Here is a 64,421-nt window from a genome sequence, read left to right on the forward strand (position 1 = left end):
ACTGTTCAAAACTCAAGGACTAATTTTTGGAAATTTTGACAATTTTAGTTGTAAGGACTAAATTATTAAATCTGGAAATTTTAGAAAATGGACTATTTTGCAAAACTATACAAAACGAGGTTTAGGATTGAACTGTGGAATAAGAAAATCTGTTTTTGAGGAATTAAATTGCAGACTAGTAAAAATTTGGATTTTAAGGACTAAATCATAAAAAATATAAAATTGAAATACAATGGGCTATTTTATTCGACAGTGAAGAGAGCTTCCCCTCTGTTGCTTTGAAAACTTCCCCTTTTTATTTCTTCGACAATGAAGACAGTGAACAAAATCTTATCAGCTTAGAAAATGTCTTACGAAAAAAAAAATTGGTATTACAATCTTCACTTATCTATTATATTGCTCAATACATTCATGAATAATATTACTAATTTTGTCAGCTCTAATAGTTACCATGAGTATTTACTAATTATTTTTTGGAAGAAAAAAATAATACCTACAATCTACAATAAAGTAGAAGGTAAAAAAAAAAAAGGCTAATCAGTTACTTCTTTCATCACCCCAAACAAGCCAATATTAGCGCTAAGAGTACGAAAATGTAACTCGTTGTTTACAAAACTATTCAGAGTTCTTAGAGCTCCTTGTAAAGCTTGTTGGAAAATTCATTGTCGAGCTTGATTAATCGCTCTTTGTTGTTCAAAATAAATGATTTCATTTTTGTAATTTTTTAATTCAAAATCTTATAAATTGAATTAACTAAATTCAATTTTTCTCGTTCTATTTCAGAGAAAGCTTTGATTTTACTCTCTTTTTAGAGAATGATTTCTTTTGATAATTTATTTTTCACTAAATAAATACTGTAAAATAATGAAAATATTTTACGGAAAATATTTTACATGCAAAACAAATAGAACATGGGTAAATTTTTTTAAATATAAATTACGTTAAAATAAAAATAGTTTATTATATATAAAAGTAAAATGTGTGCAAACTGCAAAGTCCGAGGGGTGCCAGCCATACTTGAACTACTATTTACTGGTGGCCGACTTATACATAATAGTTGTCTGGACAGTTGGCCCATTAGTGTAAGATTTGTTAATTTGAATAAACTCGAAGCCCAAATCTGACTGATTTAGGTCATGAGTTGCAGTGTAGACAATACCATTGAAGGTGGCCCATACCCAGATGATAATCGAATATTAATGGTAATGATTTGATTTCCTCGATATTTTTTAAAGATTAAAAGAAAATAATGTTTTATCATCAAATCGATCCCATGTGCCTGGTGGGAATCAATGCTATTCTCAACTTGAGATTTGGATGTTTTTTGTCCATTTTGCGGATGGCACTGGAAAATTCCCCCCAAACTCACCGGAGACGGATGATAACGTCAAAATGCACCCCCACTCTTATTTTTCTTGGTGGGTTAGTCGTTTTAATGTCATCGAGGGCTAGGCGACTACAATGGGAGTTTTATTAGGGAATGATTTTCTTCCAGAATTCTTGTTTTACCACTTCAATGCTCTCATCATGTAAGACTTTAAAATTTCATCCATATGTGAAGACATGAATTTTAAATAAACGAAAAAGGAAAATCATCTAAATTAAATTATTAAAACCTTATTTCCCTCTCAAAAGACGTGATTGATCTAAGTAATTGTAGTTAGGTAGAGTGTTGGTAACCGCTCGATTTTCCTAAATTAAATTTTTTTATATTTTTTATAATTTATAAAATTTGAAATTAATAATAATAAAATTATATTTTATTTCTTCAAAAATGATAACAGATTTATCCAAACACTAAAATATACTAACTTTTCCAAAAAGTAATTTTTTTAGTGAAATTATTTTCAAAAACCATGTCGAATGAAATAAGCGGAGCCTAAATATAAACATCATATAGTATATTAAGCCAGCAACAATATTAGCACATGCAACGATTGCCTTTTGGTTTTCATTCACAACGTGAGGAGCCTCTGACGTATCCTTTGGTGTACTTCAGGCCCATATTAGGTGAGGAAAGTAGGTAAGGCATTTAGGAACCAGTTGATGTTTATATGATGGAATCCTTACCTATGATAACCCAACGCGAACATTTTATCCTACTAAATATTGCCAATTACATGTCGCCTTTCTGTTGCAACCGGCCATATGCCATTTGGGACCTGCTTCAGCTCGTTTGTCTCCATTTGATTTCTAATTTTTTTTTATCAATTTAATACTTAAATTTAGTTTTAATGTTTTATTTGATAATTGAGTTTTTTTAAATTGATACTTAATATTTTTTCTGCACAATTATTTAAATTTAACTTTAGTATTCAATTTGATACATTAATTTTTCTTTTAAAATATGAAATTTATTAAGATATATCATAAAAAATTAAAACACCAAGAGTAAAATATACACAACAAAACTATAATATGTGCATTAAAATTTATATAAATAAATTTTAATTGAGCCATTAATTACAAAAAATCCGAAAGTAAACTAAAATTAACGGGAATATGATGCATATAAACGAACATGCCAAAATCTACATAAATCAAATTGTTAATGTATAAAAATTATAATAATTTGAACACACATGTATGTATGGCCCAGTCTTAAATTGCTTTTTAAACTTTGAAATATTCTAATTGAATCTAAATATGCTCTTTTATTAGTCTAGTCATTAATTCGAGTGTTAAATGCTAATTTAAAATTGATGTGGAGCATATTTAAGATATGTTGATCAAATTATAAACATATATGTAACTATTACATAAATAACTCAGATTTGATGTTTTAATTAGAAAAAATGACCCTCCTAAATTTTATTGATACAATTTATTTTTCATATTTAACATGTTTATGTGATAAGTAAACACGTTTTAACAATTTGTTCACCGTATTTAAAATATACTCAATGTCAAATTCAAACTAATTTCAATGTCTAATCTAACATAATGACATGATTGATATAATATGAGTGGACAAGTTAGAAGTGGAAGGCAAAGCATTAACAATTATAAAGAAAAGTCGGTCCATAGCCATTGGCAAATTAGAAATAAGTGCATACATCAGAGACATTCATCACAATCGGAGAGGGTTTCAAAGCATTCATTTCAAACATGTACAAAGATCAACCAACATAATTGCTCACAAACTAGTATCAGAGAGTTTAAGAAGGAACAAGGAGATTTACCTGGAAGTCGTGGTGCCGGAATATGCTCGGGAGTCGCTGGGATCATGACATCAGAGAGAACGAGAACTCGATTGAAGAGTGTTTTAGGGTTTCTGAAGATCAAGGAGAACGATAGATAGTGATCTTGGAGAAGACTAATCGTGAGCCTCGGAGAACTGTAACCGACAATAGAAGTAATATAAGCTTTCTAGAAAAGCTTGAAATGGGTGACAGTTCATTTTCAGATTGAATTGAGATTTTTTTTGCTGTTTTTTTACTTTCCTTTTCCTAGATAGATGTTTCTGGATTAAGGCCGTTAGTTTTCGGCCCATTCTCTTTTGGTTTGCTTAGATTTTGTTTTTGGGTTTATTTAATATAGTTCAATCTGAATATTTTTTAATATATATATATATATGTATTCTGAAAATTCAATTAAAATATTTTAAAATTTTAAAGATTAGCTACAATTAATTAATTAAATTAACCTAAGGACAAATCATACTCTATTATTCCGAAACACCTTTCCTTAGTAGTACGCACATGCCACCACCATCTATTCTATGGCTAATTAAATAATTAACATAAATAAATTGTTAAAAATATTATTATATCGTCATAGAATTAGGCTATCAAATTCTCAAACTCTAGATAGAGAATTTTTGGGAACAACCTTAAAATTAGGGTATAGATTTGGTTTGAAATTAAAATTTAATATTCTATCCCGTATATATTATGCTTAAGAATAAAGGAAGGAAATGTTCTTCGAAAAAAAACAAAGAGAGAAGGAAATGTATACGTAAGCTAATATCATATTTTAGAAGCAATTTTATATATATTAAATTACTTTATTTGGTTGAAATGTAATATTATGTTGTTTGGGCTGTGGAATGTAAAATTAATTTAAAAAGATATTTTATTAAATTATTTTCAGTTATAAAAAATATAAAAAAGTTATTAAATTATATTTAAAACAAAAGTTAAATATGAAAAATATAAAAGTTAACACAATAATAATATATAAAAGGTTTGACCCAATCTTTGAGAAGGCCTGTAAATTTTGTGTTGATTTTTAATAATATTCCTAGGACAGCCAATAGGATTACTCACGGTAAAGAAACGAGTTATTGGATTTTAAAGTTGAAACATTCATTCATTAGCAAAAGAAGATGAAAAATGGAGTGTTACTCGTACAATTTTTCATGGCAATTACTCGGCAGAAAACATCAAACAGAAAATCCTTATTACAGGACCAAGTTTACTGAGTTCCGTGTCTTCAACAAATATTTATTCCAATTTCAAATGGACAACAACAAAGGGTTCACCACATCAGTTTCTTATGAATCTATTGCATAATGCTTTTTGAATAAACTGCAAACAATGTTTGAACATTACACTATAAAGTAATGTTGAATCACATGCCGGCTTCAAGCCCTCCATTCCAACAACAATTAGGGATATGAGTTTTCCTTACCAACAAATCCTACCCTTCAAGTTCGAGGCGGTTGGTTGGTAAATGCCTAATTACCTATTGAATTATTCTCCTGTCCCACACCTATCTGCTTCTTCTCATAATTTCTTCTGACTTGTTTTTAGTTTCTCACATTAGATTTCTAATTTTATACAAAGATTTTCTTCAGAAAATATAAAATCAGTTTTAATCTATTGGTTTCTCCAACATCATTTTGTCTGACTTGTTTTTTGTTTCTCACATTATATTTTTAGATATATCATCAATTCTTTTATACAATTAAACGGTAAATTCACAAACATAAAATTTAACTCGAATTTTTCATCAAAAGAGTTCAATTTCATTAACTATGGAAATTCAATTGACCAATTATTCCCATCTCTATTTTTTTCCTTAAAAGATAAAAATAATTGCAAAATATAAAAAAATTAAAAATGTTGAGAAAGAAGAGATCATTTCTTTTTACGTTTATTTTTTGTATTTTCCTATAATTAAGAATAAAAAATTATTAATTAGATTCTTAACATTATTAAATTTTTTTCAAAAATAAAATAAATGTGATTGGGTTAGGTATGGATTATTTTAACTTAAATTATGGCTGGGTTCTCTCTATTTTGTTTAATTTTAAGAAAATGGTTCCTATATTTTTATAGTATCATTAATGAGTACAAATAGTTAACACCCTTAGTTATTTTGGTTTAATTGTTGAAGCGAAATTTTTTCTGAAAAATACAGATTTTAATTTATCATATAGAGATAGATATTTTTGCATGGTAGGTGTTTTAAAAAGAAATTATCTCCACATTGTATCAAAATAGTTGTGGATACCAAGCATATCTTATGGAAATGGAACTCTAACTTAGAAGTTTTCGATCGGTAAGAGGTGTACATTAGGGATGTCCATTGTCTCTTTATTTATTTGTCTTGTGTATGGAATGACTCAGACATACTATTCTTTCCGATGTCAACTCTGGGCGATGGATTCCTATTTGTCTATCTCGTTCAGGTCCCTCTCTTTCCCATCTTTTCTTTGCTGACAACTTGATTCTCTTTGGTCAAGTTGGGGAAAGTTAAGCTAGGGTTCTAAAAGAAGTGTTGGACAATTTTTGTGACTATTCTAGACACAGGATTAATGCTTATAAAGCTAATATCTGTTTTTCAAAGGGAGTGAATGATGAGTTAGCAGGACGCGTATGTCATATCCTCGGTTTCATAGAGTTCAAAATCTTGGAAAATATTTGGGTGTTCCTCTTTTTCACAATAGAGTGACTAACAATTCTTTGCGTTTTATCGTTGATAACTTCCGTAGTAAATTACAAAGTTGGGACACTAGGAAGTTTTCGCTAGTCGGAAGGGCCACTTTGGCCCAGTCGATTTTGATGCCAATTCCTAGCTATTTTATGCAATCAATGATGATTCCCAAAGGGCTTTGTAATATCCTGATTTTGGGCCTAGTCGGAATAGTGGTTTCGTGACCACAAAATTCGAGATAGAAATAATTATTTTATTGCATGATTGTGTGAAAATTTCGTGAAGAAATTTTATGCATAAAGTGCTTAAATTGAAATTAGGGACTAAATCGAATAATTTGTAAAACTTGCATTCTAGACGTTTCTAGTATGAAATTGTTTTGAAATATTAATTAGGAGGTCTTAAATAGCAATTTTACCAATTTATAAGTCTATGGAAAAATATTGGACATGGATGGAATTTTTGGAAAGTTTAGTAGTAAGGGCATTTTGGTCATTTAGGGGTAAAATGAATTAAAATACAAAATTAAAAGCCAATTTTGCTCATCTTCAACCCCATGGCTGAATACAGCAAGGAGAAACCATGGCTAAGGTTTTTCAAGCTTCCAAGCTCGATTGTAAGTCCGTTCTAGTCTCGTTTTTAATGATTTTTACATTTTTGGAGTCCCAGTAATTTGATTTAGCTTATTCTAACAATAATTTAACCTAGGTTTTATATTTGGAAAAATACCCATAGGTGAAATTTGTTTATTTTGGTGTTTTATGATAGAATATAAGGTTTAAATTATGTTAGACAACTTGTGCTACTCGGTTTTAAGTGAAAACGAGCAAAAGGGCTTAATCGGTAAAAATACCTAATAGTCATAAGTACATGTTAGAGTGAGAATTTGATGTTTCCATAGAAGGGAAAAATGATTAGCATGTCATAAAACATAATAAAATAGGTAGAAGTTTAATTTACGAGCTTTGGGTCAAAAGTGTAAATATGCAAAAGTTTAGGGGTAAAACTATAATTTTGTCAAAATATGATTTTGGGTCAATTTGAATAATGTGAGTCCTAATTAGACTATATTTTAAATGATAGAGCAAGGAAAACTAAAATTCGGGCTAAAATAGGGAAAATACCAAGTTGTGGACGAAATGGTAAAAGTAGCCATTTTCGCATACGAGGTAAGTTCATGTGTAAATAATGTAGCATAATTGTTATTTTTAAGTTATTGATGTTAATTATATGATACGCTGATTTTTAATCGTGAAATATTATGCTTTGTGGTTAATGTTGAGTAATATGCAAATTATGTTTACTACTTGATAAATATGAATTGCTATCGAGTATTGGTTCCGATATTCCATGAAAGACGAAAAATGTGAGATCGAGGGAAAAAGCCCGTTTGAACCTTAGGAATAGATTAGGATACAAGTGACATGTCACTAGGATGGTTGAGCATCCGAACTCGTTGAGTTAAATCCGAGTTCACTTATGGATGCGAATGTCCGAACTCGTTGAGTTGAGTCCGAGTTCGAGAGATGTAACTAGGCATCCGAGCTCTTTGAGTTGAGTCCGAGTTCACTTATGGATGCGAACACCCGAGCTCGTTGAGTTGAGTCCGAGTTCACTTATGGACGGGTTACATGGTAGCTTGGCTACATATGTGGCACTTATGTGCAAACTTTCCATGTATCCGAATTATATTCCGATGTGTTCAACGGGTAAAATTCTACTCAAATGGAGGAATACTCGAGATGAAAGGGACGTATTGGTAAGTGTTGTGAAATGAATACTTTGAACAGGTATGTACTTAACCCTCGGGTTGAAAACTCGATATAACAACAATATGGTAAGATGATAAATGAAAATGTGATATGAATGTCTCGGTGATGATTATGCAAATGATATTTTATGTTTGCTTATATAGTTATGTTACTTTCTATTTGCATGTGAACTTACTAAGCATTTATGCTTACTCCCTCCTTTTCATTCCTTGTAGTGTTGACAAGCCACTCGAAATCGGAAGCGGTCGGAGGCACGCCACACTATCCGTATACCATCTTGGCATAATGGCTTGTATATTTTGAGTATGACATGTATAGCATTATAATCATTTTGTGTATATGGTCTTATGATATGGTTATTGAGTGGTATTGAAATGCTTGGTAATGATTAGCCATTGGAATGGCTAATCATGATCATATTTGGTGTTATGTATGCTAAATTGCTAGCTAATCCATGGAAACCATGAAATAGGTAAAATTTACCATAAAATAGATTCAGACAGCAGCAGTGACGTGAGTTTGAAAAATCACTAAAAATAGTAGAGATACAATTAGATGATGAATAATATATGGAATTGAATAATTATGAGTCTATTTTCATATGGATGGAACAAAACAGGTATATGAGTTATATTTTATGAGATGTTAAATTTTTGTGAAACAGGGCCAGAGCAATTTCTGGATCCCCTGTTCTGACTTTGTAAATTCACCATAAATTTTTCAAAGAAAATTAGAAGTCATAATTTATATGTACAGATTCCTTATTGAGTCTAGTTTTATTAGAAACAAACCTCGTAGTCATTGAAATTCTTTATAGAGAGATATCTGATTCGTAATACACAGATGTCAGAGCAGTCAAACCCTGAAACAGGGGAGACTTTAACTAATAAACTGTACTAATTTGCTCAACCAAAAATTCTATAAAAAAATTACTAAATATATATATGAGTCTAGTTTTAGATAAAATTTACGGAATTGGATTTCGAGTTTCGTAACTCGAGATATTAATTTTTAAGCGACTATGACGTAGATTGTTAGCTTGACTGAAAATTTTAAAAATAAATTGTTTGAGCTGTTTAAGTAATGAATTAAGTCTATTAACACCTCGTGTTCGACTCCGGCGACGGTCTCGGGTACGGGGCGTTACATTTGGTGGTATTAGAGTAGGTTTAGTCGGTTCTCGGACTAACCTAGCATGTGTAAAAGTTTAGCTATACATGCCACTGATCTGTGATAGTGTGATGTCTTCCGACGCGTATGAGTACTGTCTTATTTAGACAGGGTACTCTCTAACCGAGCTGTGCCGACCATGTTCAATGTTATGTGAAGGTATTTGAGCAAAATTATGATTATGATAAGTCTCGGTTCAGAAAAGTATGAATAAAAGTTTATGATACATAAGTGATAAATATCCATATTTGCTTCATGCTCATATGATGTAGTGTATATGGCTTACTTGATAAGATGAACGAAATAAATAGAAAGTAGTAGAGGTATGAATAAAAGTCATAATATTATGATACGAATGAAAATGTCCTTGTCTTGATTTGGACGTCGAATGTTGATGAATGCTAATGATATATAATTTTTATAAGATAAAGGATTATAATGAAATGAACTTATCTATGTTAAATTGTTGGACTGAATTATATGATTGTAATGATATGTACATGATGATGCACGAAATGAAAGTTGTGATTGTGATGCAAATATCTATGTTTGTTTGGTCTTATATGATTTCATGAGCATGACTTAATTTAATTAAATGAATGGATAAGTAAAGCTATCTAGAAAACATAGAATGTATGCATAAGTATATTGTCTAAATGGACAATAGGAAAATTTGTGTAAGCCAACATGAATGTTGCATTGCCTGAATGAATGACATGATTTTGATGATGTTGCTATGATGATGGGAGTTGTGTCATATGTGTATGTATAAGAAAGTTGAGTCAGAGGTCCTACAACCCTCCCCTTACCAAGTGGTACTTATAATGGAATTTCATGAGATTTGTCTTGAATAAGTTTCGGTTGAGAACCCAAAGAGTTCAGTGATAGAATAATTATAAGTATGATCAGAGATTGAAAATGAACTGATAAGTAAAGTCAGAGCCAGTAAAGTATCGGATTGATATAAAGATTATTGGAATTATGCATTGTCCCAATTAGAGAAGGAATTCTCTTTGGTAAATCGAATTAGTCAGGTGCAAGGTCGAGAAAAGTGTAAATCAAAATTTATTCAGAACTGACCTTCTTTAGTGAATGGTTTAATATGAAATTTGTGATGGCAGAACTAGTTGGGGAAATGATATTTGAAATGTAAACTATCTGAGTGTGACAGTTATAACTGGACAGATTTAGCAGTCTCTTTTGAGATGTTCTATGTGTTTACCCGTTCTTAGAAATATTTCTATGGCTATTGATCTTTTGAAGAAATTCTTGTTATATGGGAATGTCTTCTAATTCTAGTGTTGGATGAAAGCATTGGTAGTTTGACTGGTTTATAATTTATATTGCTCTATTTTATCGGGTATTCTATTCTATTTCGTCTGATAAGAATTGATGAGAGAATACATATGATATTATGATTCTGTTTCTTTTACTTGATGCTTCATCTGATATATATGTATGGGAAGATATATTGTTCTTGTTATATTTGATTCCAGTGAGATTAAATGATGTTTTCTTTTGGACTTTCTTTCTTTGAAGAATTATCGGGGTATTCTGTATTTTCTCTATGAGTTTGGTTTTCGATTCTCCGACATAGTATCGTATCTTGGATTTCTTTATTCGGTTTTCTTGTTATCTTTGTTCCATAATTTGTCAATTATGACTCATGTTCGAAGTACGTTCTTCAGCTCGTGATAATCATGTCAAATATGACTATACTTCTAATTTGATCTTGGTAATGTGGTGATTTTAGTATTGGGGTTTTTTCTAATTTCTGTGTAAGGATTTGACATCAGTAAAGGCATAGGTGATAAAAGCGAGAGTTTCAGTCGGTATGGTGAATTATTTATTTGAAAGATTTCATGTGACAATTATGCCAGGATTATTTTTCTTAAGTCTGATAATATAATTTCATTTTTGTACTGATAAAAGAGTAAATAGTCTGAACGAGAAGTGTATATTTATTAGAAAGAGTTGGATATTAGTTAAAATCACTACGAATGATAAGGTTTTCGTATTGTGAAAACTGAAAAGTTTATTACATGTTGACAAAGTTTGGATAGATGAGAATATTGGTAACCGAAGCATCTGAACTAGACTAGTCTACATTGAGTAAAGACTTCCTGACTTTCAGTAATGTACTGTTGTATGAATTGTGATGTGTTTCAAGACAGTGAGGTAATGTGATAGTTTAGAGCATTCGATGTTACATAAAATCGGAGTTGTTAAAGGGGTTAAAGCCGAGCATTGGGATCTATCAAAATTATCCTTGTCAGTGTTGATATTGGGATGGAAATGAGAAGGATTATTCTTGAGGCCATATCAGAATTAATTCCATAGCAGAAAGAGGAAAATGTGATGTATCCTATTGTTAAATGTTTAGCGAGATCTATAAATCATATCTGTATTGAATGAATTCTACTCATCAGATTCATGGAATTTTAAGTCTTTTTGATTGTTGGATTTCTTGGAATTCCGGTCTCCATTAATCAAGTTAAGATCCGAGTTTTATGTCATGATATCATGGGAAACTAAGAAGGGTTGAAAATTTAAGAACAGTTGAGAGTTGAGATTGTAAGCTTTTAGATCATATGAGAAATTAAAGAGATGTATTGGAGGTACAGCCTAAGTGAGATTTATTCGGCATCGAATATGAGATTAAAAGTGAAGACCACTTTTCTGGTAAGATTTTCGTGGACGAAAATCCCTAAAGGGGGGGAGAGTTGTAATATCCTGATTTTGGGCCTAGTCGGAATAGTGGTTTCGTGACCACAAACTCCGAGATAGAAATAATTATTTTATGATTATTTTGAGGTCTATGATATGATTGCATGATTGTGTGAAAATTTCGTGAAGAAATTTTATGCATAAAGTGCTTAAATTGAAATTAGGGACTAAATCGAATAATTTGTAAAACTTCCATTCTAGAAGTTTCTAGTATGAAATTGTTTTGAAATATTAATTAGGAGGTCTTAAATAGCAATTTTACCAATTTCTAAGTCTATGGACAAAAATTGGACATGGATGGAATTTTTGGAAAGTTTAGTAGTAAGGGCATTTTGGTCATTTAGGGGTAAAATAAATTAAAATACAAAATTAAAAGCCAATTTTGCTCATCTTCAACCCCATGGCCGAATACAGCAAGGAGAAACCATGGCTAGGGTTTTTCAATGTAACGGCCTAATTTTCAGTGGTGTCGGAAATGGTGATTTGAGATCACTAAATTCGACAAATAAGATTGAACAAGATAGTAATTTAATATTTATGAGTCAAGTAAGAATTTAGAAGAATTTGTGAAATGGTGAAATTAGTGAATTAAAAGAATTTATTAGGTCAAACGGGTCAAAAATGAGGTATCGAGACCTCAAAGTTGAAAATCGAGCTATAAATATTTTTATAAATATTTATGGAGTGTCATTGAGTTAGTATTAAAGTTTAGTTAGAAAATTTTAACGCTTGGATGGCTAATTAATTGAAAAGGATTAAATTGAAAATAGCACAAAATTTGTTAAATTGTGAGTAAATAGCTTAAGTATTTAAAAGATGGATTTAAAGAGCAATTAGACCCAAAGGTTAATGGCTGGACGGTTTGGGTATGAAATAAGCAAGAAAACAATGTGAACAAGGGCAAAATTGGAAATAGATAAAAGTTAATAGTTAAATAATGATGTAATTGAAAAATCTAGACATTTTCTTCATAATTTCTCAGCCAAAACGCCATAGAAGGTCTGGAGAAAGCTGGTTTTCATATTTTTACATCATGTGAGTCTAATTCTTGCTTTTTCTTGATAATTTTTATGTTTTTATGACTTTTACAATTAGGTCCACTTGTAGAATTCATTAGTTTTGATTTTATGGGTGAAATTGGAAGTTACCCTGGATGGATAAGGGAATTTTATGATGAATTATTATGAAATTTAAGTTCTAATTTCATATTAAGGTGGTTTTATTAAGTGATTTTGATAGGAAATGATATTTAGGACCTAATTGTGAAAAAGTTTTGAATTGAAGGTTTCTGTTGAAATTCAGAATATAAAAGGTTTTGAAATAGTTTATAATGATAAAATAAAGTGTTAATTGAGAAAAATTAGTTCAATTGATGGGTGAATTGAGTAGGGACTAAATTGTGAAAACTGTAAATTTTGGGGTAAAAGTGAAATTTCGAAATTTGAACAGCATAAATTGTGAAGTGAAATAGAAATCAAATAAATGCTAATGAGTAGAAATATTTTATATTATAGATCAAGAATCCAAAGAAGAACGAGGAAAAGAAAAAGTTGCGGAATAGTCCCAAAATTTCAATATCTTCTACAAATTAGCGGGTAAGTTCATATGGTTGAATTTAGATGTTTATTTGTGAATGATTGAAGTTTATAATGTGTTATTATATACGAATTTTTGTGGGATTGTGTAGATTTTGTTAATGAAAGAATAAATGTGGAAATGCAAATTAGGAAAACGCAGGATTGAGTACGTCAGTATAGTGACGTGTGATGAATTGATTGGATAAGACCATGGTTGTTCCATGGCAAAGTGTGAAATGTAGGTATGGTATCATCCATACTGAGTTGTGAAATGTAGGTATGGTATTATCCATCTTGAGTGTGAAATGTAGGTATGGTATTATCAAATCCATCTTGAGTTAAGAAATGTAGGTATGGCATTTCCCATACCGAGTTAAAAAATGTAGGTATGGTATTTCAATGAGGAAAACCATACTGAGTTGTGAATCGTGGCATTGAGCAACGACGTACTCAATTTCGTAAGCCGTTTCCTAATTTGATTATAAGAAATAAAGAGAAGTGATCCAAATGGAAGAGATTGAGTAGTTATTCTTGTTGAGCTCAACTATGTGAATTATTATAACAATGGTTGTGAATCGCAGGAAACTTTAGTAAATGTTTTGGTATTGTTTGGAAATATTATGTTTGGTAAGCATTACTTTTAACCTATGAACTTACTAAGCTTCAATAAGCTTACTTGTGTGTGTTTAATATTTTTATGTAGATTGACTTGAAGTGAAGTGGGTAGATCGGATCAACACAACAAAGCACACTATCCAGATCAATTCGGTAGCTTTTGTTTTATGTTTGAAGATTTATATGGCATGTATAGAGTTTGAATGAATTGAAGTAAAGATGTTATAAACTAGTTAACAATATTTGTACTAAAATAGTTTTCGTAAGTAGCAGTAGTTTGGCTTTGAAAAATCACTAAAAATAGTAGAAATGGAATTAAATAATGAATAAATTATGGAATCGAATCTCGATGAGTCTATTTTCATATGGAAGAAGCAAAACAGGTATATGAGCTATATTTTATGAGATGTTTAAATTTTTGTGAAACAGGGCCAGAGCAATTTCTGGATCCCCTGTTCTGACTTTGGAAATTCACCATAAATTTTACAAAGATAATTAGAAGTCATACTTTATATGTACAGATTCCTTATTGAGTCTAGTTTTATTATAGACAAACGGCATAGTCATTGAAGCTCTGTACAGAGAGATATCTGATTCGTAATACAAAAAGGTCAGAGTAGTCAAACCCTGAAATAGGGGAGATTTTAAATAATAAACTGTACTAATTGGCTTGACCAAAAATTCTAGAAAAAAATTGGTAAGTAGATATATGAGTATAAATTCATAGAAAATTTACGGATTTGGATTTCGAGTTTTATAACTCGAGATATGAATTATTTAGCAACTATGACACAGTTGGACAGCTTGTCTGGAAAGTGTGATATAAATTGTTTGAATTTGTTTAAGTGCTCAAATAAGTTTAGTAATGCCTCGTGCTCGACTCCAGCGACGGTCTCGGGTAAAGGGGGCGTTACATTTATTGGTATCAAAGCCTGGTTTAGTCGATTCTCAGAACGAATTTGATGTGTAAAGTGTTTAAAAATACATGCCATATAAATCTGTGATAGTGTGATGTGAATGATCCGATCTAATTACTAATTTTTATTATAGATTGTAAAGATGTCTGATAGACCCGATGGTGCTAGTCAGGAAGAGGAAGTTAATAGTAGAATACAGACTTCTGAGCAGGGAACAAGTGGTAATGTCCCGATTTCTTTGATGAGAGAGGAAGAACTTAAAAATATGATTTACGGATTAATGAATCAGTGGTATCATGAAACAATACAAGGAAGAAGTCAGGCACAACAACCTCCTCCTCCCCCTACTGTACCACCAGTTACAACCCCGGTTGCTCCTCCTTTAATAGATGAATCTAGCAAAAGAACACCAATTGAAAAACTCAGAAAGTTTGGAGCTGAAGAATTTCGAGGGAGATCGGACGATGATCCGGTTAAAGCAGAGTATTGGTTAAAGAGTTTGGAGAGAGTTTTTAAACAGATGATGTGTTCTCCGGAGGACTATTTGGGATGTCTTGCCGCTATTGAAAGAAGAAGCGTATAATTGGTGGGAAACCATTGAGGCGATGGTACTGCAGATAAACTTACAGGAATTCTTCCAAACGAATTTAAGAAGAAGTATGTGGGAAAGAGATATTTAGATAAGAAGAAGAGAGAATTTCTTGATCTTGACAAGGGAATAAAACAAAGGGCGAATATGAAAGAGAATTTGTGTATCTCAAGAGATATGCTCGGGATGTTAAACCGACAGAGGAAGAAATGTGCATTAGATTTGAAGAAGGGCTTAATGATGAAATCGAATGATGATTGGAGGTACAGAGATTCGGAATTTGTGATTACATCGATCGAGCTCAAAAGATGGAAGAAGTGTATAACAGAAAGATGCAAAGAGAAAGAAGAGGTAAAGAGGTATACAAAAGAAGTTTCTCTAGACCAACTTCGACTTTTTCGGCCAAAAAGTTCAGAAATGATTCTAGTCGACTGTTATAATCCCGGAACGATCGAATAATAGTAAAACGACTCAACAAGATGTCGGAGTAACTAAGAAACCAGCAGCTAGTGTTAGTAGTGTGCAAAATATTCCGAGACTTAGATGTAAAAATTGTGGTAGATTTCATATTGGTGAGTATTGGGGAAGAGCCGGAGCTTGCTATAAATGTGGTGGAACTGATCATTTTATTCGGGACTGTCCTCAATTATTAAAAGAAGATAGAGAACAAGGGGAGAAGCAAGCAAATACTCCTCAGAAAGGTAAACGTTCAGGTCAAAGTAGTGCTACTGGGACTGTTCATTCGGGAACGAGATATCTGCAGCCGATCGAGACAAGAGTACCTGACGTACATATGCTATCCGCAAGGGAAGAAGCTTCTGCTCCAGATGTGATAGCTGGTAATTTCTATCTTTTTGATGATTCTGTGTATGCTTTAATTGATCCCGGATCTACACATTCATATATTTGCACTGCATTAGTGTCAGAAAAGAAAATGACTGTTGAGTCCACTGACCTTGAATTGCAAGTCACTAATCCACTAGGGCAAAGTGTGTTGGTTAATTTAATATGTCGGAATTGTCCCTTTGAAAATACAAGGTCGTGAATTCTCTGCTGATTTAATGTTGTTACCTTCCGAGAATTTGATGTTATTCTTGGAATGGATTGGTTGATTGAACACGATGCCATAGTGAATTGTAGAGAAAAACGGATTGATTTAAAATGTCAGACAGGGGAAATAGTTTCAGCTGAGTTTGGGGATAAAAAGAATGATGTCAGAATTATTTCAGCCTTTACAGCTCGAAAATTGATTCGGAAAGGTAATAAAGCATTTCTAGCTTATATTCTTGATACTCGGGGTTCTGAATTGAAGATGGAACAATTGTCAGTTGTTAATGAGTTTCTTGATGTGTTTCGAGGAATTACCGGTTTACCCCGGATCGTGAGGTTGAATTCACAATTGATGTAATTCCTGCACAGCCCAATATCAATAACACCGTATAGAATGGCACCAATGAGTTAAAAGAGTTGAAGACACAGTTGCAAGAGTTATTGGATAAAGGGTTCATCGACCGAGTACATCACCTTGGGCGCTTTTGCCTTATTTGTGAAAAGAAAGATGGTTCGTTGCGATTGTGTATTGATTACTGAGCGGTTGAATAAGGTAACAATTAAAATAAATATCCATTACCTCGTATTGATGATTTGTTTGATCAACCGAAAGGTGCTGCAGTTGTTCTCAAAAATAGACCTTAGATCCGGGTATTATCATTTGAAGGTTAAAGAGTGTGATGTGCCAAAGCGCTTTTGAACTCGGTATGGTCACTACGAATTTTTGGTAATGCCTTTTGGTTTAACGAATGCCCTGCTGCATTTATGGATTTAATGAATCGAATTTTTCAGTCTTATTTGGATAGATTTGTGGTGGTATTTATTGATGACATATTGGTCTATTCAAAGACGAATCCGAACATGCACAAAGACTTGAGAATTGTACTACGACTTTGAGAGAAAAGCAGTTATATGCGAAATTTAGTAAATGTGAGTTTTGGCTTCATGAGGTTGGATTTGGGTCATATTATATCATTTGAAGGAATTCGTGTGGATCCAAGTAAAGTTTGGCGGTGGTGAATTGGAAAACACCAAGAATGTAATCGAAGTGCGAAGTTTTCGGGATTAGCAGGATACTATCGCCGTTTTGTAAAGAATTTTTCCATGATTGCTTCACCAATGACTCGTTTATTACGTAAGAATGTTGAGTTTATGTGGTCGATGAATGTCGCAGAGCTTTGATCGATTAAAGAAAATGTTAATGAAGCTCGGTCTTAACTCAACCGTAATCGTATACCGTATGTTGTGTACAATGATGCATCTTTAAGTGGTTTGGGTTGTGTGTTAATGCAATCGGAAAGGTAGTGGCTTATGCTTCACGGCAATTAAAACCACATGAAAAGAATTACCCTACACATGATCTTGAGTTAATGCAATTGTTTTTGCCTTAAAATTTGGAGACACTATTTATATGGTGAGAAGTGTTATATGTATACGGATCACAAAAGTTTGAAATACTTAATGACTCGAAGGAACCGAACTTAAGACAGAGACGGTGGTTAGAGTTCTTTGAAAGACTATGATTTGGTTATTGACTATCATCCGGAAAGCTAATGTAGTTCTTGATGCAATCGAGTCGAAAGTCATCCTTGTTTGCACTTCGGCAATGAATGCTCATTTGGCTCTTAATGAAGAAGGTGTTGTATTAGTAGAATTGAAGGTAAAACCAATGTTTCTTCAACAAATTCGAAGCTGCAGAATGAAGATCCAAAATTGGTCTTTGAAACGACAAATGGTTCGGGATAATTTAGATTCGAGTTCAAGATTGATGATGAAGGTATATTGCGCTATCATAATAGGATTTGTGTTCCCAATAATTCGATTTAAAGAATGATATTCTTTCGAAGCACATAATAGTATGTATTCTATTCATCCGGTAGTACAAAATGTATGGTGATCTGAAAAAGACATATTGGTGGCTGGTATGAAAAGAGAAATTTTAATTTATTGCAAAATGTTTGATTTGCCGACAAGTTAAAGCAGAGCATCAAGTGCCAACGGGTTTATTACAACCCATTATGATTCCGAATGGAAGTGGGAGCATATTTCAATGGATTTTGTGTCGGATTGCTGTGACTCAGAAAGAAAGATTCGATATGGGTGATTGTTGATAGATTGACAAAGTCAAGACACTTTATTCGGTCGAACAGATTTTTCACTTAATAAGTTAGCGTAATTGTATGTGTCGAGATTGTGAGACTACATGGAGTTCCAATATCTATCATTTCGCATCGGGATCCGAGGTTTACTTCAAGATTTTGGAATAAATTGCAAGAAGCCTTAGGCACCAGATTGAATTTTAGTACAAGATTTCATCCTCAAACAGATGGACAATCGAGCGAGTGATTCAAATTTTAGAAGATATGTTAAGATGTTGTATACTCGAGTTTGGTGACAGTTGGGAAAGGTATTTACCGTTGGTGAGTTTGCTTACAACAATAGCTATCGATCTAGTATAAAATGACACCATTTGAGGCTCTTTATGGTAGAAAATGCAAGACTCCATTGTGTTGGTCCGAATTGAGTGAATCAAAAATAGTTGGGGTTGATTTGATTCGAGAAACCAAGAGAAAGTCCGGATTATTCGAGATAGTCTAAAAGTCGCTTCGGATCGTCGGAAGTCATATGCGGATTTAAAACGAAGAGACATAGAATATGCAGTGGGTGATCGAGTATTTTAAAAGTTTCACCATGGAAAAGGGTGTTACGATTTGGTAAAAGGAAAATTAAGTCCGAGATTCATAGGGCCATATGAAATTGTGGAAAGGGTTGGTCCTGTGGCTTATCGTTTGGCTTTACCTCCGGAACTTGAGAAGATTCATAATGTGTTTCATGTGTCTATGCTAAGGCAAGTATAGGTCGATCCTTCACACGTAATTCCCATACGAAATTGAGCTTCAACCAGATATGACTTATTCAGAAGAACCAGTGAAGATTTTGGCTCGTGAAGTTAAGGAATTGCGGAACAAAAGAGTACCATTGGTTAAAGTATTATGGCATCGACATGGTATGGAGGAGGCAACCTGGGAAACAGAGGAGTCAATAAGATCACAGTATCCAAATCTATTTTCAGGTAACAAATTTCGAGGACGAAATTTTTAAAGGGGGGGAGAGTTGTAACGGCCTAATTTTCAGTGGTGTCGGAAATGGTGATTTGAGATCACTAAATTCGACAAATAAGATTGAACAAGATAGTAATTTAATATTTATGAGTCAAGTAAGAATTTAGAAGAATTTGTGAAATGGTGAAATTAGTGAATTAAAAGAATTTATTAGGTCAAACGGGTCAAAAATGAGGTATCGAGACCTCAAAGTTGAAAATCGAGCTATAAATATTTTTATAAATATTTATGGAGTGTCATTGAGTTAGTATTAAAGTTTCGTTAGAAAATTTTAACGTTTGGATGGCTAATTAATTGAAAAGGATTAAAAGGATTAAATTTGTTAAATTGTGAGTAAATAGCTTAAGTATTTAAAAAGATGGATTTAAAGAGCAATTAGACCCAAAGGTTAATGGCTGGACGGTTTGGGTATGAAATAAGCAAGAAAACAATGTGAACAAGGGGCAAAATTGGAAATAGATAAAAGTTAATAGTTAAATAATGATGTAATTGAAAAATCTAGACATTTTCTTCATAATTTCTCAGCCAAAACGCCCTAGAAGGTCTGGAGAAAGCTGGTTTTCATATTTTTACATCATGTGAGTCTAATTCTTGCTTTTTCTTGATAATTTTATGTTTTTATGACTTTTACAATTAGGTCCACTTGTAGAATTCATTAGTTTTTGATTTTATGGGTGAAATTGGAAGTTACCCTGGATGGATAAGGAATTTTATGATGAATTATTATGAAATTTAAGTTCTAATTTCATATTAAGGTGGTTTTATTAAGTGATTTTGATAGGAAATGATATTTAGGACCTAATTGTGAAAAAGTTTTGAATTGAAGGTTGCTGTTGAAATTCAGAATATAAAAGGTTTTGAAATAGTTTATAATGATAAAATAAAGTGTTAATTGAGAAAAATTAGTTCAATTGATGGGTGAATTGAGTAGGGACTAAATTGTGAAAACTGTAAATTTTGGGGTAAAAGTGAAATTTCGAAATTTGAACAGCATAAATTGTGAAGTGAAATAGAAATCAAATAAATGCTAATGAGTAGAAATATTTTATATTATAGATCAAGAATCCAAAGAAGAACGAGGAAAAGAAAAAGTTGCGGAATAGTCCCAAAATTTCAATATCTTCTACAAATTAGCGGGTAAGTTCATATGGTTGAATTTAGATGTTTATTTGTGAATGATTGAAGTTTATAATGTGTTATTATATACTGAATTTGTTGTGGGATTGTGTAGATTTTGTTAATGAAAGAATAAATGTGGAAATGCAAATTAGGAAAAACGCAGGATTGAGTACGTTCAGATAGTGACGTGTGATGAATTGATTGGATAAGACCATGGTTGTTCCATGGCAAAGTGTGAAATGTAGGTATGGTATCATCCATACTGAGTTGTGAAATGTAGGTATGGTATTATCCATCTGAGTGTGAAATGTAGGTATGGTATTATCAAATCCATCTTGAGTTAAGAAATGTAGGTATGGCATTTCCCATACCGAGTTAAAAAAATGTAGGTATGGTATTTCAATGAGGAAAACCATACTGAGTTGTGAATCGTGGCATTGAGCAACGACGTACTCAATTTCGTAAGCCGTTTCCTAATTTGATTATAAGAAATAAAAGAGAAGTGATCCAAATGGAAGAGATTGAGTAGTTGTTACTGTTGAGCTCAACTATGTGAATTATTATAACAATGGTTGTGAATCGCAGGAAACTTTAGTAAATGTTTTGGTATTGTTTGGAAATATTATGTTTGGTAAGCATTACTTTTAACCTATGAACTTACTAAGCTTCAATAAGCTTACTTGTGTGTGTTTAATATTTTTATGTAGATTGACTTGAAGTGAAGTGGGTAGATCGGATCAACACAACAAAGCACACTATCCAGATCAATTCGGTAGCTTTTGTTTTATGTTTGAAGATTTATATGGCATGTATAGAGTTTGAATGAATTGAAGTAAAGATGTTATAAACTAGTTAACAATATTTGTACTAAAATAGTTTTCGTAAGTAGCAGTAGTTTGGCTTTGAAAAATCACTAAAAATAGTAGAAATGGAATTAAATAATGAATAAATTATGGAATCGAATCTCGATGAGTCTATTTTCATATGGAAGAAGCAAAACAGGTATATGAGCTATATTTTATGAGATGTTTAAATTTTTGTGAAACAGGGCCAGAGCAATTTCTGGATCCCCTGTTCTGACTTTGGAAATTCACCATAAATTTTACAAAGATAATTAGAAGTCATACTTTATATGTACAGATTCCTTATTGAGTCTAGTTTTATTATAGACAAACGGCATAGTCATTGAAGCTCTGTACAGAGAGATATCTGATTCGTAATACAAAAGGTCAGAGTAGTCAAACCCTGAAACAGGGAGATTTTAAATAATAAACTGTACTAATTGGCTTGACCAAAAATTCTAGAAAAAAATTGGTAAGTAGATATATGAGTATAAATTCAGAGAAAATTTACGGATTTGGATTTCGAGTTTTATAACTCGAGATATGAATTATTTAGCAACTATGACACAGTTGGACAGCTTGTCTGGAAAGTGTGATATAAATTGTTTGAATTTGTTTAAGTGCTCAAATAAGTTTAGTAATGCCTCGTGCTCGACTCCAGCGATGGTCTCGGGTAAAGGGGGCGTTACATTCAAGCTTCCAAGCTCGATTGTAAGTCCGTTCTAGTCTCGTTTTAATGATTTTTACATTTTTAGAGTCTTAGTAATTTGATTTAGCTTATTCTAACAATAATTTAACCTAGGTTTTGATATTTGGAAAAATACCCATAGGTGAAATTTGTGTATTTTGGTGTTTTATGATAGAATATAAGGTTTTAAATTATGTTAGACAACTTGTGCTACTCGGTTTTAAGTGAAAACGAGCAAAAGGGTTTAATCGGTAAAAATACCTAATAGTCATAAGTATATGTTAGAGTGAGAATTTGATGTTGCCATAGAAGGGAAAAATGATCAGCATGTCATAAAACATAAGAAAATAGGCTGAAGTTTAATTTACGAGCTTTGGGTCAAAAGTGTAAATATGCAAAAGTTTAGGGGCAAAACTATAATTTTTTCAAAATATGATTTTGGGTCAATTTGAATAATGTGAGCCCTAATTAGACTATATTTTAAATGATAGAGCAAGGAAAACTAAAATTCGGGCTAAAATGGGGGAAAATACCAAGTTGTGGACGAAATGGTAAAAGTAGCCATTTTCGCATACGAGGTAAGTTCATGTGTAAATAATGTAGCATAATTGTTATTTTTAAGTTATTGATGTTAATTATATGATACGCTGATTTTTAATCGTGAAATATTATGCTTTGTGGTTAATGTTGAGTAATATGCAAATTATGTTTACTACTTGATAAATATGAATTGCTACCGAGTATCGGTTCCGATATTCCATGGAAGACGACAAATGTGAGATCGAAGAAAAAAGCCTTTTGAACCTTAGGAATAGATTAGGATACAAGTGACATGTCACTAGGATGGTTGAGCATCCGAACTCGTTGAGTTGAGTCCGAGTTCACTTATGGATGCGAATGTCCGAACTCGTTGAGTGAGTCCGAGTTCGAGAGATGTAACTAGGCATCCGAGCTCGTTGAGTTGAGTCCGAGTTCACTTATGGATGCGAACGCCCTAGCTCGTTGAGTTGAGTCCGAGTTCACTTATGGGCGGGTTACATGGTAGCTTGGCTACATATGTGGCACTTATGTGCAAACTTTCCATGTATCCGAATTATATTCCGATGTGTTCAACGGGTAAAATTCTACTCAAATGGAGGAATACTCGAGATGAAAGGGACGTATTGGTAAGTGTTGTGAAATGAATACTTTGAACAGGTATGTACTTAACCCTCGGGTTGAAAACTCGATATAACAACAATATGGTAAGATGATAAATGAAAATGTGATATGAATGTCTCGGTGATGATTATGCAAATGATGTTTTATGTTTGCTTATATAGTTATGTTACTTGCTATTTGCATGTGAACTTACTAAGCATTTATGCTTACTCCCTCCTTTTCATTCCTTGTAGTGTTGACAAGCCAGCTCGGAAATCGGAAACGGTCGGAGGCACGCTCACACTATCCGTATACCATCTTGGCATAATGGCTTGTATATTTTGAGTATGGCATGTATAGCATTATAATCATTTTGTGTATATGGTCTTATGATATGGTTATTGAGTGGTATGGAAATGCTTGGTAATGATTAGCCATTGGAATGGCTAATCATGATCATATTTGGTGTTATGTATGCTAAATTGCTAGCTAATCCATGGAAACCATGAAATAGGTAAAATTTACCATAAAATAGATTCAGACAGCAGCAGTGACGTGAGTTTGAAAAATCACTAAAAATAGTAGAGATACAATTAGATGATGAATAATATATGGAATTGAAGAATTATGAGTCTATTTTCATATGGATGGAACAAAAAAGGTATATGAGTTATATTTTATGAGATGTTTAAATTTTTGTGAAACAGGGCCAGAGCAATTTCTGGATCCCCTGTTCTGACTTTTGAAATTCACCATAAATTGTTCAAAGATAATTAGAAGTCATAATTTATATGTACAGATTCCTTATTGAGTCTAGTTTTATTAGAAACAAACCTCGTAGTCATTGAAATTCTTTATAGAGAGATATCTGATTCGTAATACATAGATGTCAGAGCAGTCAAACCCTGAAACAGGGGAGAATTTAACTAATAAACTGTACTAATTTTCTCAACCAAAAATTCTATAAAAAAAATTAGTAAATATATATATGAGTCTAGTTTTAGAGAAAATTTACGGAATTGGATTTCGAGTTTCGTAACTCGAGATATGAATTTTTAAGCGACTATAACGCAGATTGTTAGCTTGACTGAAAATTTTAAAAATAAATTGTTTGAGCTATTTAAGTAATGAATTAAGTCTATTAACACCTCGTGTTCGACTCCGGCGACGGTCTCGGGTACGGGGCGTTACAGGCTCTATGAGAAAATAGAATGAATTGGTTAGACAATTCATCTGGGGGTCTTCTAATGGTGAGAAGAAATTGGCTTTGGTTAATTAGGACAACATTTGCCAACCTCGGGATCATGGTGGTCTAGGTTTTCGAAAGTTGAAAGATCATAACACCTCTTTTATTATGAAATTGGGTTATAGAATTATAACTGATTCTAAGGCGCTTGGGGTTATGGTTCTAAGGTCCAAATACAATATTTCAAGTGGATTTCCAGAAACATTGTCGCGGGGAAGAGGTTCTTTCTTGTGGACAACCCTCACTAAAGCTTGGCCACTTATTCGAGAGAATTTGATATGGTCAGTAGGGGATGGTACTAAATATTAGGTGTTTGTGTGACCCTTGGATCTTGAAAGCGGGATCGTTGGCTAATATGGTTCTTAGACATTCCACTCTAGACATGGATTGTCTTTTGAGTGATATGGTGACAAAGGATGACGATTAGAACCTAGATCTCTTTCGTCTTTGGCTCCCAAAGGAGGTGATTTGGAAGATTGTAGAGATCCCTCTGCCTCATCCGGAAGCAGGGCCTGATAGGATAATTTTAGGAGGTATCTCTACAGATTCATTTTCCCTTAAAAAAGCCTATGAGAAGCTCCAAAAAGGTTATGGAATCCAAAAGACCGATGTGGCGCATCCCCTAAAAATTCCAAGGGCCCTGTGACAGCCCTAAATTGACCCTAGTCGGGAAGTGGTTTCGGGACCATAAAACTGAGTCATAAAAATAATTAACCGTTATTTTCTATGCTTATTGTGCATGAACATGCATGTGTGAAAGTTCCAATCTTTAATTTATTCATTTGAATGTGAATTTATTTAATAGGACTTATATGAGACATTTTTAAAATGTGATAGGTTAATGTGTAAGGGTCTATTAATGCATGTTATAAAAGTATGGACTTGCATGTCAAATTGTCCATTTTAGTTAGTGGCCGGCCATGTTGTTAATTATTATATAACATATATATATATTATATTAGCATTATTTCTATTATATGGTTTTATAATATAGAATAAGGTTATTAAAGATGGAAAAGGGGTGAAGAAAAAAAAGAATTCATCTTTACTTCCTTCTAGCCGAAAATAAGAGAGCAAGAGAGGAAATAGCTTAAGTCTTTCGGTCACCTTTGAGCTGGAAATTAAGGAAAGAAATTCAAGTTAGTTTTTTTAAATCTTAGCATAGTTTAAGCTAGATCCTAAGTTCTTTACTTAGCCCATGCCAAAATTTTGAAGTTGATGGTGATATGAACATTCGGCTATGGAAGATGTTAAAGAGAATGGTTGTAATGTTATATATATTTTGATAGTATATTGGATGGTTTGAGATTTGAGCTAGTTACATGTGCTATTATGAAGATTTATGGATGTTTTAGAATCGGCCTAAGTGTTTTAGTCATTAATATATATATATATATATATATATTGCCGAATGGATGCTTAAGGAATTGGTTAAGTACATTGTTGTTAAAGCTTGTTGTTTTTGTATAATTGTTGCCTAGCTACTAAATGAACTTAGGGTATTATAGATAAGTTTAAGAGTGGCATAATTGAAATGAAGTTTGCTTGTGCCGAATGTGGTTTTAGTGCATGAATTAGGAGTTTAATTGCATTCGGTAACTCGTACCAAATTGGGAGATAGTATTAAACATTAGTATTATTTGTTAAAAGAAAATTGAAGTGAGCTTTGAATGGTTGTTTTGCTTATAATGGCTGAATGTGAACTTAAGTTTTGAATTACAATTGAAGCTTGTTAGTCAGTTGATGATGTCCTTTGATAGCCCTTTTGATATTCGGCCATTGTTAAGGAATTTTGAATTGGTTATAAATTTCTATGTTTTAATTAGCAAATTTAATTATTGAAGGTTGAGCTAATTATATATGATGATATGCTCTAAACTCAAATGGTAAGTTCTTAAGTGTTTGGACTTGGAAATTTAAGAGCAAATTGTAATAATCTGCTTAGGACAGCAACAGTAGCGTGATTTTTGAAAATCACCATAAATTGTTAGAGTGGAATTAGAGACTGAATAAAATATGTAATCAAAGCTGAATGAGTCTAGTTTCTTATAAAATAAACAGTGAAAGCAAAAGGAATTTCCTATAGAGAGATATTTAAAGTTGTGTGTGACAGTGTCAGAATGAATCCGAAATCCCCTATTTTGTTTTTAGAAAATCATTATAAATAGAAAAAAAAATTTATAAGATAAAATTTATATTATTAGACTCCTTAATGAGTCTAGTTTCAAATGAAATAAACAAGAACATATTTTGAAATCTGTACAATGAGAAATTTGATTCGTAGTGAAGAGTGGTCAGTATAGTCAAACAGTGAAATAGGGGAAACTTTAAGAAAATTCTGGTTTTGATTGGCCAAACCAAAAATCCTTAAAATTTTATGAATAAAAGGTAAATGAATCAATTTTCAAGGAAAATTTACGGAAACTGATTTGGAGTTTCGTAGCTCCGGTTATAAATAATTTAATGACTGTTGCTCAGGAAGTCAGCTTATAGTGAAATTGTGATTATATTGTAAACATTGATTCTTATAAGCTTACTATAATCTGTATGTGTGAAATTCGAATATATATGTATTATATTCTGAAAATAATATTTGAATAGTCGATTAATGATTAGTTTAAAATTTGTTGAATTAAAGCTCAAGAGCATAGGGGGGCAACTTCGAATAAGGGAAAAGAGAAAGTAACCGAGTAACCATTTCGCAACCGTTCAAATATATCCGAGGTAAGTTTTAAGTAGTTTCCTTTAGTATATAATTGACGATGCCACTATAAGAGTATAGTAGGTAAATTGTGATCTTTGGCTTGCACTTGAATTAAGATGTATAATAGATAATGCATGTATATGACTTATAGTTTGATGGCCACTTTGAATTTAAGATTAAATGATGAATAGAATGAGTGACATGAGATATAACCACTGAGCTGAAATGTGAATGATGATGTGCGTATCGAGTTTATATTCGAATGTAATATACGACTATTAAGTGATAAGGTGACTGTCATGTGTTATGACCAAATGTGTATGAGATTGAAAATATCCGGACATTAGGTCCGCAGGCTATATACTGGAAAAATATCCGGACATGAGATCTGCAGGCTATATGCTAGGAATATATCTGGACTTGAGGTCCGCAGGCTACGTGCTGGAAAAATATCCGGGTTAAAGACCCGTAGGCTTACGCTAGTAATGTATTCCGAGCTCTAAGATTTGACAAAACAGATGCCAGTAAGTTAAATAAGATTTCGACTTCGAATATCAGTGGTAAACATCGTTGCGTAAGTATTATATGTTTTACATGTTAAGGTTCGTGTTATGTGCTTATAGTTGAATTGATTTTTTTTTAGTGATTTAATAGTATCAAGGCACGAAATATATATATATGTGCGTGAATGAATTCGGTATTTGAGGATAAGACAATAATATAATTGGTTAATGTAAGTCACCATATGAAAGAATGTGATTAAAGGTATTAGTATAATCTATGTAAATAGTAAAATATGTGCAAGAAGTCTTGTGTATACATACATACATATTCGGCCAAGGGGTTTGTAACTAATGTACTGATGTATATTTGGTCAAGTGAATTACAATTAGAATACAAGTTTTGTGATACTCAATGTTCAATTTTTATGATGAGCATTAATAGTATGAATTACTTAAAACTTACTAAGCCTCGAAAGCTTACTCTGTTTCTTATTTCTTTGTTTTATAGATTGTTGATTTTGGCTATCGACTCGGGGATCGTCAGCAGTTCTTCATACTATCGATCTTTTTGGTACAGTTATATTTTGGACTCGATATGGCATGTATAGGTTGGACTGTTGAAAAAGAAAAAAAAACAAAAAAAAAATGTTTTGAAATTGTAATTATCTTGGCCGTATGAAAATGGCACTTATGACTTATAAATCTGTATGTATTCAGTTCGATTTATACTTGTGTTGGTAGATTATGTGATTGAAATTAAATGTTTAGCTTGGTAATACCTCATAGCCTATACCGGCGATCGGACACGGGCTAGGGGTGTTACAGGCCCCAACAGGTTAGGTTCTTTATTTGGCTTGCTTTCAATCAACGCCTGCTTACCAAGGGGGAACTCGCACGACGAAGACTAGGGCATGATTCAGTATGTGACGTTTGTGGTCATGGTTCAGAGGATGTGTGTAATACCCCCTACCCGTATTCATTACCGGAGTAGGATACGAGGTATTACCGGAGTTTACGAATTTTTTTTATATTCAATATAGCCCCTTTATAAATATCTAACCTTCCCTGCAACATTAAATCGAGACCAATCCACTTCAACCAAACCAATTCAACATATTTTCAAGATAAATTCATGCATATTTATAAGATAACGTCATCACATACCCAAAACCAGGTTTGTTAACCATACTATTGGCTAACTTTATATTCATTTCACGTTAACATTTACTTTATTAGCTTATACATGCCATTGATTTCCAAAATAAAGTTTCTTTATATACCAAAATCCTGAGGTTGATAGTGTGATGTGTCTCCGACCAAATCCGACCTCCAAGCTCTTAACACTACAAAACAGGGAAAAAGGAAACGGGGTAAGCACTTCGTGCTTAGTAAACTCATGTAACAAGAATTATACTTACCTAATATTTTCAATACAATACAATAAACATTCATATATCCATTCAATGCAGTATTACCCTAATATGCACAAACTCAACATTCAAGTTAGTACAATAATTTCTATGTACCAATAATATATACCATCATTGATGAGCTCATCAATATCCTAATTTCCATTTCCTTGTTATTTTTCCATATTTATCCCGTTGAATTTATCGAAATTTCGATGGATTTTCAGAGGTACACTTTTAGTGTACAATTCTGGGTCTGTCAATTCATATTCATGTGCGCACATTTCCATTTCAGAGAGTACACTCCCGCGAACCTTAACCTTGCAGCGGGATTACCAGTCCAAGCTAAATCCCCTGCAACGACAATTACTCTAATGAGCTTGGATCTGAATTACTAGTCCAGGCTAAATTCAGACCCTAATTCGGATTACCCGTCAGGGCTAAATCCATTTTACACATATTCTTCGGGAGGGCTATATCAGGATAGGATCACCCGTCCGGGCTAGATCCTTTTTACCGTCAATTCCTTTTCAGAGATCCATCGAATTTTCCTTTCATTCAAACGGGATTTCTTCCCATTTTATCAAATATATCAATGTTTCATTAATTTTCATACAATGAACATTCAAATCATATTCACATCAATAACATACAATCTCAAGCAATTTAAGAATATAATTCAAGTTGCACGAACTTACCTTGATACTTGTTTGTAAACAAAAAAAATCTACTAATCCCGAACTTTTTCCTTTCCTCGATCTAGCTTCGTATTTGAATCTTCTGGATCTAAATAAATAAATTTAATTATCAATTTAATACATTTCATGTTCATATGCAACATTATCTATAATTCAACTATTATTATTTATAGTTTATTCAAAGCTATCTATTTGAGTCATAGTCACTAAATTATTTATAACTCGATCTACAGAACTCAAAATTAAGATCCGTTAATTTTCCCTAAAACTAGACTCATATATATTCTTACCATAAAATTTTTAGAATTTTTAGTTTAGCCAATAAGTACAGTTTATTCTTTAAAGTCACCCCTGTTCTGCTGTCTGACAGTTTGACCCTTCTTCACTAAAAATTAATTATCTCTTCATACAGGATTCAAATAATGTTCTTGTTTGTTTCTTTTAAAAATAGACTCATTCAGGATTTTGTGCATATAAGTTTAAGCCCCTAATTATTTTTATTCAATTTTTTTTTATTTTTCAAAGTCAGAACAGGGGAACCCGAATTCATTCTAATCTTGTCTCACAAAATTCATTATATCTCAAAATTTACAAATCCATTGCTTACACTATTTCTTCTATGAGAAACTAGACTCAATAAGCTTTAATTTCATATTTTTTTCATCTTCTAATTCGATTTATAAAATTTATGGTGATTTTTCAAAGTTAGTCTACTGCTGCTGTCCAAACTGTTTTTGTGCAAGCTGTTTATTACCATTTTTCCCCTAAGCTTTTAATAAATGATAATTTCGTCCCTACTCAATTAGCCTCTCAATTGAGCTGATTTTTCTCAATTAAAATTTTATTATATCACCTTAAACTAGTTTACAACCTTTAGGAATCATAATTTCAGCAATAGACTTTAATTCCAAGCATTTTCACAATTAGGTCCTAAAAATCAATTTCTATTGAAATTACCTAATAAAATCATCTCATAAACAAATTAAAGCTTTAATTTCATTCTATTTCATAATAAAATTACAGAATTCAACCATGGTGACTTTCAATTTCATACATGAAATCAAAAACTAATGAATTTAATAGTAGGACCTAGTTGTAAAAGTCTTAGAAACACAAAAATTACAAGATAAAGGCAAGGATTAACTCACTTGGTGCAAAAATTATGAAATAGCAGCTTAGATAACCCTCCTATGGCGTTTTTAGCTGCTGGAATTGAAGAGAAATGAAGAGAAATTTAGATATTTCCTATTTAGTCCTAGTTTTATTTAGTTAATTTTGCAAAATTTCAACTTTTCCCTTAATTTATCAGTTTTCGTGCTGATTTCATGCCCTTGCCGTCCAGCCATAATAAATTTTGGGTATAATTTCCTTTTAAATCCTTTATCATTAGACTCTTAAGCTATTTAATCATTCAAGCAACTTTTACACCTATTACAATTTAGTCCTTTTCATTTAATTGACTACCCAAACATTAAAATTTCCTAACGAAATTTTAATACCACATTACTAACATTTCATAAATATTTATAAAATTATTTTAGACTCGGTTTTATGAGATAGAGGTCCCGATACCTTATTTTTACCCAATTTCTTCAATAATTTCTTTTTCTAACTAACCACTAAATCGGTAAAATTTTTTCTATCAATATTTTCATATGATTTTCCTATCATATCAATTTTCATGCAAAAATATTGAAATAAATTTCTCTTTAAATTGGATTTGTGGTTACGAAACCACTATTCCGATAACCTTGAATTTAGGCCATTACAATGTGCTTCATGTTATTAGGGATTGTCCTGCAACGAGAAATATTTAGGATCATCTAATTCCAGTCGAATGGTATTCTATGTTCTATGCAGGAAATTTATATGAGTGGCTTGTGTTAAACTTGGAAAATTAGCATGGTTGGCGCTTGGGAGATGTAGATTGGCAATATCTATTTGGGATCATCGCTTGGCATATTTAGAAGAATCACAATCTTTTCCTTTTCCAGGGTGCTCCATGGAGTGATAATGAAACTATTAAGGTGACGTATAGTTGGGCAAAACAATACGTCTCTTCTATAAGGGGCATGTCAACTGAAACACGATGTAAGTTTTCATCTTCATATTTAACTAACGATTGGGTCACATTGAGTAAAGATGGATCTATCCAGAAAGAAGTTGGTTTTGCGGCGGTAGGGGGAATAGTGCAAGATCAAGGTGGAACGTGGATTCTTGGATTTAATAGATATTTGGGAATTTTTTTTGTTTTTTATGCTGAGTCGTGGGGTATTTTGGATGGTCTGATTATTTTAAGTGAGCGGGGCTATGACAATGTGTTAATTCAATCTGACTATCTTGAGCCGGTTACGACTATTCAAGAGAGGTCTTCAGAAGGGTCCAATTATACTTTGGTTAGGAGAATTTATTAGATGTTGTCATGGTTCAAACAGTGGAGCTTTAGACACATTTCTAGAAAGGAAAATCAGGATGCTAATCATATGGTCAATCTAGTCCAACATAGAACTAAAGATTTACGTTTGTTTGAGATCTCCTAGTTTGAGGGATTGGTCTGATTTTTGTTATGAGTTTATTTATTTTACTTTTTCACCAAAAAAAAAGTTGTGGATAATAAATATTTAAACTAATTAATATCATTACAAAAATAAATAATTAAATTATGTTAAATTAAAATATAAAGATTAAATCAAAATATGATGATAGTATAGATTAAGTTGCTCCATTATAGTGCAGCATGAAAAAGGACAACGGAAAAGAGTTAGGCGGGTTTAGACTTCTTGCTTTTCTTTTTGTTTTCTCTCTTGTGATCCACGTCCGTTACATAAATTATTTCAAATTCCTTTTCATCAAATGTGATTACACCTCTTACGTCAAAAGTTTGAAAATCCTTCTTTGTAATGTTAAATAAGCCCTTAAAATCTACCTTTTTTATTATTATTTACGTTTTTTCAGACTTTTCTTTTGGTATAATATTATCTAATAATTATGTGTTAGATATCACATTCTTACTTAATCACATTAATTTTTAAATAAAATTGATATTTTATTTAAAAAAAAAGGCAAGTTTGTATGTTCTTATATGAGTTTTTTTTTAATATATCTTTTAATAGAAACTTTTAATCGTCGGTATTACTAGGATATGTTTTAATTAATCGATCAACTATCATATATTAATTTCTCTAAACACATATTAGAATTTGATAGTCCAAATTTACCGGCATTATTCTTTTATCCTTCAAATCAGAGTCATTGGCGGGACTTCCTTTTAAGATATCCTCAAGCATATCAGTTACAACCTTGCTATCACATTCAATTATTGTTTTATAATAGCTCCTCAGTCGAACTCAAAGTAATAATTGCCCACAATTCAGCGGTAAGCACAGAACTTGTGTTGCTGGTAATCTGCTGGAAAATAATTGCCCATTCTCATCATCAAATTGCCGAAGGGAATCACAAGAAATAGGAAACAAACCAAGGCTAAAACCAACATGATTTGGTAGCCTAAATCATCATCTCTTTTGAAATGACCATATCTTCTGTGATATCGCTTCATTTTCTATACAATATAGTACTATCCTGGACCACCTTTCTTTTTTCATAAAAAGATTAATAATAAGAAGAAGAAGAAAAAATAATAATAATAACGTCGAGTGTTATTCCCTAATGCCTATATTATTACTTTGAAGAACCTCTTTAGAGTGGCTGCTAATCTGCTGGAAAATAATTTTGTTCCTATTCTTCCACAAAAACCAACAAGCGACAGCCAACATTACACCCTAATCTGCTATCCTCGAATTCAAAGTAAGTGAGAAAAATGATATAATTTAGAGCTTAATTTTATAATTAAGGCAATAATTATTCAAAGTAAAATTTAGATGGGATTCCAAATAAAAGAAATTAACTCCTCAATTAGCACTTGCTTGAAGTCAGATCTCTGGACACACCCTTCGTCACACCTTGGATTAAAATTCAGGTGTTAAAAGTTTGTAAATATAGGCATTAGGGAATAACACTCGACGTTATTATTTTTATTTTCTTCTTCTTATTATTATTAATCTTGTTATGAAAAAAGAAAGGTGGTCCAGGATAGTACTATATTGTATAGAAAACGAAGCGATATCCCAGTAGATATGGTCATTTCAAAAGAGAGGATGATTTAGGCTACCAAATCATGTTGATTTTAGCCTTGGTTTGTTTCCTATTTCTTGTGATTCCCTTCGGCAATTTGATGATGAGAATGGTTGTCTTTTTCAGTGGCAAGTCACTACTCCAAGCCATGCCAAGCCAGCAATCTTATATTTTATGCCGTTACACTATTGTTTGGAGACAAGGAATAAAACAATCGGGATACGGTTGATGAAAGTGAAAACCCCAGAAACTTTTGACTAGGTTTGCAACACTTCAGCCCAGGGTTTGATTGAATAACGGTGAATGATACTTTTTTACATGGAAAAAAAGGCTTGCTGGTCAAGGCAAATACTCACCAGTCACCAAAGAGCATATAAATATGCTTTTAAACAGAGAGCGGCTAGCCTTTAACAAAGTTTGGAGTAAGTTGAAACTCCAAATCCCTGAGAGTATTTCATTTCGAACTTTTATCAAGTAAATGTTTCTCAATCTCTCTTTTCATTATTCTGTTCTGTTCTTATCTTTGTCTTTTTCCTTGGTGACTTGGGAGGGTATCTCAAGTTTGGTTTATGCTCAAATGATGCCTTTATAGAAAAAATTTCTTCACTTTCTGTTGCACTGCTGATAAAGCATAACTGCAGCTTTTGCAAATTTGTTTTTTTTTTTTTCCTTTAGACGGGTGCTTGGGAGTCATTGTTGCAGAGAAATTTCCTGTTAATAAGAGGGGAACAATCTTGCTTAAATTAATTGGCTTAAATTAATTGATTTGTTTGCAGCAGCCACAACATAATAAATCCTATAGATTCTGAAGTTGTTGAGTATCAAAGTAATTGCTTGGGAGCCACTCAATGGCCTCCGAGAATGGTTTTAATGGTGAGAAAGTTACCGACTTGCATGAAGCCGGCACATCGAAAAGCCAGGAAGAGTCACAGAAAGTCCCTGGCGATAATGGAGAAAATCAAGATCCTGAAAGCAGCAAAGGAGATGAGAAAACTAACACGGTTCCATTTTACAAGCTGTTTGCATTTGCTGATTCTACGGATATCTTATTAATGATCGTCGGCACAACCGCTGCAACTGGGAATGGTCTATCTATGCCCCTTATGACAATCCTGTTTGGGAATCTCATTGATTCTTTTGGAACAAACCAGAGTAATGGCAACGTGGTTGAAGCTGTCTCCAAGGTATTTCTGCATGTAGCATGAACATAGCTGGTGTGTCTTTTTACTTTTAGTTTATTGTTTTGTTTAAACGTCTCACATGGGGATTATTAACTGAATTCTTAAAACCATATCTAAGGTTTCTGTGAGATTTGTCTACCTGGCGATGGGGGCTGCGGCGGCTGCGTTTCTCCGTAAGAAAATCTCTAATTTAAATCATATTGCCTGATGTTTAATGTGGCTTCAGACTCATGCTGAAAAGCTTGGATATTGTTATTTTTTTCAGAGGTGAGTTGCTGGATGATCACAGGTGAGAGACAAGCTGCACGAATACGGGGCCTGTACTTGAAAACCATATTGAGGCAAGACGTTGCTTTCTTTGATGTGGAAACAAACACAGGGGAAGTTATTGGAAGAATGTCGGGGGACACAGTTCTCATACAGGACGCCATGGGCGAAAAGGTATACGACTATACTATCCTAGTCTTGACTAGGATGTTTAGAATCTTCGTTGAGTAAGATGTTTTCATTGGAATCATAATACACATGTAACCATGGAATATTCACCTCTTTTTTGCAGGTAGGGAAGTTTTCACAATTGATATCCACGTTCATTGGAGGCTTTGTTATAGCATTTGTCAAAGGATGGCTTCTTACTCTCGTAATGTTATCTGCTATCCCTCTACTTGTAATATCTGGTGGAACCATAGCCGTTATAGTATCCAAGATGGCATCCCGGGGACAAAATGCTTATGCTAAAGCTGCCACTGTAGTTGAACAGACGATTGGTTCGATCCGAACTGTAAGTTCTATATTAAAAATAGTCGCAGCTAAGTTATCAATTTTTGCTCCTATTTTTTGGTGAAAATATATGGCCAATCATTGACTTGATTCCAGGTTGCGTCGTTTACTGGTGAGAAGCAAGCAATAAACAATTACAATAAGTCACTTGTTACTGCTTATAGATCAGGCGTTCATGAAGGCACCGCTGCTGGAGTAGGTATTGGCTTAGTTATGCTAGTTATATTCTGCAGTTATGCTTTGGCTGTCTGGTTTGGTGGGAAGATGATTTTGGAGAAAGGGTACACTGGTGGTGAAGTACTTAATGTGATCATGGCTGTATTGACAGGTTCCATGTGAGTTTAAATTTTGAATTTTGTCCATCTTCTACTTTATTAAGCATGCTTCATAGGCTAAATTCCTTGGTACCTACGGACGTTTCAGGTCTCTGGGGCAAGCATCTCCATGCATGACTGCGTTTGCGGCTGGTCAAGCTGCAGCGTTTAAGATGTTTGAGACCATCAAAAGGAAGCCAGAGATTGATTCCTATGACACGAGTGGAAAAGTGTTGGAGGATATTCGTGGGGATGTAGAACTGAGGGATGTTTATTTCAGTTACCCTGCCAGACCAGAGGAGCAAGTTTTCAGTGGATTCTCTCTTTCTATTCCAAGTGGCACAACAGTAGCTTTGGTTGGACAAAGTGGAAGTGGGAAATCAACTGCAATCAGCCTGATCGAGAGATTTTATGATCCACAAGCCGGTGAGGTTCTTATCGATGGCATTAATCTCAAGGAGTTCCAGCTTAGATGGATAAGGGGAAAGATTGGTCTTGTTAGCCAGGAACCAGTGTTGTTTACGTCAAGCATAAGGGATAATATCGCATATGGTAAAGAAGATGCAACCACGGAAGAGATAAGAGCAGCAGCTGAACTTGCAAATGCTGCTAACTTCATTGATAAACTACCTCAGGTTTTAGTTTATTGTCCGATTAATTTTATTTTATATATCAACTTCAATATATGAATTGCACATTTTAATTTACTTTTGAAACTATGGACTCCATGCATAGGGACTAGATACCATGGTTGGAGAGCATGGAACTCAGCTTTCTGGTGGACAAAAGCAGAGAGTGGCAATTGCAAGAGCAATCTTGAAAGACCCACGGATTTTGCTTTTAGACGAAGCTACAAGTGCACTCGACGCAGAATCTGAAAGAGTTGTTCAAGAGGCATTGGACAGGATAATGGGCAATAGGACTACTGTCATTGTTGCTCATCGTTTAAGTACTGTGAGAAATGCAGATTCGATTGCTGTAATTCATAAAGGAAAGATGGTTGAAAAAGGTAGTTATAATCATATATTTCTTGAACTTCATCTTAATTGTAAGTGGAGCTATCTAACAGACGCATGTTATCAAGGGGATACATTTTTATTCCACTAACTAAACCTGGATTTGCCTGCATGTTGGTGTATTTTCAGACATTTTGCGTATTTCCATTGCATATCTTAAATATTAAGGAATATGTTTGTAACACGTTTAACATATTGCTTGTAGTTCTTATTTCTTTTTTTTTCATTTGCATCAGCAGTGTTATGCTCCACAACAACATACTTTATCACAGTCGATAACATTTCTTCGAATTGACAGGGTCGCATTCAGAACTACTCAAGGATCCTGAGGGAGCTTACTCTCAGCTCATTCGTTTACAAGAAGTAAATAAAGGGTTGGAACAGCTTGCAGATGTATCAGATGTTAATCAAGAATTGTTCAGACAATCGAGCCTAAGAAGGTCATTCAAGCGATCAATCAGCAGGGGATCATCTAGAACTAGCAGCCGCAATTCTTCTTTCTCTCAACCTTTTGGTTTACCTACTGAAATGAATGTCACTGATCCTGCAATGTTAGATACAGAAGACCCTGCTGAACCACCATTGAAACAGGCTAAGGAGGTTTCTATCCTCCGGCTTGCTTACCTCAACAAGCCGGAGATTCCTGTGATCTTAATTGGAACTCTTTTTGCAGCTGCCAACGGTGTGATACTTCCACTTTTCGGTATCCTGATTTCCAATATGATCAAAACATTTTATCAACCTCCTGATGAATTGAAAAAGGATTCAAGATTCTGGGCACTGATATTTTTGTCCCTTGGCCTGGCATCATTTCTGATAAATCCTGCTCGAACATACTTCTTTTCTATCGCCGGATGTAAATTAATCCAACGAATCAGATCAACATGTTTCGAGAAAGTGGTCCGCATGGAAGTTGCTTGGTTCGATGAACCTGATAATTCAAGTGGTTCAATAGGTGCAAGGCTCTCGGCAGATGCAGCCTCGATACGTGCCCTGGTTGGAGATGCACTAGCTCAGTTGGTCTCAAGCTTTGCATCAGCATTGGCTGGTTTAGTTATTGCTTTTGTTGCAAGTTGGCAGATGGCATTTATTATCCTAGTACTAATCCCTCTCATAGGGGTCAATGGATACATTCAAGCAAAATTCATGAAGGGATTCAGTGCAGATGCAAAGGTATGCCTGAATATTGCTTACATGATTGTGAAAAATAAGTAAAAGGGGCATATATTTTTAAGAATATTATTGATTTATACATGTATACATAAATTGTTGCAGATGATGTATGAGGAGGCCAGCCAAGTTGCCAGTGATGCAGTTGGGAGTATAAGAACAGTTGCTTCCTTTTGTGCAGAGGAAAAGGTAATGCAACTCTACAAAAAGAAATGTGAGGGTCCAATGAAAACCGGGATAAGGCAGGGTTTGATTAGCGGATCAGGATTCGGACTTGCGTTCTTCTTTCTGTTTTCTGTTTATGCAACAAGTTTCTATGCAGGAGCTCAACTTGTTGAGCACGGCCAGGCGACATTCACAGATGTTTTTCAAGTGAGTTTGACATCTTTGGATCTTTTTTGTTAAGGCATGCTATTTAATTTTGTATGTCCCTATGATGCTGAAACCAATATTTATTTCGCAGGTTTTCTTAGCTTTAACCATGGCAGCTGTTGGAATTTCTCAATCAAGTTCCTTCGCTCCTGATTCCAACAAAGCCAAGATTGCGGCAGCTTCCATATTTGCAATTATTGATCGCCGGTCTAAAATAGACCCAAGTGATGAGTCTGGGATGACACTAGAAAATGTGAAAGGGAATATGGAGCTTCGTGATGTTAGTTTTAAGTATCCATCAAGGCCAGATATTCAAATCTTCCAAGCCTTAAGCTTGTCTATTCATGCTGGAAAGGTAAACGATCCTTTTGCCATACTGAACTCGCAAACACATCACTTATCAACATAATTGTAGAGACTAAAATCATACACGTATCGATCATTTTGTTTCTTTCAGACAGTTGCCCTGGTTGGAGAAAGTGGGAGTGGGAAATCTACTGTAATCTCATTATTGCAGAGGTTTTATGATCCTGATTCAGGAACTATCACTCTTGATGGAGTCAAAATCCAAACGCTCCAATTGAAATGGCTGAGGCAACAAATGGGGCTTGTCAGCCAAGAACCTGTTTTGTTCAATGATACAATCCGTGCCAACATTGCATATGGAAAGGGAGGAAATGCAACTGAAGCAGAAATTATAACAACATCAGAGTTGGCCAATGCTCATACGTTCATCAGTGCATTACAACAGGTTACAGATCTTTTTGAAAATAGTCTCCAAATTGGCTCAATAATGCAACCATTACAAAATAGTCTCCAAATATGCTTTGACTAATGACTGGTTACTGATCTTTTCACCTATATAATCCAGGGTTACGATACCGTGGTGGGAGAGCGAGGACTTCAATTGTCAGGTGGACAAAAGCAACGCGTAGCCATTGCACGAGCCATCGTTAAAAGTCCAAAGATACTGCTATTAGATGAGGCTACAAGTGCATTGGATGCAGAATCAGAGAAAGTGGTTCAGGATGCACTAGATAAAGTGATGGTGAACCGCACGACGGTTGTAGTTGCTCATAGGCTATCCACAATCAAGAATGCAGATGTTATAGCTGTGGTTAAAAATGGGGTTATTGTAGAGAAAGGAAAGCATGACACTTTGATAAACATCAAAGATGGTTTCTATGCTTCCTTAGTTGCACTTCACATGACTGCTTCCACTTCTCAGTAGGACTTACAAGTGTTGAGAGTCGAATATTCTACTTAATGTTACCTATGATTGCATTAAGTGATTGAATTCAATTTTACCTCAGCCTCTTAGAATTTGCAAGATAGTTGCTTGATACAATAATTCATGCAGATAATCATATATTAATACCCAGAGGCAAATGCTGTTTTCATGATACGTTTGCTCGTTCCTCTGAATCCTACGGAAGAAAGAGTCAGATTTGATGAGATAAACCATGGGAAAATTAAAGAAACTCTACTGCATGTCTTATAATGATGGATAATGGCCAAAGCAATTTTTTTTAGAATAAAGTAGAGAAGTTTGAAGAAAAATGTTTAGGTTTTTAAAATATCATTATTCCTCGTTATCGTTTTTATTTTGCTCAATCAATTTTAACGGTGTGAATATTTCAAAATATATACGTACCACTTCTTCCTCTCTTTTTTTTTTTTTTGCAATTTTAATCCATTTTAGTTACTTTTATTCATTTTACTTATAAATTTTTAATTCTTTCATATATTTTTCAAATAATATTTCAACTATAAATATTATTAATTGAGTAAAATTAACATTTTCTATTACATTCAAATCAAAATGTTACCTTTATACAATTTTATCATTTAATTAATCTACATGTATTAATTATTTACTTTATAATTAAATTAAATCACTATTAATTATAAAAAAATTATTAAAATTAATACTATGTAGAATAAACGTTTAAATTTAAATCTACATAAAGAAAAAACAAACAGTGATCAAATTGAATGCAATTAAAATCAAATTAAATTAATTAAAATTGAATTAGTGATGAAATCGCACATGTGGTAAACTGAAAATGACCAAAAAGAGAGTTAAAACATCACTAGAAAAAGTGGCGGATTTGGGGGCCAAAAAAAAGGTTGAAGCGCAGACACACATTTTTTTAATTTTATTTTGTTAATAGTAACTTAATTTGTACTATTACAAATAAGTATAAAATAGTGTTAGCTTTTTTTTAAAATATTTTAATTTATATAAGCTATTTGATTTATTCTTTCATATTTAATTTTAAAATGAAATATTTAAAATTACTTTTAATGACCATATATAGAAACTTATCTTTAAGAATTGAATTAAAGACATACTTAAAACAAATGGTGGCAAACTTTTATGATGGATATTATTTAAAAATATTTTATTTTAAATTTTTAAATTTATTCTAATATCAATTATCATGAACTTACATATTATTATGTTTTAATTTTATAATCATTTTGTTAATAAATCGTTGCAAAATTAAAAATAATTATGACATAATTAAATAATTAAACATTTATTTTATTTTCACTTTCTCAACCATACTATTTTTATATCAAATTTTAAAAACAATATAATATATTTTAATTAATACACGATAGTAATGAAAATAATTTAAACTATTATATAATAAATAAATTATTTTAAAATAATATATAACAGCTATTGATCTTTTATTTACTTAAAATATATTTTAAAAATTATTAACTATATTTTTTAAAAGTATTAGGACTTAGGAGTCGTAATAGTACTTATCCGGATATTCCCCCAAAAAATTCGTAGCCAGTTTTCCTGCCCGTGGCTTTTTACTAATTTTCAGGATTTTTTTATTTACAAATAAGGACACGAAGTGATCGTTAGACCTATGTGGCAATTAGAGAGACAACGTAAAGCCACATGGCAGAAAAGCCTCTAGGAGCTGGCAAAATCCTAGCCGTCAATATTCGGATGATGTCATCGCACCGCTGATATTAGAAAAGAAACGCATGCCAAAGTGCAAGTAAAGCGTGGCAAACCGAATTCCTCACGAGCGCGCCACCGCCAAGCGCAACAATCCTTCCACATCAGCTTTAGATTTAATCGAACCACTAATAGAGTGCCACATGTGCTATTTCCTTCCCTTCCAGGAAACTGAAACCGTTGAAGGCAACGTATATTCAATATATGAATGCATTCTTCTCAATCCATTCTTATATTTTCCAAGCTAAACGGGAATCGAAACCATCTGATTCACGCCATGGAGACCTCTGGCATTGTTTGGAAGACAGTTTCAAGGTTGCCGGCGGCTAGGGTTGATTTTAGCGGACGGTTATCCAGGGAGTTGAATCATGGTGTTGGAAATTCCAGGGTTTCAGTTAGGCCGAGGATTAAATCTTGCAGGAGATTGAGTTGCCAGTTTTCTGATTTAGGGCATGTCCAGTATTATGTGTCACCGAGGGGTGGTGGTGGTGGCGATGCCACGAAGAAAGACAAGGGAAAGAGCTGTGAGATTAAACAAGTCAAGAAGAAGCTGAAGCTTCTCAAGCGGTTGTCCAAGGACTTGTCCATGCTTCCTCAGATTGCTAATGGCGAGGATACTAGGATTGGATTGGCCGCTGAAGTTAAGGCCACGATCATTCATGTAAGATATTAATTTTCCGTCTTCTTTTTCTACTTCTGTTTTTTTGTGATTGCTTTGATCTGGTTCGTGCCGTGACAAAATGGTTTAATTGCTCTTTAATTAAACTAAGAAGCTTTCTTTGTATGAGAATTGTGAAAAAAGAAATTTTGAAGTGGGATTTTTGTGATATATTGGATTAAAACCTCATATGTTGTTTTGTTCTTTCAGGAAGCAAGCGGTGTTTTGCAGGCCCAACTGCAAAAGTTGAAATCAGAACAAAAGGAGTTGAAGAGAAAATTGAAAGAGGAACGAGCCAAGCTGAAAGCCACTTTTGGGAAATCAGAATCATCATCTTCCTCTGAATCAAGTGACAGCGAATGTGGGGAGGTAGTTGACATGAAAGCCCTGAGAAACAATGCTTTGAAACCTTCCCTAGAGGCAGAAACACCAACTGGCAATGCTTTGAAACGACCCGAAGAGATAGTTATAGAAGCTCCAACGGTGGCAGAGGAAGCAGCATTAGCTAACTCGCTCATGGAACTAGAAAACTCAGATTCAAGCCCCCAAATTCGAATACGAGTTCCTCTTGCTGGATTGGATGGTGAATGTTGCAGTTCAAATGGCTTCAAGGATGGGCAGAGCAACATCCTTGTGGAAGGGACATCAACCAAGCAGATTGAAGTTTGCATGGGTGGCAAGTGCAAGAAGATGGGAGCTGCGGCGTTGTTAGAAGAGTTTGAAAGGAAGTTGGGGGAAGAGGGCACTGTTGTGGCGTGCAAATGCATGGGGAAGTGCAAGACCTCTCCAAATGTAAGGGTCTTGAACTCTCAAACGGAAACTACAACAAGAATCAATGAAGACTCTGTTAGACTTGGGATTAATCCTACATGCACGGGTGTCGGGTTGCAAGACGTTAACCTCATCGTTGCAAATCTTTTGGGCAAGAACATAGATGATGAATGTCTGATACTCTCTTCTTGAGACTTCATTTTGTTTCATTCTTCGATTACGATCATGAATTTGTTAATAGTGTGAATAGGGGAAATATAGTGGATGAGCTATTGGCATGGATGAAACTACTTTAAATCTAGGCTCTAGCTATCTAGATGATAATGTAAAATGCTTTTATCTTTCAGTTTTAGAGTAATGTCGAATGCAGCTTGAGGTTTTTAGTTTGTTCTGCAAAATTTGTGCCAAAATTTCATCATTTCCCTTCTTTCCGCTCTCCTCCTCCTCGGTTTTCCAATCGCAGGTTCTAACATAAAATTTGGTAATGCATTACTACCGATGAACAAGCCACTAATCGATTCGCAGTGACTATATAGATAAACATGCAATAATTTCACCAATTTAATGTCAAAAAGGATGTTGGCAGATTTGGGATTTGATTGTGGCTCCAAAGGTTAAGAATTTCGTGTGGAGAGTTTGTCATAATCTTATTGCTGCTAGGAACGTTGTTTCCAACATGATTCGGAACATGATTCGGAATTGTTGGAACACATTTTTTTCTCGATTTGAAGTTTAATTACAAAACAAGCCAAGAAGGCTTGTCTAGTTTTAAGAAATGCTGGGGATGATGTTGCCAACCTTCTCGCTATGTTTGTCTCTATTGATATGAAGGAGCTTGTTTTGTTTGTGCGGTTGGCCTCTATGGAAGTCCAGAAACTGTTCTGTTTTTTAGAACATCCTCAGGAGGCTTTTTGAGTTGTGTGAACAGGGATCTCTCTGCCTCTTACTGGGGCAGGAAGTGACTGCAAAGATTCACTAAATTGGCAAAATTCTCCTTCGCCTTTGATTGAAGCTTAATTGTGATGCATAATTTGATATTGAGGTGATTTGCTTAATTGTGATGCATAATTTGATATTGCAGTGATTTGCAGGGACTATAATAGTGATAACGCTCGTACACCTCTGCTGAAACCGTGGTGATAACACCCGTACACCTCTGCTGTAACCATTGCAATTCGTCAACTCTGCCCCTTGGCAAGTCAAAGAGGTTGGTCTCATGTTTTTGTGAAGTCTTGATTAACTGCAGCTTATTCAAAAATTAAAGAAGTCAGTTTCTTGTAAAGATTGGAAAATATTGCGATCCTATTGTAATATTGTGTTTTCTTGGTTAGCTGGTATGGCAGGGTAGCGCCCACACCTTCTGACTTGCTCATTCTTTTGTCTAATGTAATCTGAGGCTTCATGCCGTTTTCATGAATGAAAAATGACAATGCTGTTGGAGGATAACGCATGAAGATGTCTTGATAAATGCTAAAGACGCTTGCTTTATGGAATTCATATCAGACAAGGATATACCGATTACACATACATATAAATTCAAAATATTGCGATACAATTAATGAACAACATATTTCAGCTGAAAGCAGGTTTAACTGCTAAAAAATGCTGGATTCATTCATACATTTATTATTGCCGAACTACAAGGGATTGATACAAAGCCCTAGGCACCTGTCAGACTACATTGGCAAAAAGTTATTCCAAAACGCTTTCGCGGTTCCAAGAGGCACACATAATAGCTACTTCTTCTACCTTCTCTTTCCCAATCATTTTTGGTTCTTTAAAAACTGTGTGATGTCGCAAGCATCAGAAAACTGGCAAAGCACGTACGTTATTCCATGGAAAGCTGCTCCAACCTTTATGACTGCCTGACAAGCGCAAATAGAAGAAATCAAGGTACATAATCTTCTGGATTAGAATAAATTTCATACAAATTGAGAAGGCACATTAAGTTATATCTAGCATGAAATCAACTGTCCCAAGCCCCCTTTTTGCCTCTCCTTTCCACCTCCTGTGAATATAGGTTCCCTGGATTATTAATGCATCAGTATGAGCAGTACACTACTAAGTTTTTAGAAATGTCATTCAGACATATATACTCTCTGGTTACTAATATTAACCTAATTCCAGTCTTCCATTAGTATTGTGATATAAACAAAAAAGAAAGCAGAGAAAAGATCCAAGAGGAATAGGCAGGTTAAGACATTTCACATGCAATTTCATCATGGTGCAATTAAATGAGAATCAGAATACTTCCACAGGCATAGAGATATTGAAGAAATATTGGTTTTTCCTAGTAATAGATTTAGGAGCATAAGACTTTCTACAGGAACACAATTAATAATAACAAGAAACACTAACTCGGTCTTAGGTTTCAACATTATATATGTTCTCATTAAAGATAAAGAGCAACGATGATTAGCTTTAAGCAGGCAAGTAACACTTCTTAACAGAAAATGCCACAAAAGCAATCCAACATTGAGCAAATTAAGTCAAAGAAATTACCTCTTCATTCCTTAAAAAGCATTTTGCAAGTCTTCCCATCCTCGACTAACTGATTAATAGCATCCCTTAACTTCTCATAATCCTCCAATGTATTATAAACTTGATGAGAAATTCTCACATATCCCGTAATAAATCCATCCTTATCTCTAACACCCTCTTCCCCATCCTTTGGAACCTGATGAAAGATTGGAACTTCAACCTCATAACAATCCCGCAAATGTGACCTCAACTTCAAAGCATCCTTCTCACTATTAAGGCACAACCTCGACGGCAAACCAACCATAATCATTGCAGCAGACATCTCCGGGGGAGACCCTAAATTTGTCCCCCATGATTCCGCCAACATCTTCCCCATCTTCACCACTTGATCATGGTTCCTCTTCATTATCCCCTCAATCCCTCCTTCGAACCTGTTAACAAACTCCAAAACTGCAGGAACAACTAACTGAGAACTATAATCCCTAGTCCCAGTCCAGGCGCTTTCGATAGGCAACCCATTTCCATACTCATGTGAAACAACAGGGTGATGCAAATCAGATGATGTAGTCGATTTATTACAGTATAAAAATGCTACAGAAGGCGGGCAAAAGAACCATTTATGTAAATTGCTAACATAAAAATCAGCTCCAACTTCTTTAACATCCACTTTCACACTCCCAATAGCGTGAGCCGCGTCTACGAACACCTGCTCTATTCCTTCCGCTCTACAAATCCTAACTAACTCTTTTACCGGAATAACAACCGATGGCATTGATGTAATATGATCGATAATCGCTAACCTTATCCTTCTACCGTTGGATTTTCCTTCGTCGATCGATTTTTTGAGTTCGGATATGATTTCTACCTCTGAATTTACCGGGAATGGTAGCCGTACCTCAATGACGGAGCCGCCGGCCCGGGTGACGTACGCTTGGATTGATTTTTTGACGGCTTCATACGCGCAGTGGAGCATCAAAACAGTGTCATTTTTCTGGAACTTCCCTTCGGCGAAACTGCGGCCGATCCGTTGGAGCACGATGGCCGCAGCGGTTGTGGCGTTATCGACGAGGGAGACCTCGTCGACGTGGTCAGCGTTGATGAGGTCCTTTATAATTTTCCGCGAAGCCGTTATTCCGTCACGAAGGGAATTAAAGTAAAAGGCATCAGGTTGACGGAGGAACTGTAGCTGCCAATGGCGTTGGGCAGCAAGAACCGAACCGGGACAGCTACCGAAACTCCCGTTGTTGATGCGTGCGACACGTGGGTGGTGGTGAGAGAATTCGTCTCGGATATCCGACTCGGTAATGAACTGAGATGAAATTTTGGGTTTCTTGGAGCTGCGGTGAGTCGACTCACCGTTTCTAGGGTCATCGTGCTGCATCGGCAGAGATAAGGAGCAAATGGAAGCAAATAAAAGGAAATTAGGGTTTTGTCGTGAAAATGGGCATGATTTTAAGAACTGGACAGTCGACAGCTACCAAACAGTGGTAGTGCCCTTTTCTTGGTTTTATTTGGTATTTTTTTTCCAATAAAAGGTTACCGTATTCGTTTCCAGGGCAAGACTGGGACCGATGATAATCGAATAGATAACGATGATGCAAGCAATACGTCTTCGTTTCTTTTCCTCTAAACAATTTGGGGAATATGCAAGTCCAGGGGTCATGAGCTTGACACGTAGGAATGTAGAAGCGGCGTCGTTTCAATGAAGAACACGTCACACTGTATGCTGTCAACAGCGGTCGACCAATCAAAAGAAGCGATCGAGCCAGCAGTGCAAAATGAACCATTACCGTAGGTTGAAATGGGAGATCAATGACAATGGCAACGGGCTCTGTTTCTGGTGCTCCCTTCGCTTAATCTTAAGCGCCGAAATCCCAACAAGAGACGGAGAAGAAAGAGAGAGTTAGATCAAGAAGAGTCAAACATAGCTAGGGTTCCAACTCCTTGAGAATTCAAATAAAACACTCTTCTTTCTTTCTTATCCCGTCTCGTATCAGGTTGGGATTTTCTTAATTTTCTATTATATTCACAAAACCTAAATTTAATCTCATTTCTTTTTCGATTTTGGATTTTAGATTGGACTTCGGAAGAAGGGATTGTATTGAAGCTCGAATTGAGGTGAAGATAGGGAGTTAAGTGATCAAATTCCCCCATTTTTTTAATCCTGTGAGGTTACTTGTGGTGAGTTTTTGGGGCATTATTGAATCTTAATTGATATCTTGAATTGGGTTTCCTTCAAAATCCAATCTTGTTCTTTGTTTGTTTATGGAGTTTTAAGGTTTTCTTCCGGCTTTTGCCGGTGAACATTGCGTTGAAGTTCTTCGCAAACGCTTTAATCCTGCACCTTTGATCCTCTTCGAAGAGCTGGAATTTGATCGGCATTATATTCAATTAAGGGAAACTTTCAATTGCAATGGCCACTCCGCCACAAGCTTCCCCTGGATACTCTAGAACAATTACTCCTCAGATGGATTCTCTTTCGTCTAAACCTGATCAAAGTGCAATGTCTCCTGCTCCTCCCACAATCTCCTCTGGGGCACCTAGGTTTCCTCCGCCAATTTCACAACAAGATCAGATCCCTTCCCCTTCAATAAAATTATCCACTATGCTATCTCCAGCAAATGGAGTCAATACTGGAAGCTCTGTTCCCCATATGAGTACTCCCCCTGGTCCCCCTGTATTTGCATCACCAGTCCGGCCTGCTGCTGTGCCTTTCCGAACCTCTCCTGCAACTCCTCAGCCAGTTGCTTTCTCATCAGCTTCGTCTTTGCCCACATCTTCTCCTCCCTATTTTTCAAATGGGTCGGTTGAGCTGCAACAGCAACTTCCCAGTGCTATAGAGGAACCTGTGCCTGATGGAAAGTCACCATGTGTTTTATTCTCGGCTCATAAGGTATCTTTCTTTCCTTGTCGGATGAGATGTAAAGCTAATATATTTTTATTGGTCTTATGGCGAGTTTTTTATGTTTTTTCTATCAAAGTCTTGAATATCTTTTTCAGAATTTTATGATTATGTACATATTATCAAATTTTACATCCTATTGATCTTTGCAGTTATATGCAGTATTTCTATCCAAAATTTATTTATCCTTATTTTGTGGACCAGGTGTTGAAACACAAGAAACAAGCAAACGTACCTAGCTTAGGTTTTGGAGTACTGGTTTCTCCTGGGAGGGACACTTCACCTGGTCCCCAAGTGATACAACGTGATCCTCATCGATGCCTTGATTGTGGAGCTTATTCGAATTTATACTCCAACATACTAATTGGCTCAGGCCAATGGCAGTGTGTAATTTGCGGGAATCTAAATGGAAGCGAAGGTGAATACATAGCATTGAGCAAGGAAGAGCTTCGTAATTTTCCTGAGTTGTCATCACCTTTGGTTGATTTCATTCAAACAGGGAATAAGAGGCCAAGTTTTGTTCCGGTTACTGATTTAAGAACTTCTGCACCAGTTTTTCTTGTCATAGATGAATGTTTAGATGAGCAACACCTTCAGTATTTACAGAGCTCCTTGCATGCATTCGTTGATTCACTGCCACCAACAACTAGAATTGGAATCATTTTGTATGGTCGTGCAATATCAGTCTATGACTTCTCAGAGGAATCCATTGCATCTGCCGAGGTGATTCCAGGTGGAGCTTCACCAACTCAGGAGGCTTTGAAAGCATTGATTTATGGGACAGGTATATACTTGTCCCCAATGCATGCTTCAAAAGAGGTGGCACACCTGATATTCTCCTCTTTGAGGCCTTACAAGTTGAATGTTCCAGAAGCATCAAGAGATAGGTGCTTAGGTACTGCAGTTGAGGTTGCTCTAGCTATTATTCAAGGTCCATCTGCAGATTTTTCACGAGGTGTAGTTAAAAGGCCAGGTGTTAACAGCAGAATCATTGTGTGTGCTGGTGGACCAAATACATATGGCCCTGGATCTGTCCCTCATTCTTATACTCACCCTAATTATCCTCATAAGGAAAAGACTGCAATAAAATGGATGGAGCATCTTGGTCGTGAGGCTCATCAACAGAACACAGTCGTAGACATTCTCTGTGCTGGAACTTGCCCTGTAAGGGTTCCTGTGCTGCAGCCTCTTGCAAAAGCTTCAGGAGGTGCTTTTGTTCTCCATGATGATTTTGGTGAAGCCTTTGGTATGAACTTACAAAGGGCATCAGCCAGGGCTGCTGGTTCCCATGGTTTGTTGGAGATTCGCTGTTCTGATGATATTCTTGTTACTCAGGTTGTCGGTCCTGGTGAAGAGGCACATATAGAAAACCATGAAACCTTTAAGAATGATCTTTCTCTCTGTATTCAAATGCTGAGTGTCGAAGAAACACAATGCTTCTCCATATCAATGGAGAATAGACATGACATCAAGAGTGATTTCATTTTTTTCCAGTTTGCCATTCAGTACTCAAATGTTTATCAAGCTGATATAACTAGAGTGATTACTATCAGGTTGCCAACTGTTGATAGTGTTCCAGAATATCTTCAAAGTGTTGAAGATGAGGTGGCTGCCGTCCTAATTGCCAAGAGGACTCTCTTGGGAGCAAAAAGTCATTCTGATGCAATTGATATGCGTACAACAATAGATGAAAGAGTTAAAGACATTGCTTTAAAATTTGGCTCTCAAGTGCCGAAGTCAAAGCTTTGTCGGTTCCCAAAGGAAATCTCTCTACTACCAGAGTTTCTATTCCATCTTAGGAGGGGTCCATTGTTGGGAAATATAGTTGGTCATGAGGATGAGAGATCTGTACTGCGGAATTTGTTTTTGAATGCATCCTTTGATCTTTCACTTCGCATGGTTGCCCCTCGCTGTCTGATGCATCGGGAAGGAGGCACTTTTGAAGAATTGCCAGCTTATGATCTTGTCATGCAGTCTAATACAGCAGTTGTTCTAGACCATGGTACAGATGTCTTCATTTGGTTGGTATGTAAATTAAACCATCTTTTAGTTTTGGCTTGTATATCTGCTATAGTTGCTTCTGTGTTGTTCATCTTTGACCATAGAGCCTGGCATTCATGTTTGTGCTATGTGGTTCAATTCTCACGTTGTGATTGAATAGGAGACCCAAAAATTTACGTAGTCTGGGTGTTCCTATGCCACTCATGAACAACCATCGTGCCTGGTTATTATTCAGAATTGTATTTCTTTCTGTTAATATCAGGCCACGGTAGAAAAGTGATGATGGCCTGATGTAGGGGGAACATGGTTGGAAAGGCTTGGAAGTGAGAAGCTATGCATGATTTGCTAAATGCACAAAGTGAATATGATCGTAGTTACGTCATCCATCTAACATGTTTTTTATCATATTCACTTTTTTAAGTTATATGTATACATACCCTGTGATATATGACCCTGGATGAATTCATCTCCCTTTTCACTCATCTACTTGTATGTGTTAGCATGGTATGTTTTGAGGGAGAGATTGATGGATTGCTATGCTTGAATTGTATTTAGAAACTATATTTATTTATTTCCGTGACAATATTGAACATCTTCCTGCCAACTGCTGGGTCAGGGTGCTGAACTTGCAGCAGATGAAGGAAGAAGTGCTGCAGCTTTGGCAGCTTGTAAAACATTGGCAGAAGAGCTTACAGAGTTACGATTTCCAGCTCCTCGCATCCTTGCATTCAAGGTTCTTTTTCTTTTAAATTGCCCCAACCTTCTATTAACTGTGCATTGTCACGGTTTTTTTTTTTTAGCTATCAGAAAGAAAAGAACCTAATGATGTGGTTTGTCGCAGGAGGGAAGCTCTCAGGCTCGATATTTCGTTTCTCGGCTGATACCAGCACACAAGGATCCTCCTTACGAGCAGGTAAGAGGAAAATGGGAAAGCCTTTTCGCTTTTGGTCATAATAGGCCTATATCTATGTCTGTATTTTATTGAAAATGGGTATTTAGAAAACAATTAACAATGGCGTGATACGTATGCAGGAGGCAAGATTTCCACAGCTTCGAACCTTGACAACAGAACAGCGGACAAAACTGAAAAGCAGTTTTATTCATTTTGATGATCCTAGCTTCTGTGAATGGATTCGGAGTTTGAAAGTGGTGCCACCAGAACCAATCTAGGAGATGTTTTACCTTTTTTCGCCAAAAGGGGGAGTCCCAGAGAGTTGCATCCAACCATCATTTATTGGGATTTCTACTTCTTTTTGTTCTTCTCCTTGTGAGGGGATTGTAAATGTAACTCATTCATGTTTTCTTTTTTCGTTTCTTTTTATTAATTATTATTATTATTTTCTTTTCTTGCTCTCTCTTTGATAAAGATATCACCCTCATTTAAGCTTCAAATAAACAGCTATACTTAATAGAAACTACAAAGTTTTTAACATTTTTCACTTTCTTTGCTTAAAATGCTTTAGTAGAGAGCAATAGTTTCACTTTACTGCTACCCTCCTGTTTTGGCTTTGTGTCCTATTCCCCAATTTAATTTAAAAAAAAAAATATTTTTTCATATATGTAGAAAATCATATTTTTATATTTATGTTTAAAAATATATCCGAATACAATTGCTTAGGTTTTGTGTTGTAATTTTTCAAACAAAAAACAGATCTCAATCATGTGAGGCTTTTCTGCTGGTTTCTCATAGATATCAATTTCTACATTTTAAATCCCTTTCATTACCATAGGGACCATAACAACATAGAATTAAAAAATAATAATAATAAACAGCTCTTTCATTCCATTCTGACTGCAAAAAAGAAAAAAAAAAAAAAAAACTGGCAAGTCATATTGAACTTGAAGCAGAGCCCTTTAATTGGGTTCGTCACCATCAAGAATTTCCTCCATGATTTGATTGATAGCACTTCCTCGAGCCTATAGTTTAAAAGACAAATATTTCAGCACATAGTCAAAAACACCCTAGGTTAAAAAACAATCAGCAAAATCGAGATCCTAACCTTTACTCCAATTGCAACAGCTGTTTTTAGCTTTACAAGCTCACCCAATCTTAAGGACCCCTTTTTATCATCTTTAACAATGATCAACCGTACCTTTCTTGATTTAGCCAACGTTGGCAGGTGCTTCGTCAGCCACTTTGGGTTGCAATCAGCAGCTAACAATATAGCCTACAAACGCAACAAACATACACCAAGTCTCGAGCTACTTAACAGCAAACGTACAAGCAATAAAAAACTAACCCTAGCTGCTTGTTAAAACATGGGTAAAACCAGGATAGCTAACCTGAAGTCTAACAAAAGGTGATTGGGCAGTGGTCCCGTCGTCAATAATGGCTGCCATCCGTTCAAGTACACGTGTTACGTCATTAACACCGATTGCAAATTGTTGCTAAATGCCACAAATATTATAATCAGACAATAATAAAACCACAAGGTTAGTCGAAAAAAATGAGTACAGCATTGGCTAAGACATCAAACCTTAAGCCACACTTTTTCAGGCAAGGAGTTTCCAGCCAGCGCTCTGGCTGACTCTATCCCTCTGTTCATTGAAATAACATAATAAAATTTAACTACGTAAAACAACAAGTAGTTGAATTGAAAAAAAAGGGTATTTGTTAATCGAAGCTAATTGTTTCGAATTATTTACCTTCGGATTGATTCAAGCACGTGAATGAGCCGTTCTCCTTCATAGCAACTTTCAGGACCCGAAGAAAAATAAAAAAGTAAGAAATCAAAAGACAGTTTTTATAAAATCTAATGAAATTAAAAGAGACATACTCTTGCTGTTGAGGAAGGGCGCCATCCTGAATGTTGTTTTTAGCCGCCTTGTTTCTAGGCGGCATGTTTCTTGTTTGCAGAGTTCGCTCGCTCCTTCTTCGATGAAAAGTTCATAAGAAATCTATTTAGAAAAGTTCATTGAACTTTATGGGGTATTATGGTCCTAAAATTGGCCCATTTATATAGTTGTCAAGTTAATAGGCCCATGGCTAGTTCCAATCTTGCATGGCTATAACATTTAAAAAAAAACTAAACCAAATCCAATGATCCAAAAAAGGGAAAAGTTTAGGCTTATTATCCAAAGAGATGGAAAAAAATAGAGGTAAGCAATGATATTAGCAAAGTGTGACCGGTTTAAATATACTACAATCTATTCTTTCAAATTTTAAAATTTAATCTTTATATTTTAATTTAAAGGACATTAAATATTTATATTTTTTATTTAAAATTTTGGTCTCTCCGTTTAATTCCGTCATTAAAGTTAATCATGTCAAAAGTAAAATAATTTTTAACGCTCAATAATTATATTTTTATCAATTTGGTCTTTTTACTTTAAAATTACATAAAATTCTTAAAATATTATTTTCATACTTTAAATAAAATTAATAAAAATTAAAAAATATATAATTTTATAAAATTTTAAAAATGGTTTTAAAAAATATAAATAAAATTTCAATTCTCAATGTTATCTAAATCAGACTGAACCAACTAGTTCGATGGGGAACCTGTTGGGTATCGGTCCAATGAGAGGTAAAAAAATTAGTTGATTTGCGAACCGATACAGATTAGTTGAATCAAGTGAAAAATCAGTTGAACCGATTTTGAATTGGTCTAACAAATTGGTTCTAAACAACCAGCCCAATCATTTCAAAACAAATAAATTATTAAAAATTATAAAGATAGATTCAATTGCCAATTCAACTATGCTTCAGTCCGGTTCAACTAGTCTATATCGATTCATAGGTCTATCGAATTTTAAAACTTTTAAACTTTTTTAGCCCTCGACATTTATAGTTTTTTTGACAATTTGGTCCATACTCTTTAAAAGTATGCAAATTTTTTAGGTAAACTACCTAACTAGTAACTCAACTTTTTAGGTGCTTTCATTTTGGTCACTCAAATAAAAAATTTTCAAATTGGTCGCTACCGCTACAATAATTTATTGTTTTGGTCACCTATCCATTTTCTCATTAAGGAAGCCTGATGTGACATGACACATAATGTGCATATAATTAGTCCTTGTAGGCTGATATTTTCCATGTAAGTATATAAATATTTTAAATCCATTCTCTTCTTTTCTTTTCACCATAATGTAAAAGCTCTAATCCTAAAATTATCTTTTTTCATAAACTTTCTAGTATGTTTTCTCTTAACGAATTTCCTGATAGATGCAATAATTGTAAGCTTGCAAGACAGGTTTGTTCTTTGGGAGTGTTCTCAATGAGATTATTGTTTGAAAGATCCATGGTGGTAATTAGTTAAAGAATGTGGTATATTCATGGAGTCTCCCTTTCATACTAGCAATTCGCTCCTTAAAAACTCCCATTAACGAAGTAATCAATAATTGCATTTGTGTCATCTGGTTTGGCAGCCATTGCAGTTAAATTTTGGAAACATTTTGGTATTTCCCGACAAATTGTTCACACCAAGGTCCAAGATTTGCAGTGAACTAGGCTCTCAAAGCTCACAATTTTGGGTAAGGGCTTTTACGTTACCAAAAAATAGGAGAAGAAAATAGATTTAAAATATTTACATAATTACATGGAAATGTCAGCCAGCAAGGACAGACATCACGTGTCATGCCATATCAACTTCCGTTAGTGAGAAAGTAAACGAGTGATTAAAATGATAAATTATTTGATCAAATTGAAATATTTTTTTATTTGGGTGATCAAAATTAAAGCACCCAAAATATTAAGTGATCAACTAGATAGTTTACTTAATTTTAAAAAAATTAAATTATTATATATTTAAAAACATATATTTTTAAAAAATTATAAATTATAAAAATATATATATGAAAACTCTTTAAAATTCAAAAACAAAAATAAAAAGATTTTTAAAATATAAAAATTAAAATTTAATGTTATTTAAATTAGATTAAAAATTAAGTGTGCATCGTATGATGAGAATTCAGATTAAAAATCAGTTGAATTGGGAGTTTGGCTTTTGATATTTTTTTCTGGATAATACTAAAACTGAGGGGTTGAAACATTGGAGTGCCTTCAAAGTCTTAACCCATTAAAGTAGAAGCCCAAATCACCTTAGTTATCATAAACCTCGGATGAAAGGGTATTTTATCAATCAGACGATATCATTTCACTACTAATCAAATTCATTAATTTATTAAATAAAAACACTTAATTAAAACATAAATAAGTGCTTGTCCATAATTTTACTATACATGTGTATCTCTTCGTAAAAAACTTTAAATTTAATTATTATGTAGAAAGATTTTCTACAACACAAGAAATTCATTCTTACAGTTATGCTTAGGATAATATATTCTCTAGGGAAAGTATAGAGCATCTTTAGATTAGAAAAGGCGGTCATTATCTAACAACCAACAATCAGTATACTGTTGTTGATCAAAAGAGTAGCAAGAAATCCCTTAATATCTCGGAGGTGCAACTGTATTTGCCTGTACATCAGATCTTGTTCCAAATATTTTACTGTTTTGATCAAATTGAACATCGGATGGCGCCTGGAAGTGGAACTACCTGTTTTTATGATCATACAAGAGATGGACCCTTCTCTCTAACCGGCTGATTACCTAGCAAACGCTTATGCAATAAAAAGTGAAAATATCACGAGCCTGAGAAGACCCAAATTTTTAATCACCCTGGCTAGTTAGCCGAAAAAGTGGTGCAAGACTGTGGAAGCTGGGGTGATCCGGGAAGAGTAGCTACCCGATTGGAGGAATTGTTATTGCCACCGTTGTTGCTTTTTGGTGCTCCAATAATTTTCGAAATAGCTGCGGCTAAGGCTCTGCTGAAATTTGGATCAGAAGCAATGGCTGCTGTAACAGTTTCAACCATAGAAACAGGAAGTTGCCATAACTGCATTGCCGATACTGCAGATAACTTGGGAGGAGCCAACATGGAGTGCCCTAAAATCTGTGGGTAACCGTGCACAGGTAGTGGAAATGTAGCTGCGGAAGGCGGCGGCCATAAGAAGGGAACGGCATTTGGGCCCTGAGTCAAGTCAAGGGTTACGATAGGGAACGGTGCCGCTGAGGGGGCCATTGTGGATGCATTGGGTAAGGAAGGAAAGTAGCCAAAACTTGGTAGGCTAAGGCCATCCTTGCTTGTTGTTGAACCTGATAGCAACATTGCTGCAGCGGCTGACGTAGTGTTAGCCAGAGCAGTGGCTGCTGGTGGTAGAGGATGATTGTGATTCCCTTCATATGTGGTTATGAGAATGCTTTTATCCTCCGCACATCTTTGCACCTGCTTACGTACTGGGCAGCCAACAGCCATGGTGCAACGGTAGTAGGCTCGTGGGCAAGGATTACCCTTGGCCAGCTTTTGACCATATTTCCTCCATTGACATCCATCGCTAATCTGAAAATTTTCATCCATCATTTTCCGCAAATTTGTCTTAAACGTTGCAAATAGAAATTGTACAGAAGCACTTTAGTATATATACTTACCAAGGGAGCTTCTGATCTGGCTCTAATCGACACTCTGGCTTTCCTAAAAGGTACTTCAGAGACTTGCTCTTCCTTGTTAGAATGATCTAGCTTTAGACATTTTGTCGGTCTCCAGCTTTGAGACGTTTTATCGGAACCATCTTCAACAGAAGCGTGCTTTCCTGGAATTTGATGTTCACCTTCCTTCGATACAACTTCCATATTTTTCCCTGGGGATGCTGACAAATCTTGTGTTCTATCGTTAGATGCCGAAGGTTCATTGACATCTAATGCAGCCGATGGTCGTGGGTCCATGAACTGTGGGACTGACATTATGGGACTTGACGTGCCATTTACTGCATCCTTCTGTTTGAAAATAAAACTCTTTCATTAGCCAATAGCCACACACACACACATATAAGCTTGATATATTCATCCATGAGAGTTGAAAAACAATGCTAGTCTTATTAAACAATCTCCATCGCGCATCTAAATATCAAAATCAAACGACACTGTTTTATATTTAGGGTATACACCATGTACTGATTTAACCTAAGAACGATGGGGGTTTGAAGAAAGGAAAACAAACTCTTTTATCTTTTTATTTAGAATCGTCTAAAGAGTGCATACGATGGGTTGGAAAATAAGCCTAAATAGGTGGTTGAGCTGACGCCGCCTATTTTGTTTAGTTGCTAGTCTTTTTACTCTAGCCCTTCATTTACAAGGGCAATAGGTGTGGCACTTGGTGAAACGTATCTATAGATTGGGGGATTGAATTGTTCATTAATTTAATGACAATTTTACCTTGAAAGATATAGGAAGTTTTCCAAAACAACAAGGTCTAAATGTAAATGTAAAAATTTTCGAGAAAAGATGATACCGGATCAAGGGAGCGCACTCTCCCATTCATGTGAAGCACGTTAACCAAGTTTACTTATTTAATTTACACATAAAAGGGACATATTTGATGAATTGTCAACACCATAGAAATAAATATTAACAAGCTTTAATGTTTAGTTGTTCTTAAGAGGATAAAATGATTTTGATTCTTCTATATCTGATTGAATACTGAATTACATAGTAAACTGATGATATATACTAGAAAATATCTGGTGTTTTGAATTCAACTTAAATATTTCACCTTTTCTGTTTTATTTCCAAGCGCCAGTTTTTGCACCGCCATGAATAGTTGACCTTGCAGCTCTTTGTAGCTTTTGGTAATCTGACCCAACGTGCATCTCAGTCTCCTATTCTCTTCATTTAACCTTTCTAACGCAATCTTAACATGACTGATCTGAAAACCCCAATTCACCATTCAACAAATTGAAACTCATAGACCAAAGAAAATTTTAAAAATATGGTAGAACGTTTTTCGAGTAAGAAATAAGAACAACTTACTTCAGCTTTGGGTTTCTCTTCATTGGCTATCCTTGAAACTCCGGAGCTTGAACTGAGAAGATTTAATCCAATCTAAAACGCCATATATATTTAGTCAATGAAAGTAAACTCAAAATTTCCATAATAACTCCAACTAGTACTACTATGAATTTAAATTAATAAATATAAACAGAATTTTTTTTAAATAAATCATATTATAGTGATAATAATGATAATCCAAAAACCTTACGTTTACATCGGAATCTAACAAAGAAGATAAAGGACTATTATTATTATTATCAATCTTTCTCCCTTGATGACAATCATGTGATTGATTATGATTAGGAAAGAAATCCATTTCCTTGATGAGAGGCTTAACATGATCGCCGGAATCATCTAGGGCACCATCAGGTTCACCAGAATCCTGGGTGGGACAATCACCAGAGTGCAAGAACCTCAGTTCTCGACGGAGCTGCTTCTCCATGACTAAAGGAGAAACTAGAACAAAGAGAAATAAGAGAGCGGTAGTTATGTAGCTTTTTCAAGCTTTCAACAAGAAAGGAGCATTTTCACCATACTTTTATAATAAAATATGGTAATACTACTGTTAAAAAAAGAAACGACTTAACCTTAGAGAGGTGGTCCAAAATTTTATATATAAAAAAAGGAGTATTAATGTGATCTCTAAGGACCTATCATCGACTTATCGTCCAGTCTCATCCGTTGGAATGAAAGCTTACCCTTTTTTCCTCGCGGGAGATATGTCGTGACAGTTGATTGCAAATTGGAGACGTGGCAAATTTTGGGTGAGGTGGAACAAAGCAAGGAGTGAAACGGTAGGGGTTGAGACGGGAAGAACGGATAGGGTATGGGCGATCCGTTTGGGGACGTCGTCTTGAGGTCAACGTAATTGACGGCTCGGGTCCATCAGATGGTGGTCAGGGATTTTAAAAAAAAGTTTGGTCCAGGCCCGGTTACGGGAGAATACCTAATCTCACTGACTTAAACCATGTCATCACGTCATTTTTTAGATTAATTAGTTCACATCCACGCCATCATATGCTTCTCTGCCTGTACTTATATTGTTACCGGTGAATTGAGTATTAATGCAATTAGAAATTTATTAAATTATTTCTATTATAAAATAAATTATATTATTATATATGTGTTTTTTTAATGTAAAATCAATATAAAAAAACATAATATTTGGACTTCGAGGCAAAGAATTTTAAATCTTCAATTTCATCCTTTCAATAAAAATTCATTTGATTTTTATATAAATTTTAATAAATTTATTTATTACAAAAATTTTCACCCTTATGCTGCAAAATTTTTACTCGTTTGTTTTGCTTATTTACTAAAATAAAATACCATAATGGGTTTTAATATATTGGAATAAAATTTAAAGTTATGCATTAACTTTGATTTAATGTGTAATTTGATACATGAACTTTCATTTAGTGTAAATATACTCACGAAACTTTGATTGTGGTGCAAATGTATACATGAAACTTTAATTTTGATTCAATCATACACATTTAAAGAAATAAAGACATCAATATATTTTTATATTAGATAAATATAACTATTTGCATATACAATATATAAACTTAAAATGTTACTATATCAATAATTGTGTTAATAATTTGTGAAAATTGAATCAAATTAAAATCTCATGTATAAAATTGCAATTAGATAAAATTTCATGTATAATTTTAAGATTTAACCCTAATATATATAAAAAAATTATATTTTTAAGAAATAAATTAATTATGTTATAGGTTTGCCTTTTTCACAAACGCCAAGTTTTATTAAAATTTAGATCTCAATATGGTACATTTTTCTTTTCACCATTAAATAAGAAAATAAATGCGATCGAACCCATGTCCTCACACTTTGACAATAATGTCTCTACTAACTAATAAAATTCCTCTATTATAAAGTAAAATGAATGGGAAAAGTGAGCTGATATTTTGGAGAGGAAAGGAAATCATGAAGGGGAAACACCACAACAAATGAAAGAATTGGATGAAATATTGAAATATCTATATAATCCTTTTAAATTCAATGATCATAATTTGGTTTTATTAGTTTTAAATACAAAAATAAAAAATAAAAACAAAAAGCATTATAGGTTACCTTGGTTTGATCATTGTTATTAAAAAGATATCTCATAATGAAATAGAGATTTAGAGAAAAGAACACTTATGAATACCCACTCAAATTTGAAAAAAAAGTATTCATAAACTCATTTTACATCTATTTAAAAAGAGAATTATACCTTTGCTATTAGTTGCTTACGTAATTTTTTGTTTTATTTATTTATTCATTTTAATTATAAAATAATAAAATCAATCATATATTAGAGTATTATATAATTGAATATATTTAACGTATTTGATAAACAAATATATTTAATTTTATTAAAATAATATTTTAATTTTTTCTAATAGAATTGGTACCAATTAATTGGAGGATTTATTATAGTTAAGATATAAAAATTTCAAATAAGCACGCTCGTCATGCAATTAGGTAGTAGAAATTGGCGGTGTCGTGTCAAAGGGTTAGTCGCACCTATTAACTAGTAGATGCTTCCTAGTCTGCTAGCCTAGCTACTAAAACTTGTTACTTAACGTCATTGAATACTTACTTAACATTTTTATTGAACTTAGTAGAGTCCAAATGGGAGATTGGGCGGCACAAATTTTGACTCTCTTGAAGAGATTTTGTCACATACGATGTAGCTTGGAAGAAAATGCAAATATTTTCATTTTTAAACAAGTTAATATTACGATGGTTAAACATGTATAGGTACATCATATCTAGTTGGAGTATTTGGGGTGTAAGTGAAATATTGGTACTCGCAAGTTACTCGAATTTGATTGAAAAAAATATATATGAACTTGATTTAGTAATTATCGAGCCTAGGCAACTCGAGTTATTTTTCGAACCAAATTTAAACTTAATAATACTCGACTTGAATGGCTCACAAGCCTTATCGAGCTTTTCATATTTTTATATTATTAAATTATATTATTAACCTTAAGCTTAATTATCGAGCTCGAGTGTTAAAATTGATAAACAAGCTTAACCAAGATCGAACTCAAGTAGCCAAGCTCGAGCTTAAAAATAGACGTTTGATTCGAGCTCAAGTCAAGTATCGAACTCCAAATCTTGAATTAAACTCAAGCTAGAGCTCGACAGTATTTGTGTTTGGCTAAGCTCGATTGCACCCTTAATTGTCTTCTCCCTTGCTAAAATTATTTTTCATAAAATCTTTTTAATAGAAAATGAATTCTGGATGTTTGATGTTTGATGTTATTTCAAATTTAAGAGAGAGGATATAAATAGAGAGTGTTACGTATATAAGAATTAGATAATGTTGCCCTTGGACTCCACCATGTCAATCTTCCAAGCAATTTGTGTACACGGTACCACAAATTTTAAATTGACTTTGGCTAACAATGCTAGTGATTTTCTTTAAATGAAATTTAATATGGTTCATTGACTAAATATATATTAATCTGAAATTATACGGATGACAAAATTGACAATTGACATTATCCTGTAATTTTTACAGCTGTTTTTGAAATGGATGGTTTTATTCATTAGAAATAAATGTGTTTCAGTTTCACAAGTCATTTAAAAAATTCATAAAATTACATATATATTTCTTCGAAAATTCAGACAAGATGTTTGGCAAAAGCAAAAGATAATTGAAACTTGGCAAGAAGTAGTCAAACTTTTGCCACAAAAACTTGCAACATATGTTATAAAATGGGCAAGGAGATTCTAAATTAAGCTTTAAGGTGGAGACTCCTTTGGGATCTAGTTTTGATGCTAGTATGGAAGACACTAGGGGCGGGGACGGAGGCGGAAGAGCAACCAAAACTGTAAGATTAAGGGAAGATGATCCTCTTGATATAAGTGATATGATGGGTGATAACTCAATCGATTCATGTATATCTTTCAAAGATAAGCTTATGACTTTCTTTAGTGTCTTGAATTAATAGAAGATGATGTTATCATCGACAATATTGTTGATGGTATATCAACAATAAGGTTTTTTCATAGTATTTACAATTGATCGGATAAATTTATGAATTTCTTTAGTGTCGTGAATTAATCAGAGTTACTTTTTACTAAATCAATCCTTTTAGCCATTTCAAATTATTTGTAGATGATGAAATTTTTTGACTAATTATAAAATCCCGCATATCAAGTCAAAAGTATCATATGTAAAATTGATGACTTTATATACTATATCATAATTATTTTTCTAATTAATTTAAATTAACTAAGAGATTAATTATTAAAATTATATTATCACTAATTAAGTGATTATTTTATCACCTAATAATCATTTAATATTATCACTCGAATGAAGAGTTTACATTTCATTGAAATTCCTCTGCTATTCGAGTAACTGACATTATAAAAGAGATCACCACTAAGTCATCCTACACATTTCACAAATTCAAAAATCCAAAAGTTATCTGAAGAAAGTGAAGAACTTGAAAATTTTTTGAAGAATGTCGCATCGATTATAAAGAAAACCTGCCTTCCGGTCCAATTCAATCAAGTCGAGGAAGTCAAAAGTTGTTTCTAAATAAATTCATCTTTCAATTCAATTAACTAGAGAAGGAAGATCCAAACTTGTTTTAAGAGCAAGTCAACACGAAACTTAAAGCGGCCCGCATCTATCCAAGATCAAATTTAGATGACTCTTAGATCAAAGCTTAACTGGAGAGAAAAATTAAAAAGGTTTTTTTTATATTCAAGAAATCTAGAGGTGCAACCACTACAGGAAAATATGGCTTTAGCGGCGTTTTATGATAAAACGCCGCAAAAATTATAAAACACGGAGCAATAGCGGCGTTTTTGGTAAAACGCCGCTAAAAACAGAGCAATAGCGGCGTTTTTTGTTAAAACGCCGCTAAAAACAGAGCATTAGCGGCGCTTTCGATAAAACGCCGCTAAAAGTCATATAATCCCTAAAGCCCTAAACCCTAAAAAAATAATAAACACTAATCTATAACCCCTAAAACACTAAACCTCTAAATCCTAAAAACCCCTAAACACTAAACTATAACCCCTAAAACCCTAAACTCCAAAAAACATCATATGGATGTTGATATGTATATACATAGATATTAATGTAAAAGCTTATGTTCATAATAAATTATAGAATTAAAACTGAATAGGGTTTGAAACGATATCACATACAATTAAAGAATTTCAATTTGAAAGAGTGTAGCTTAAAACTGAATGGGGTTTGAAAGGGATGAAAAAGGTCTAAACCTTTGAAACATGAACTACAATTGAACAACATTGGTGTGTTGGCATACAAATTAGACGACATGTTTGATGGTATTGGGATGTCACCCAACTATTGACTGAGTCTTAGCAATTAACATTCAACGCCAATTGTGAATTGTGAATTTATTTAAATTTTCATTTATGGATGCAATTTAATTATGATTTTAGGGTTGTTTTAGCAAAATTAATAACAAATATTATTATCTAAACATGAATTATCATCAAATTAACTTTAAAACTCGAATTAAATACTAAAAATATCAAACTCGGTACCAAATTATACATTAAACCAAAAGAAAATATAAATTATTATTTTGGTTTTATCTTTTCAAATAAGTAAAAGGAAATTAATAGCTTCGACTTCAATACTATATTCAAATCGAGCAAAAGTGACAAAAACAAAGTCAACATTTTTTTTTATAAAATCTAACACTAAAAAACAAAAATTTAAATTAGTATTTTAGGCTTTGTCTACAGAGGAAATTCATATAATCAGCATTACATCATCAAATAAATTTTACTAATTCAATAAATTAGTATTTTAAGTTTTGTCTAAAAAGGAAATTCATATATTCAAACATTTTTTTATTCAATGAAAAACTCAGCAAAAAGTAAACAATAGTGGCGTTTTTATATGAAAACGCCGAAAAAAATATTTTCCTTCAAACATCACGCGTTTTATCCCCAAAATTTTCCCCTGTTAAACCCTTAATTTTTCCCCCGTTGGTGCCTCTTATTCTTTCTTCCATTTCGGTGCCTTAAGAATCGCTCCTCCCTCCTACCACA

At 34.0% G+C, this 64,421-nt stretch overlaps 6 protein-coding genes across 10 annotated transcripts; 3 read left to right on the forward strand and 3 right to left on the reverse strand.

The window, feature by feature from the left end:
• Nucleotides 1-34,010: 34,010 nt before the first annotated feature.
• LOC108472377 (ABC transporter B family member 4-like) lies at nt 34,011-40,034 on the forward strand. The gene is made up of 13 exons (XM_017773860.2): nt 34,011-34,373; nt 34,676-35,083; nt 35,199-35,253; nt 35,346-35,521; nt 35,640-35,861; nt 35,957-36,195; nt 36,284-36,809; nt 36,910-37,183; nt 37,489-38,363; nt 38,466-38,732; nt 38,824-39,087; nt 39,190-39,483; nt 39,604-40,034. The coding sequence occupies exons 2-13, from the start codon at nt 34,748-34,750 to the stop codon at nt 39,961-39,963; spliced, it is 3,888 nt and encodes a 1,295-aa protein (XP_017629349.1). The 5' UTR covers nt 34,011-34,373; nt 34,676-34,747; the 3' UTR covers nt 39,964-40,034.
• Nucleotides 40,035-41,870: 1,836 nt separating this feature from the next.
• Nucleotides 41,871-43,545, forward strand: LOC108474226 (diacylglycerol O-acyltransferase 3). Its single transcript, XM_017776161.2, has 2 exons — nt 41,871-42,379; nt 42,587-43,545. Exons 1-2 carry the CDS (start codon nt 41,927-41,929, stop codon nt 43,337-43,339), a joined length of 1,206 nt encoding a protein of 401 aa, XP_017631650.2. The 5' UTR covers nt 41,871-41,926; the 3' UTR covers nt 43,340-43,545.
• Nucleotides 43,546-44,717: 1,172 nt separating this feature from the next.
• Nucleotides 44,718-47,229, reverse strand: LOC108474143 (L-cysteine desulfhydrase). Of its 4 annotated transcripts, none has more exons than XR_008274436.1 (3): nt 45,650-47,223; nt 45,091-45,172; nt 44,718-45,008 (listed from the first exon to the last, which is right to left on the reverse strand). XR_008274436.1 is itself a non-coding variant. In XM_017776064.2 (2 exons), the coding sequence occupies exon 1, from the start codon at nt 47,007-47,009 to the stop codon at nt 45,654-45,656; it is 1,356 nt and encodes a 451-aa protein (XP_017631553.1). In that variant the 5' UTR covers nt 47,010-47,229; the 3' UTR covers nt 44,718-45,012; nt 45,650-45,653. The 4 variants fall into 4 exon arrangements, 2 of the variants coding, with proteins under 2 accessions (XP_017631553.1, XP_052877672.1); XR_001869860.2 differs by having other exon boundaries at nt 44,718-45,012; XM_017776064.2 differs by lacking the exon at nt 45,091-45,172 and having other exon boundaries at nt 44,718-45,012; nt 45,650-47,229.
• Nucleotides 47,230-47,235: 6 nt separating this feature from the next.
• On the forward strand, nt 47,236-51,963 carry LOC108473919 (protein transport protein SEC23-like). Of its 2 annotated transcripts, none has more exons than XM_017775740.2 (7): nt 47,236-47,625; nt 47,704-47,809; nt 47,900-48,521; nt 48,735-50,555; nt 51,148-51,264; nt 51,373-51,444; nt 51,564-51,963. In XM_017775740.2, the coding sequence occupies exons 3-7, from the start codon at nt 48,042-48,044 to the stop codon at nt 51,699-51,701; spliced, it is 2,628 nt and encodes an 875-aa protein (XP_017631229.1). In that variant the 5' UTR covers nt 47,236-47,625; nt 47,704-47,809; nt 47,900-48,041; the 3' UTR covers nt 51,702-51,963. The 2 variants fall into 2 exon arrangements, with proteins under 2 accessions (XP_017631229.1, XP_017631230.1); XM_017775741.2 differs by having other exon boundaries at nt 47,907-48,521.
• A 218-nt stretch (nt 51,964-52,181) lies between these two features.
• LOC108472826 (uncharacterized) lies at nt 52,182-53,486 on the reverse strand. Its single transcript, XM_017774385.2, has 6 exons — nt 53,309-53,486; nt 53,178-53,225; nt 53,009-53,069; nt 52,815-52,919; nt 52,532-52,699; nt 52,182-52,448 (listed from the first exon to the last, which is right to left on the reverse strand). The coding sequence occupies exons 1-6, from the start codon at nt 53,371-53,373 to the stop codon at nt 52,386-52,388; spliced, it is 510 nt and encodes a 169-aa protein (XP_017629874.1). The 5' UTR covers nt 53,374-53,486; the 3' UTR covers nt 52,182-52,385.
• Nucleotides 53,487-55,625: 2,139 nt separating this feature from the next.
• Nucleotides 55,626-58,955, reverse strand: LOC108473014 (probable WRKY transcription factor 47). The gene is made up of 5 exons (XM_017774585.2): nt 58,567-58,955; nt 58,338-58,409; nt 58,081-58,233; nt 56,961-57,305; nt 55,626-56,871 (listed from the first exon to the last, which is right to left on the reverse strand). The coding sequence occupies exons 1-5, from the start codon at nt 58,798-58,800 to the stop codon at nt 56,155-56,157; spliced, it is 1,521 nt and encodes a 506-aa protein (XP_017630074.1). The 5' UTR covers nt 58,801-58,955; the 3' UTR covers nt 55,626-56,154.
• Nucleotides 58,956-64,421: the final 5,466 nt, after the last annotated feature.

The sequence above is a fragment of the Gossypium arboreum genome, chromosome 11, assembly GCF_025698485.1.
Source record: "Gossypium arboreum isolate Shixiya-1 chromosome 11, ASM2569848v2, whole genome shotgun sequence".
NCBI lineage: Eukaryota > Viridiplantae > Streptophyta > Magnoliopsida > Malvales > Malvaceae > Gossypium > Gossypium arboreum.

Excerpts from the sequence above, each read along its gene's own strand:
- LOC108472377 (XM_017773860.2), top strand. The coding sequence starts at position 34,748 with ATGGCCTCCGAGAATGGTTTTAATGGTGAGAAAGTTACCGACTTGCAT. Across the intron at positions 35,862-35,956 it reads CGATTGGTTCGATCCGAACT|GTTGCGTCGTTTACTGGTGA; the intron begins GTAAGTTCTATA and ends ACTTGATTCCAG. Across the intron at positions 38,733-38,823 it reads CATTCACAGATGTTTTTCAA|GTTTTCTTAGCTTTAACCAT; the intron begins GTGAGTTTGACA and ends TTTATTTCGCAG.
- LOC108474226 (XM_017776161.2), top strand. The coding sequence starts at position 41,927 with ATGCATTCTTCTCAATCCATTCTTATATTTTCCAAGCTAAACGGGAAT. Across the intron at positions 42,380-42,586 it reads TTAAGGCCACGATCATTCAT|GAAGCAAGCGGTGTTTTGCA; the intron begins GTAAGATATTAA and ends TTGTTCTTTCAG.
- LOC108474143 (XM_017776064.2), bottom strand. The coding sequence starts at position 47,009 with ATGCAGCACGATGACCCTAGAAACGGTGAGTCGACTCACCGCAGCTCC.
- LOC108473919 (XM_017775740.2), top strand. The coding sequence starts at position 48,042 with ATGGCCACTCCGCCACAAGCTTCCCCTGGATACTCTAGAACAATTACT. Across the intron at positions 50,556-51,147 it reads CAGATGTCTTCATTTGGTTG|GGTGCTGAACTTGCAGCAGA; the intron begins GTATGTAAATTA and ends CTGCTGGGTCAG. Across the intron at positions 51,445-51,563 it reads AGGATCCTCCTTACGAGCAG|GAGGCAAGATTTCCACAGCT; the intron begins GTAAGAGGAAAA and ends ATACGTATGCAG.
- LOC108472826 (XM_017774385.2), bottom strand. The coding sequence starts at position 53,373 with ATGCCGCCTAGAAACAAGGCGGCTAAAAACAACATTCAGGATGGCGCC. Across the intron at positions 53,226-53,308 it reads GCCCTTCCTCAACAGCAAGA|TTGCTATGAAGGAGAACGGC; the intron begins GTATGTCTCTTT and ends GGGTCCTGAAAG. Across the intron at positions 52,700-52,814 it reads CACCTTTTGTTAGACTTCAG|GCTATATTGTTAGCTGCTGA; the intron begins GTTAGCTATCCT and ends TTGCGTTTGTAG.
- LOC108473014 (XM_017774585.2), bottom strand. The coding sequence starts at position 58,800 with ATGGAGAAGCAGCTCCGTCGAGAACTGAGGTTCTTGCACTCTGGTGAT. Across the intron at positions 58,234-58,337 it reads AAGAGAAACCCAAAGCTGAA|ATCAGTCATGTTAAGATTGC; the intron begins GTAAGTTGTTCT and ends TGGGGTTTTCAG. Across the intron at positions 56,872-56,960 it reads CCAGATCAGAAGCTCCCTTG|ATTAGCGATGGATGTCAATG; the intron begins GTAAGTATATAT and ends GAAAATTTTCAG.